The sequence below is a fragment of the Cryptomeria japonica genome, chromosome 10, assembly GCF_030272615.1.
Source record: "Cryptomeria japonica chromosome 10, Sugi_1.0, whole genome shotgun sequence".
Taxonomy (NCBI): Eukaryota; Viridiplantae; Streptophyta; class Pinopsida; order Cupressales; family Cupressaceae; genus Cryptomeria; species Cryptomeria japonica.
The window spans coordinates 922508152-922580240 of record NC_081414.1 but is presented as its reverse complement, the minus strand read 5'-3'; the positions used below and the strand labels follow the sequence as shown (position 1 = coordinate 922580240).

Genomic DNA, 72089 nt, shown 5'->3' with positions numbered 1-72089 from the left:
CCTTCCTCTTCTTATCAGTATCATCATCATCATCAAGCCAACAAATAATAGATTATAAATAATATTACTAATTGTGAGGAATTGCAAGTTTCTCCTACACAACTCTACTTTTTTCTCAGCGATAAGGATAAGAACAAATATAAAATAAAAATATAATTATATGATAATTTAATAAAAATTTAGTGTTAATATATTTTTTTACTTTGATAAATAGTTTAATAGAAATATAATAATATAATAATTTTTTAAGTGGAGTAAAGAACAAATATGATATCTTTGGTGTACTTTACCTATAAACCCTCTAAAGATAGGTATGCTAGTTACTTATAATAAATGTCAAAGTATTAAATTTTATCTTGAGGTCACATAAATTTGTCCATTTTAATTAAATAAATATTTTGTATTTATTTGATTGAAAACCCACTAGCCATCAGTTAATTAAATTAATATTTAATTAATTCATCTTCAAACATTCTCCTATTAATTAAATAAATTATTCAATTTATTTTAATTAATTCACTATACCAAATTCACAAATCAATTAAATAAATAAATCATATTTATTTCATTTAATCCCCTTTTCCTCTTTTAAATAAATTAAATAAAACATTTATTTAAATCATTTATCCCCCCACTTGCATTTTCCTACAAATGCAACTTGCAACCACAAGTTGAAATAAATTAAATTTATTTTAATTAAAATCCTATTTTTCCCTCACCCACCAAATCCACTTGCACTCCTAAACCCCCTTCTAGATTCTTCTAACCCCTTCCTAATTAACCTAATCCATCCTCTAATTATTATCACATTCATAAGCAACTTGGAGTCACTTCTCAAAGACTTCAAAGTCTTTGAAAAATATTTAATGCTTTGTGTTCAACAATTTAACCTCTAAAGTCTTCTAAAACCACTAATGGCTCTTACATGACCATTAATGGCTCTTACATAACCATTTATGGTTAATTCAACTTGCACTCATGTGTCTCCTCAAGCATTTATTGCTTTGACCATGGTTATCCCTTTTGCCTTTGCACAAGATTTTATCCATTGGATAAAAGCTTTATTCTTTGAATAAAGAATTTATTCATTCAACCTAGCCTTGACCTTAACTCCTAAGTTAACTCTCAGGTCATGTCAAGCATTTAATGCTTATTCCCTCTCCTCTCAACCTATCTCACATTGACACTTGTCATCCTGGGATTGGGTTGAAAGTCCTCACATGGATTGAATATCATTCAATCTCGACCCTTGTTGAGATTACTCAATCTCAACCATCCATTTGCTCCATTTTTCTTATAAATAGAGCTCATTTCTTCATAATCCAGATCCTGAAAAACTTGTATGCATCTAAGTTATAGTGAATTCTAGAGAGCATTTAGCATAAATCACTAATATCTTGTTATTTTGGCCTAAAATAAATTATTTTAGCATCATAGCATCTAATATTAGCTTTTATTCACATTTGCATAGCATTTGAAGTAATCATCTACAATCTTGAACCTCCATAAGCATCCATAGTACAAAAAGCTGCTGAGAGCTACACTAGTTTGGAACTTGGAGAGGAGAGGAACAAAGGAGAAGGAGCTAAGAGCATGTTAGGAGGCATTTGGAGATGTCTCATTATATTTACTTTCCTAGTTAAATATTTCTTCATGTTTTTAGTGTCTCTTTTGATATGCCTGCCTAGGTTAGTTTTTGGTTGATTAACACTAACGGTTTCTTGGGTTGTGTGTTATTCCACCACAGGTTCTAGTCTAACCTTCCCCCATTTTGTAGAGTATCATTTGATGAACCTGACGTGAACCTAACAACAAATTTTTGTTTAAAAACTAACTTTTTGACTGTTGAGCTTGACACACAAGTCGCGCTTTGGCGCTTTTGATCATGTTTTAGTGCTATTGCAATTTGATATTCTAGCGCTATTGTATTTACAATAGCGCTATTGTCTCAAATTTAGCGCTATTGCACGTATATTAGCACTTTTGAGGATTAAGTAGCACATTTGTCTTTGTTTTAGCGCATCTGGTTTTGTTGTTAAGATTTTGATTTTAGAGCTTTTGTCTTCTTTTTAGTGCGTTTGTGTTAAATAGCGCTTCCGTTTTCACACAGACTAGCGCTATTGTAACAGAACGTTGTAAAAAAGGCCATGTAACCAAGAAAATAAATTTTCTTAGGCTTGTAGAAGCCCACCATATGTTTGGATTTTCCTAACTATTCGTTTCTTGTGCAGGTTTAAACTAACTCCTTTTGTTGTTTAAAAGTTAAAATTTTGTCATTTGGGGCTCTAAAATTTAACAACACAAAATTTCATTTCTTGCAAGTTAGGATGAATTTTGTTTTGGTGCTCTAAAACTGAACAACACAAATTTGCTTTCATTGCAAGTTAGGATACACTCTCTTTTTGGTGCTTAAAACAAGACAAGACAAATTTCATTTTATTGCATCAAACTTAAAATCAACACTTCAATTTTTGGTGCAAGTGAAAAGAACAATCAACCTGTCTCATTTTGCACAAACGATTTACTTCATGCATACGTGTTTCAATTTAAGTTGACCAGGATTTCAAATTCTAGTTTACTCAAACATATTGCCTTTAAAGTTAAAAAGAACATCAAGGTTGTTGGAGCAACATCTCCAAATAGATAAAAAAATCATTGCAATGACAAGTTAAAAAGAACAACTGCATTTTGTGTTTGGCACACTTGTGCAAAAATAGTTTATCGAGTGGTCCTACTTCTAACACACACTATCCTCTCCCTTGGCTCTTGTGGTCGCAGGTGCAAGAGAAAAGTGTTAGTAACGCTCAAGTTTTATCTTTTTAAGAGAGGCCTGCCAAGGGATCGATCACTCTTGGGATCGACCTCGCGTGGTAAATCCTTCGAGCCGCTATAGAAATCAAGTGAGAGCGAAAGCTGTAGCCTTGGGTATAGCTATTCCTACAGTGTAACTTGCCGAAAGGACAAATGGGCCCCACCACAAGTTACAAGGCTCTTAAGTGAGTCACTGCAGAATGAACTTATGTCCAAAAACATCGAACATTACTAAACACCTTTAAGTAGTAGCCCACCTGTTCTATTGATTGAGGATATTTGTGATACAATTCAGTGCAAGAGCATAGATGGTTTTGCTCCCAAGATACTCACCATACATATTTCCTTGAGTAGAAACATAGCTTTTTGAAAAGTCACTTGTGGCTTGATGAAAGTGATGACTCCCCCATCATAGGGATCATCTATTTGTTATGCTTGTGCAAGACTTAGTATATCACATCCTTACTTGCCACGAACGGATTCATAAGGTATGCAGTACCAAAGCCGAAGAAATATCAAGATGTGGGTTGAATTTATCACAATTGACCATTAGACCTTAGGGATAAAAAGTGTTTGAAGTGTTTTCGTTTTTGAGTCAAGACTAGTGCAAATTGAGCTGACTTCAGGCTTTGGAAACAGACCTAAAAATACACTTAAAGGAAAAGGGTCATAAAAAGTCCAAGGATTGGGTTGATTTAGACCTATACTTATTTGTGCCTTTTGAGACAACATTCTTGTGTTTGTGTGCTTGCTTTGTTTTCTTGTCAAAGAAAGAATCAAAAATCAAAATCCAAGAACAAGTATTCATCCTACACAAACATTTACAAATAAAACAAAAGATCAAAAACAAAGAGCAACAATCAAAGCATCAAACTTTATGACCATTCTTCACATCTCGAGAAAGAAGAATCTTCATCAAAACATCAACTTGAAGAAAAGACCATTGAGCTCAAAGGCTCTTATCAAACAGAGGAAATTCTTCTATCTTAATAGACAAATCTTTGTCTCTCATAGAGCCTTCTTACGTCACATGCGTCTTTATCTTCAAGGGAAATCAAATGAATTTGATCCAGAGTCATTAAACCACAGAGCTTTTACACAATATCGAGCTTTGAGTTATCACAAAAACAAATGAGGCAAGATCAATCCTGACTTCTTTCCAGACATTTGCATCACATATAACGTAGCTCGGGAAGAACCACCAACTCCCGAAAGAGAAGAGGAAGAATTTGTCCCATATGTGACACAAAGCTTTTATTGAAGTTAAACATTTCATCCATTATCATATCCATATCTCATCAACTCCATTCCAACTCTCAAAACACCCAAAGGTTTTTGTCCTAAGTTCTATTCTAATATTGCTTGAATCAAACACAAACACATCACTTTTTAGAGTGTCTCTACATCTAGGATAAACTCATCCTAAGAGACATTCCTATGCAGGTTAAAACTAGTCTATGAGTGAATCCTCTCATTACTAGGTAGTGGAGTCTGTAGCACATCTCAGATCTCTCTAAACCTTATCACATCAAACTTTGTCAATCAAACACAACAAGCAAAATCAAGAAGATAAATTTAGTCACATCTACCTTTAAGTGCTAGAGATCCATATGCAACACACCACACCAACCATATATCTCTCATTTCATCAACTCATCATCATTTTCACCCAACTTCAACAAAAACTTATAAACAAAATGGCTCATACCAGGTCCAGGTCTAGACAACAAGAAATTGAAGAGGAAGAGGAGGAAAATATCAATGAGTTCCAAGAAGTGCTTGGAGGAAATATAAATGATGAAAATCTAGGCACTCCTACTCCTGTGGCAATAGAAAGGGCGCAACACAACCCTCTCTTCAATAGACTTTTTGATGAGATACTCAAGAGTAATGCTGATGCTCACTTTTTAAGACTTGCTCAAGAAGGGGCTAAACTATGCTCTGACTTCGATGTTGCATAACTAAGACAAGCATCAGAATGCCAAAGTCATAATGAGGATGAAAGAGGTCGACAACACATTAGATACAACTTTCATCAAGGTAATCCCCCACCTCCTCCTCCTCCAAATGACATAGAAATGTTGCGGCAACAAGTCGAAAAACAAATCAATTTTCACTCAATGACATTTATCCCTATCCCTTTGATAGGAATCTTCATATGCCACCTTTTCCACGAGGGTTTGAAACACCCAAGTTTGAAAAGTATAGAGGAAAAGGAGATCCTCGTGGTCATGTTAGAGAATTCCATTCAGCTTGCCTCGAAGTGGCATACGAGGATACATACCTAATGCATCTTTTCCCCCAAATCTTGGGAGGAACAACCACATCATGGTTTTCCCGATTACCAGGTGGCATTAGGACATTTGAAGAGTTAGTCTAGAAATTCTTGGCACATTACTCACACAACATTGAACGTGATATCACCATGGCTGATCTATGTAACACTAAACAAAAACCGAGTGAGCTATTTTCAGTCTTTCTGCAATGATGGCGTCAAATGTCTAGCAGACGTTCTCTTCAGTTACCTGAACAAGAACTAGTGGAAATACTTATTTCCAACTTAAATGACGAAATGGAATTTCACCTTGATGTAAAAGACACAAACTCTTTCAATAACATGATCACCAAAGGCTTAAAATGTGAGCGGGCTCTCATAAAAAAAGGGCTTATCAAGATATATAATGAGCCAAAGGACGACCCTCGCCCACACTTCAATAGTTACAAACCTAAATTCTGGAACAAAAACAAAAATGTCGTCAACGACAGATTTGTGGATGCAAGAACTATCAAAAGTGCACAACATGTAGTTCGATTTGCAGGACATAATCCCCCACCTAAGACTAACACAGTTGCTCCTCCAATCAAGGTCGCATCACATCTCAAGACGAACCTAGACAATGTCAACAAAAACCAAAGCAAACATACACTCCCTTAGGGGAACCCATCAAAACAGTGTTACGACAGTTGGTTTCTCAAAATCTGGTAACCTTACCCAATACATCAAATTATGAACCTCAAGTCAAACTTTCATGGTGGAGGGATACTGAACATTGCGATTTCCATCAAGGGAAAGGGCATAAGACAAGCAATTGTCATAGATTGAAAGATCTTATTTAGGATCTTATTGACTGAGGTGAAATCGAAATCGAAGGACATGACCCAAAGACAACAAACAATGATCATCTCATGTTTAAAAATCCACATCCATCACAAGATCAAAGGGGTCCTTCCACTTCAGGGCGAAACACAGATACCACCAATTATACGCAAGTCGTGTATAATTACACTGTGAATCACCTATACGATGCCAGTGAACAAATTGCAACTATAACCATAAAAAATCCCATCTCCACTTGCAATGTTGTTACACGTCGCAACAAGATTACCATAAAAGCAGCTCCACAAGGTACCACATCTATCTCAAAGCAGTATAACCTTGTGGACCAGTTGGACAAAACACCCGCACTGATATCTATCTTAGAGCTATTGTGCTTATCTCCATCCCATAAAACAATCTTGTATCAAGCTCTCCAAGAGGTGTCAGTCCCTGCAAACCTAAATACAGATCAGTTCCAAGCCATGGTCAGAAATCTAAGATCATCACCTTGTCTCACTTTCTCAGAAAGTGACAACTCCTCCTTCCAACAACCTCATAACGCCTCACTCCACATTGCAGGGTTTATCAAGCAACATAGGATCAAGCGAGTCTTGATCGACAATGGAGCAGACCTAAATATCTATACTCTACAATTAGTCACAACTTTGGGATATGCAATTGAATCAGTGGATCCCCGCAAGAAGATCACAATCAAAGCCTATGATGATGCAGAGCGTTCATCCAAAGGAGCTGGGGTGCTACCAATCCAAGTGGGCCCTGTGGTGAAACACATCATTTGTCAAGTTCTAGACCTTCCTCTTCCATACAATCTATTGTTAGGAAGACCTTGGATACACGCCATGCAAGCTGTTCCATCCACCTACCATCAGTGTATTAAGTTCCCACATAATGGTGTAGAAATCACAATCCCGGGCGATGCAAACCCCTTTGCATATTGTCATAATATAAGTCATCAACCAAAGATTACTGTTCCCAACAATAGAGAGACCATCTCATCCACATCATACGTAAGTCCAGCCTCTCTTTCCAGTTCAAACACCACTATACCCAAGCAAGAAAAGCTCAAGATGAAAATAGCAGAGGGAGGTCCTGAGGAATACAATTTGAGCCAACTCTTTTGTGTGGGACAAATGCCTACTTCTCCTAGAAAACATGGTAAACCTCAATGGTTACTTCAAACACCATTGATCAATCCAGCATGTCCTTTGACGCCATTCATCCTGAGAAAGAGTCAAGAAGAAGAAACAAGAGATGAGGACTTAGCAGAATGGATCTATAAAGATCCCATCATCACCGATATTCCGCAAGCTAAGCTTCCCACAGATCAGTATGGCAAAGGCCTTTTCATTATGCAAAGAATGGGATATGATGGTCAAAGTGCTTTAGGGCATTGTAAACAAGGAAGACATGAACCACTGCAGCCAGAATTAAAGCCCAAGGATAATACAGGACTAGGCTTTCAAAAGGAGATCCTTCCTAAGCTCAGATTCAAAGGAAAACCCAGTCAACCACTATATCAACCTATTACAAAGAGGTCACCTTTGATTATAAAAGCAACATCAAACACCATGACAACTGCCCCATCGAGGCTAAAAATACCAACAAAACCATCTACAATACCCATCATCCCACCAATCAAACCAACAATCCCATCAACAACAACAATAACATCAATAGCACCATTAGCAACAACAACTGTACTAGAACCCACAACAGTGTCTATGACACCAGTAGTTCCAATAGAAGAACCAGAGTTAACATTACTGATACTCCCCATATTGGATTCATTGATCCCCATAATCCTTCTTGCAATACCAATCGTTTCATCTACAAAACCGGTCACACCTGCAGTGTTTAACTCAAAGGACATCCTAGTATGGTATAATAATCAGATACTGGAAAGTGACTTAGAGACTGACTCACATGAGTGGGAATTTGATTCCATACAGCTTAACACTTCAGATGAGGAAGACACATCACCACCTCCACCCCAAAAAGACATCCCTATTTACGGAGAAGCACAGATAAAGACCTCTTGGGTTTCTGAATGGAAACTTCTTCCACAGACCCTACGTCACATCCTACGCCTGATTCTGACAGGAAGAGTACCATCAATGACCTTCACCACAATGTCTTAACCCTCACTGACACATCTAACGAACTCAACCTAATTGATGAGGTAATGCCCATTATCCATCCTGAACTCATCGAATGGAACCAACCTAATCCCCCATGTCTTGACCAATTCCAAAACGATGACGCGCTCATTGACTTCTTGGAACTATGAGATAACATACCAAGCGGGGATCACAAAGCTAGATTCACCATTGACCTTAATAGCACAACATACTTTGGGGCGGATGCTAAACCTTTTAGCTGCAAAAATATAACAATAAAACATGGATCTTCCAGTGAAAACCACACTGTGGCACTGTTTGATCTCACAAAAGTAAAAACGAAGAGCGTATCCAATGGTGAAAAACTCTCTAAGGCGCCGAAGGATGAAAGGTTTGACATTCTCCCTTCTAGTACACAACAAGAACGATCAATAATTCTCATTGAGGAAACAAAAGAATACAATGTGGGGACTCCTGAAACACCTCACCACATACATTTGGCATCTTTTTTAACTCCAGAGGAACAACCTAAGTTTATAGAGTTCTTCTAGAAGTGTCAGATCAACTTCGCATGGTCATATGCAGACATGCCTGGGCTTGATCTAGATTTAGTCATGCATCACCTCACCGTAGCAGAAGGAGCCAAACCTGTCAAGCAGAAGCTTCACAAGATGCATCCTCAGATTGCAGTACTAGTCAAAGCAGAACTTAAGAAACTCCTGGATGTTGGTTTCATCAGACCAATTGATTATACAGATTGGATATCCAATATTGTGCCTATTGGAAAGACAAATGGGGGCATCCGTATTTGTGCTGACTTTCGAGATCTGAACAAGGCATGTACTAAAGGTGACTTCCCCCTACCTAACATCGACATAATAGTAGACCTAATAGTAGGACATGCCATGCTTTCACTCATGGATGGTTTTTCAGGATACAATCAGATAAAGATCGCACCAGAGGATCAACATAAGACATCATTCACATGTCCATGGGGCACATACTACCCGAATGTAATGCCTTTTGGTCTCAAGAATGCAGGAGAAACCTATCAATGAGCAATGACCACCATCTTCCATGACATGATGCATACCATAATGAAAGATTATGTTGATGACTTACTGGCAAAATCACTCACAAGAGAAGGTCATCTGGACATATTAGAAAAAAATCTTTGATAGACTGGAACAATATCATGTTCGGCTCAACCCAAAGAAATGTGTCTTTGGAGTAACCTTAGAGAATCTTCTAGGATACATTGTCTCAAGCAAAGGCATTGAAGTCGATCTAGCAAAGGTCAAAGCAATCATGGACATGCCACCTCCAAAGAACATCAACCAGCTAAGGACACTACAAGGGCGACTTCAATCTATCCGCAGATTCATTGCACAACTGGCAGATAAGTGTCACCCGTTTACATACCTGTTACACAAGAACATCCGATTTCAATGGGATACAAGATGCCAGCAAGCGTTCCAGATGATTAAAGATTATCTCATGAATACGCCATTGTTGATCCCACCAGATCCCAGTAGGCCTCTACTACTCTATATATCAGCAACAAATACAACATTGGGTGTACTATTGGCACAAAACAATGCAGAAGGGAAAGAGTGTGCTGTTTACTACATCTGTCGCACACTGGTTGGCTATGAACTCAATTACACACCTATTGAGCGAGCTTGCCTAGCAGTAATCTTGGCAGCCACTAAGCTGAGACACTATCTGTTAACACACAAAGTACAACTCATCACAAAGATTGATCCTCTCAAATACTTACTCAACAAAGCAGCATTAACAGGCTGCTTGGCCAAATGGGTGATGATTCTAAGTGAATTTGACATCGAGTATGTGGACCGTAAGGCTATCAAAGGACAAGTCATTGCAGATCAGCTGGCCGATGCACCACTCATAGGCGATCATCCTCTCATTTCCAATTTTTCAGATGAAGAGATATTCATGATCACAGTAGTACAACCATGGAAGCTATATTTTGATGGTTCATACACTAGGCATGGCTCGGGGGCAGACATTCTGTTTATCACACCTCAAGGTGACAACATCCCAAAATCTTACACTCACATTTCCATGCACCAACAACATAGCAGAGTATGAGGCCTTGATCAAAGGACTCAGGCTAGCCATACAATGGAAGTTACAAGAACTACAGGTATATGGCGACTCCCAACTGGTCATTCGGCAAGCAACAGATGAATATCAGACCAAGGATGACAATCTCATGCCATACAAACAAATGGTGGACAAATTAAAGGCATCATTTACTACTATCACCTTTGAGCAGATACCAAGAGATTAGAATCGAGCTGCTGATGCTATGGCTACCATTGCATCTCTCCTAGATCTTCCACAAAATTCAACACGCTACGAGTTCTTGGTAGAACAACTTTGGATCCCCACTTATGATATCCCCAAATCTGAGATGATATGTCGCCTTATCGGTTTTGAATCCCCATGGTACGGTGAATTCTACACCTACCTCCACAATCACACACTTCCTCCTAACCAATCAAATGAACAACGTAAAACCTTCATTTGCCAAACCGCTCAATATGCCATTCTTGCTGAAACCCTATACTGACACAGTCTTGATGGTACTCTCCTTCGATGTTTGGAATAAGATGAGATAACAAAGGCCTTGGAAGAGGTACATGAAGGAATTTGTGGGACTCATGCAAGCGGTCCGTCACCAGCCAAGAAACTCCTGCGCACTGGATACTATTGGCCATCTATGGAAAAAGACTCCTACTACTTTGTCAGAAAGTGCAAGAAATGCCAAGTTCATGGAGACCTGATACATGCACCGGCACAAGAATTGCAACCAATCACAATGCCATGGCCTTTTTGTCAATGGGGACTTGACCTTGTGAGTAAAATCCATCCATCTTCATCCAACGACCACAAATTCATTATTACCACCACTGAATACTTTACAAAGTGGATTGAAGCTGTTCCACTTACCCAAGTCACCGACAAGAAAATTGCCTCATTCATCCTCAATTACATCATCTGTCGGTATGGTGTACCCATGTCCATCATCACAGATAATGGTGTTCCTTTCAAAAATCAGGATGTTCGTGAGCTCTGTGAGAAGTTTTACATCCAACACCGCTTTTCCACACCCTATTACCCACAAGGCAATGGTTAGGCCGAAGCATCAAATAAAAACATATTAAAAATCCTAAGAAGACAGTCAATGATGTCGGTTGTGATTGGCACGTTCAATTGAATCCAACACTATGGGCATATCGAACTAGCATTCGAACCCCTACAGGCGCAACTCCCTACTCACTGGTCTATGGTGCAGAAGCTATCTTACCTATTGAGGTCGAGATACCATCACTACGGGTTTCCTTACACAATCTCATAGATGATGAAGCATATAGAGTATCCCGTCTTCAAGATTTAGAGCTACTTGATGAGAAGCGACAAGCTGCATACAATCACCTCAAGGCCTATCAACAACGCATGAGCAGAAGCTATAATCATCGAGTTATACCTTGCACATTTGAGGTAGGTGATCTTGTTCTCCGAGAAAATCCTCGTAACCAACCAAACCGCGAACATTAGGGAAAGTTCGAATCAAATTGGCTGGGTCCATATGTTATCATTGCTGTATTTGGGTCTGGGGCATATCAGTTGGCTACTTCAGAAGGAGAACCGCTAGCAGATCCGAAATAGCATTCACCTTAAAAAGTTTTATACATGAGTTGCATAGAGCATTAGGCTCCCATACATACCGACAAAACACCAAAAACATTCAGAAAAATGTCCTGAAGAAAATACAAAAAACATCAAAATAGTAAAGAAAAACATATATCCAAACGATGAACAAACCACTCCGGTGGTACTTTGGGTAAGTACGATGGTGAAAACCTGGCAAACAGGCACCACTTGTGAAGGCTACGGCTCCATTATCTTTCAGGTTTGTTGCGATCACATTCATTACATTCACTCATCCATCCATCCACAACATGGCTTGTTATTGATCTGTAATCAAGAAAGTACTTCATGCGTCTTGTATCCCACTTTTTCATAGTCATGTCTAAAACTGGGGGCAAAGCCCTTAACCTATTTGATGGAAGTAGATTCTACATTATTTTTGTGATTCACTGAGTTCTTCATTCAAAACTATCTCACAAAATCCAAAAAACATTCAAAACTATCTCACAAAATCCAAAAACATTGGAAAACTATCTCACAAAATACCAAAAACATTTGAAAACAATCATCAAAATCCAAAAACATTGAAAAACTATCTCACCAAATCCAAAAACATCAGAAAACATCAAAACAAACAAAAACATAGCAACACCTTGTACATACATTTTTCAAAGAAGATAACACACAAACATTGTGACATACTCCAAACAATGACCACTTATCAAATCGACCAAACAATCAACATCCACACACAAACTGTCTTCAACAAGGATGTATCCTTCCTTAACAAAACCAAGACAAGATGACATTTTCTTTGACAAGAAAATTCTGTTTAAGCTATCAAATACTTGGTTGATTTGTGGGTTATTTATTCATATTAGGTTTCTACAGCATTGTTTGTGTATCTTTGGCGCATTATTTCGATGAAGTACTAGGGCATGTCTTAATGGTGTCTACGTGGGAAGTTCACTAAGCTACGTGATCTTATGCAGAACACAGTCATAGATCACTACGACTTGCTGACTACAACATATACCTCGACCATATGAGCATGAACCATTATCGAGGATCCATATTCTTTATTCTTTATATATGCTGTTTGCTTATAGATACAATGTTCTTTCTTTGGTTCCTCCTACCTCATCCAAACTGGATAAAGGTTTTTATCTCTTATTATGGTATGAACTTGTCTAGGATATGATCGGCAAAAGATCAAGGAGGACGTTCCAAGTCATGCATGAAAGGAGATCATCCTTGTCTGTTCCGCAAGAAATACTCAGGTCAACTTGACCCATTATATCAAGTTGCTTGAATTAACTTGCTATACCAAAATCCATGTAAGACATACTCAGGTCATCTTGAATCATTATGTCAAGTTGCTTGTATTTTCTTACAACATGTTAACAAGCTCGATGATGAAAAATAAAGCACTATGGATCGTCATTTCATCTCATCTGTTTATATTGCATTCCATTGCATACCGTCCATCCATTTACTCATTCATTATTCATATACATAATTTTGCATGCAAGTGTGAACACAGTTAAAAATGAGCAATTATGCGAAAATTGAGCTAGTTTTGGATACAATCGCGATAGAGTACTCTGATACATCATCAAGTGCATTCATCTATCATCATCCCATCATCATTTCATTACATTTTAGTCACATTTGCATTACTCTTTAGCCATTCATTAGCGTGCATTTAATATCATTTAGTTGCACTTTACACCATATAGTTCATTCTCATCTTACTTGCACTAGTATCATTATATTCTTTCATTATTACCCTCATGACATTTAGATTCACTTACATAAATAATTGTCCTTATTTGCATTTACTACCATGATTACTCATTACTATACATTCATTTAAATATCAATTAGTGATCATCATTTATCATCATTTCAACACTTATGTATCATACATTTGTTTAGGTTTCCATAATTGCATACATTCATTTATCTATCCATTAGTTCAAGTGCATTCATTCATCCATTTTAGTATATTCTTATACTCATTTTATCTCACTTAGGATCCATTAAGATTGCATTCATTATCCCTTTTAATTGCATTAAGATGCAGTTATTCATGAGTTGCATCATCATCACATTATCATTTTACTTCATCATATTTTGACATTTAGAATCATAAAAACTATTTGTATTATACATATACATCCATTCAGAAATCATCATTTAAACATTTGTACTTTACATTTGTTTATCCACATAGACATTCATTTTTAAACCATCTAGATGCATATCTATAAATAAATCATTCATTCAAAAGCATTCCATTAACATCATTGCATAACATTATCCCATCATTGTATTGATTTAAAATACAAAATACTATCTATACCATCATAAAACATCATTTTTATTATGCATACATAAACATCATGGCACTGCATACATTCGACATTCTATCTCAAAACATCAAATGCACACATATATCAACCTGCATCCACATGTTAGAATCCCACATCATACAACATGCATATAGACATCATGTAAGAATAAATCATCATCAAACATGCATATAGGAATCATCTCATAAACACATACATATCGCAAAGTACAAGTATCCATCCAAGCATAAACTCCATACATATCAAAATGCATATCATCACAAAAATATGGGATCTCCTCATATATATCATCTCATGTATCAGAGTACAAAGAAGTCCACAAAATCGGCTACCAAGAGCCATCCAAGACATAGTCCAAAATAACAATATAAATACATGCATGCAAAATTCTCTCTCAGATGCCACTCTGACCAGATGCTGCACCACCATCACCACCTGCTCCCCCACTAGTCCCTGCACCACCCAATCTATCTCTCTGTGGAGGCCCCATCAAACCCCCACTAGCTCCTGCATCGCCTGACCTATCTCTCCGTAGAGGACCCATCACACCCCCACTGCTTTGCATCCTCTGAGACCGCTCTGATCTGGCCTGCTGCATCTGTGAATAGCTCAGTGCTCGCTGACTAGCTGGCACCACCTGCTCATAGAACCCCCGCCAATACTCTATCTCAGCCTGTGCTCATCGGACCTCCCTCACCAAAACCTCCACAAACAGCCCCTGTCCTGGTACTCCCTCCAAGGCCCGCACTCTCTCCTGTAACTGGATCACTCTCTCCATCGCATCATCCCTCTCCCGTAGCACTATAGTTAGCTCTGACTCTCGTGCAAATAGCTGCACATCTCTAGCTGCAACCTCCGCCTCCAGATCCTCCACCCGTGTCTCGGTTGCTGTAAGTTGAGTCTACAAATGTAATATCATATGGTCCTGAAGATCTCCAGTGGCTCCCTCCCCTGTCTCCATAGGTGCCTCGCTTGTCGCTCCCTCTCCAATGGCTCCCTCCCCTCTATCCATCGGTACCTCCCTCTCCCCCATACCTCTCCCACCCAATCTAACTCCTCCCTGCATCAAAGGTCCCTGTGATATCCACAATGGCAAACCGCCTCTCCCTCTCCACTGAACTCGACCACCACTGCCATCTCCACCTCCAAATCCACCACCTCCACCACCTCCACAATCTCCCCCTCCTCCTCCTCCATCACCACCATCCCCTCTCCCTCGTCCATCTACTATAGGTCCTCGACCTCCTCTCCTCCTCCGTCTCCATCCCCTATCCTCGTCAAAATCGGGAATCGACTCTGCCGGATCTGATATTCGAGGAATCGGATGCGCCGCCATATACCGCGTATATTCCTCTGACACCCCTACATCTACCATCCTCGACCGTATATCCCATGGTCTCGCCTGTAACATCCGAAACTCTGCTAATGCTTGATCATAAGGTAGTATTGGCCCCCATGCATACTTCTCTCGGACCACCTTGACATACTCTCCCGATCCCCTAGGCAATCCCTGCCGCCATCCAAACTGTCTCAAAACTCTGCTAGACAACTGTCTCTCCACATGGTAGGCTATCCTCCCAATGGGGAATCAGGTCATGAACACATACGAAAATGCCTCCGCATCATCCTCCTAGGGCTCACACTAAATATATGGTCTCCAGTTCACTGCATCCAGATCATCCAGTGCCCGCCGCCACCACTCTAACTTCCCCAAGTGGGGCTGACTCATCACATTGCTATACATATATACATATGGCTGGTTGATTGCCCGAAATCTCAGACTAAGTGGTCGGGTAACTGGTAGGTGCTCCCACTCCCAAATATGTAGCAGCGTGACTCCCACTGCCAAAGAGCCCCTCCCACGGTATACTACCTCATGAAGCTCCCGATATAAGTGTGCCAACACGCATGGTCCCCATGCAAACCGGGTCCCCTCTGTCATCATCTGCTCAATCACCTGACCCCAACCAACAACAAGTCCATGTGATTGTCGATCTGGGCATAGTAGTCCCCCCACAATCTCTGATAGCACTGCTGGTAACGACTCATACAATGCGGCTATGTCCTCCCAGGCTATCGAACCATCATCAATATAGACATCCTCCTCAAACAATCTCTGCACCGCTAGGGTCCCCCATGCTCTGTCATATGTCATCAACTCACCTCAAATGAGAATATGCAGGATGCGCCATACATCCTCCAGTGTCACAGTCATCTCCCCCTACGCCAAGTGAAACGTGCATGTCTCACTATGCCAGCGCTCTACCAATGCTGTAATCAAACTGTGATTCATTCGAATCACGGGCATATACATCATATCATATAGGCCGGTCGCTGCAATGCAATCCACCTCGGCCTCAGTCAACCTATCACGCAACCCCTATGTGGCGGGATGTCTCTTGTGCAACTGTAAGACGTGCAAATCCTCCTACACAAGTGCATCAACCATCATCATTAGTTGTTTTGTTTCAAACTTTCTTAAGTTTAAACCTAGACTATCAACAAATACTTTGATCAAGTATCTTTGAGTTTCAACAGGTAAGCAATCATGACACACCTAGACTTCAACAGGGATTTATCCTAATGACCTAAGTCTCATCAGGGCTACTATGGTTCAAAACAACTCTCACCTTCATCTCTCCATCCATCTATCATTAACATCGGGAGATTTTTTTTTTGTCACACAAACTGGGGCATCTATTATCCTGCACAAAAGCGCTATCTTACAAACAAAAGCGCTATCTCCTAAACAATAGCGCTAATACTCTAACAAAAGCGCTTAATCAACTATTCAAAAGCGCTCAAACCACAAAAGTGCTACATTAGCTATGCAATGACGCTACTTAACAACAATAACGCTAAATCAACTACTCAATAGCGCTAAGCAAACAATAGCGCTCAAACACCTGAGCAATAGCGCTAACCTTTACAGAAGCACTAAAGCGACCACACAATAGCGCCATTGCGGCACAATAACGCTAATTCAATTGACAAAAGTGCCAAAACAAAGTTCTAGCGCTCTTGCCTTGACTCAACTTGGACTAAGCAAAAAACATATAAAAAATGCATAAAATTCAAAAATTCAAATTCACATTCCGCTGGTCTGTAGTCATCTGACTGCTGGAATCGTCAGACTCGCTCTAATTGGTGCTCTGTTATGGGAACCGACATCTTGACTGCTCCTTGCTCTTCCAGAAATTCACTATCAGAGCTACAATTTCACTATGGTCGCGGCTACAAATGAGTCTGTTTTCACCCCTTTCTCCCCATATAAACCTTTCGTCGTACCCCTAATTTTTCCCCGCTCACCGTCGTGGTTCCCGTGAACTTCTCGAGCCTCCCATTTCTCCATTTTATCTCTGATTTCTTCTATTTTTGACCAACATTGCTAAATTCTTTTCTTCTATCACCCTGCCAATTTTCATTCTTTTTCGAGTGATCGCCCGATTTTTCAAAATTTTTCGACCCATCTCTCGAGGGGGCATACCACCCATTAAATTAATATTTTATGGGGCATTTCTTCACAGCTATTTTTCTTTCTTTGAAATGACGCGATAAACCGCACCGTCTCAAAGAAGGGCAAATGTAGTCACATAAATCTGTCCATTTTAATTAAATGAATTTTCATATTTATTTGATTAAAAACCCACTAGCCATCAGTTAATTAAATTAATATTTAATTAATTCATCTTCAAACATTCTCCTATTAATTAAATAAATTATTCAATTTATTTTAATTAATTCACTATACCAAATTCACAAATCAATTAAATAAATAAATCATATTTATTTCATTTAATCCCTTTTTCCTCTTTTAAATAAATTAAATAAAATATTTATTTAAATCATTTATCCCCCCACTTGCATTTTCCTACAAATGCAACTTGCAACCACAAGTTGAAATAAATTAAATTTATTTTAATTAAAATCCTATTTTTCCCTCACCCACCAAATCCACTTGCACTCCTAAACCCCCTTCTAGATTCTTTTAACCCCTTCCTAATTAACCTAATCCATCCTCTAATTATTGTCACATTCCTAAGCAACTTGGAGTCACTTCTCAAAGATTTCAAAGTCTTTGAAAAACATTTAATGCTTTGTGTGTTCAACAATATAACCTCTAAAGTCTTCCAAAACCACTAATGGCTCTTACATGACCATTAATGGCTCTTATATAACCATTTATGGTTAATTCAACTTGCACTCATGTGTCTCCTCGAGCATTTATTGCTTTGATTATGGTTATCCCTTTTGCCTTTGCACAAGAGTTTATCCATTGGATAAAAGCTTTATTCTTTGAGTAAAGAATTTATTCATTCAACCTAACCTTGACCTTAACTCCTAAGTTAACTCTCAGGTCGTGTCAAGCATTTAATGCTTATTCCCTCTCCTCTCATCCTATCTCACATTGACACTTGTCATCCTGGGATTGGGTTGAAAGTCCTCACATGGATTGAACATCATTCAATCCTGACCCTTGTTGAGATTACTCAATCTCAACCATCCATTTGCTCCATTTTTCCTATAAATAGAGCTAATTTCTTCATAATCCAGATCCTGAAAACTTGTATGCATCTAAGTTATAGTGAATTCTAGAGAGCATTTAGCATAAATCACTAATATCTTGTTATTTTGGCCTAAAATAAATCATTTTAGCATCATAGCAGCTAATATTAGCTTTTATTCACATTTGCATAGCATTTGAAGTAATCATCTACAATTTTGAACCTCCATAAGCATCCATAGTGCAAAAAGTTGCTGAGAGCTACACTAGTTTGGAACTTGGAGAGGAGAGGAACAAAGGAGAAGGAGCTAAGAGCATGTTAAGAGGCATTTGAAGATGTCTCGTTATATTTACTTTCCTAGTTAAATATTTCTTCATGTTTTTAGTGTCTCTTTTGATATGCCTACTTAGGTTAGTTTTTGGTTGATTAACACTAACGGTTTTTTGGGTTGTGTGTTATTCCACCTCGGGTTCTAGTCTAACCTTCCCCCATTTCGCAGAGCATCATATCTATTATGACAAGTTTCTAAATTCATATTTAACCCAATCTTATATTTACAATAAATTTTAAAAATTAAATTAACCAAGTTTCTAAATTCATATAAGAAAATAGAAACTATTCTAAAAATTTATATTAAAATATTTTAAAAGTGATAAACATTTATATGCTATCTTTTCAAAATACCCAAGATCAATTTATAGTTTTATAATAAATATTAAAAATTAATATATTAATATTATAAATTAGGATACTATATTGTATTACCCATAATAAATTTGTATGGTTTATTAATAATTTAAATTGTCATATATACAGTTTTATAAAAATATAGCATGTTAATCCATATGGTCTTATAAATTTTTTAAGTTGTCATATACAATCTAAAACATAAAAAGCAATCATAAAGACCATGAGATTCTAGGTCTGGTGTAGGGTAGTGATGCAAAGAAGCATGAAGGTAGAGCTCAAGGTAACCCCATGTCCCCATGCGGCTGCTTATGAGCATTTTTTGCTTAAATTTAAGTAACTAGAGCGTTCCCATGTAAAATTCTAATTAAGAGAAAAGGATAAATTGGAATCTTTCTCTATTTTAGTCTTAAAAAATGAAAATAAGCTTTGAAAAAAGGGGGGGCTAGCGGGCTAGAAATAAGCAGTGGTTGCTTATTGAAAAAAAAGACACATGGCTTCACCATATTTTGTTGCTCTCCTATTTACTTGCCTAAAATTTTGCTTATGAATTTTATTGTAAAAAATGTTTTATGTTCCACAAAATGTGATCAAAATTTGTAGAATACAAAAGGTGAGCACATTTCATGTTCCATAAAATATGATTACATTATTTAAAACATAAAATAAAAAATAAACGCAAATGTGTAATGCTATATGCTTGTGTTTTTTACTTAAAAAAATTCTATTTTTTTTGTTTGTTTTGGAATAGGTTTAAATAAAAAACCCGAAAGATTGGGCTTCTAATTTGCCCCCATTTGACATGTTTATTTAATTTTTATCTTATTTTTACCTTCAATAATATTTTTTTAACTTCATTGTCATTATATTTACTCATTTTATAATAATATTTAATAAAATTACCACTAAAATGATATAAGATTATTTTATACAGTTTTCATTTTTAACAAATTAAAAATATATATATTTTAATTATTTTTGTGTAACTTATGAGATGCACATGCTCAATGATATAATTTTTAAGGATGCATCCACTTTCAAAATTTACAATTTTTTTTTTTTAAAGAAGATAAAAAGACTCATTACTTCAAGCACTCTTAATAGTATTTCTACCGAGTGGTTTAATACAATATTTAGTACAAAAAAATGGAGGTGCACATGGAAACTATTTGATATTTTAGCGAAAAAAAATAAAAACACTTTGTACACATACAATATTGGACCCCTTTAAGGTTTAATCATTTGAAAATAATTTTATTAGTTTCGTAACTAGATGTGAAGTAATACAATTCTTGTTTGTGTTGAATCTTCAAATTTTGAATATATACATTCTAAAAGACTATCAAAATATAATTTTAGTTGATTTAAAAAAAAAGTGGTAATTTTTGACATGCTTTTGTCCCCCATTTCCATGTAGTTACCCATCTATGCAGATGGATTTCTTGGAAGCCTTACAAGTAAGGGAGCCATCCCCTTTCCTAATGAGAGGGATGTTTAGGAAGGGAAATTGATTGTTGGTTTCATGTTCTTTGGTGAACTAGATCTTGTTAACAATAGTGTTTATGTGAGTGGAAGCTTTCTAACTAGTGAAGGCCATGTCTAGGAAGGGGAGTTGATTATTGGTTTCAAGTTCTTTGGTGAACTAGATCTAGTTAGCAATATTGTTTAAGTGAGAGTGGAGCTTTCTAACTAGTCAAGGCCATGGAACCAAAATAGGTTGATATCATCCACATAGCACTTCCATCAACTCAATTTAAGAAGAAACGAGTTAAGTGACAACTCTTCAAAATACTCCATCTAAAAGTAAGCAATAGATGGAAAAAATAGGGATCCCATGACAACTTCATTAGATTAACTGTAGACTACATCATGAAAGGTGAAGAACATGGATTTAAAACAAAGCTCAACAAAAGAAACAAAGAATCTTTCAAGAAATTTTGGTAAAAAATAACACTACATGAAAATTAACAAAAATGTTACCATCATCAAACAAAATGCACAAAATTGTTGAAGAAAAAAAGGGATTCCTAAAAAAATAAGAGCAATTAACTTCTCTAAATAGGCAACAAATTTGTAAGTGGAAGAGTTAGTGCTGTCAACAATTGCCCTAAGGGGAGAATTGGTCTATTGAATTTTTTATCCACCATAGATACATGGTTCATTATAGGCCAACAATATTATCAATTTATATAGATAAACAATAATAATAATTTTTGTCTATACAGCATACAGAATGCATTTTTTATCATATTAATTAATTAATAAAAATTAGAATATAATAGTTTTTTAATTTTTAATTAATTAATTAATTAACACAGTGAAAAATACGTCCTGTATGCTGCGTAGAAGTTTCCCACCCTGTATTACTAAATAGCATGTATTACAGCTTATACTTATCTTTTTTCTGGATATGGAAAGATTCAGATGTGTTAGAAATATGACATTTGCAAGATAAAAAAGCAAGAAAAATCTGGCATGCATTTTGGTTTAAACATGCAAGTTCTTGGCGCATATTTTGAATTTGAAGTGTAAAAAGTAACGGAACTGGGAGATCTCTTTTGGACATGTACATAATGCAACTATATTGCAATAAGGGAAAATTAGTGTTCAACACCCAGTTAGCTGCAGCAATCAATGCCGAGACATGCATTCTGACCAAAGAAAAAGGATCTCCAGATCCTCTTCCTTCAGACTTAGACATCTCAAGCTTTTCTGCAAACACAAATTCAACACTTTCTTACAAGCAGCTTCCAAACTGTGGTAAAGCCACGAATTAATCCTACTTGTTTGTTGCAATTGTTTAAGGGAGACTTTTCTCTTTTCTGCTCTGCAATGAAAAATATAGGAATTTGAAAGAACGAATTTTCATTTTTTTTAATGAAAGCGATCAATTTTTCCACAAATTTGTGATTTGAAACGTAGAATTTTCTTTCACATTTCAATTTTATGGAGATGGAGCAACCAAATAAACCAGTGACAAATTCTTGTAATGTGACAAATTCTAATCGTATTACTGCAGATGAATGGCGTGCAGTTAGGACGCATTGAACATCATGTAAGTTTTCTTTATGATTTGTGTGTTTTTTGAATTTGAAGATGAAGTGAGCAATAGCACGAATTGATTTTGTTACCAGGAGAACGGAGGAATCTTGTCTGGATCTGAATCATTCTCCGGAACGAAGTGGTGCTCCTGCTGCCGCCGTAGTCGAAATGAAACAATGGCGACCAGATTATTACGAAGAGCCGCCGGATCCAATTGACTCTTTCCCTAACAGAGCACTGAAGGGAGGGACTACAAAGAAAGAGTGTGAAAATTATACTATTAATGAGGGCAAGGATGAGGATGAGCAAGGGCATGACCGCATGTTGAGGCAAAGGCAAGAGCACAATAATAGGCCGTTAAGGACAACATTGCCTTTAACAAATGACCTTCAGGCTCCTGGTCCTGAGTCAGCATGGAATATGTCTCAATCTCAAATTGATGCGTCCAACAGTAGCACTGCAGACAGCGAAAAATTAGGTTTCATCTCCTTCTATCTTGTCAGTTCAATCTTGTTAAATCGGGTTTTTGTTTTGTCAGGAAATTTCTTTTAATTTAGCTCGCTAAATTTACTCACCATGGAAATTAGCTGATAATTTTATCTAGAAATGAATTGTTTTCTGTTCCGAATCTTAGCTGAAACCCTCGTTTGTTTGAAGGAGTTCGTTTACATTTTCGTGATAAGAATTCTATTATTTTGTCAGAAAGTTTACATTTTTAATGTAAGAATTCTATAATTTTACAAAGAAAATAAAAAATCCTCTAGAGTATTGCTATTTTTGAACTTGCCTGAATATCTCGTCAGTATAAGAGTTAAATTCGCTAATAAAAATAATGAAATTTTGTTTCCCGCAAGCATTGCAAATGAAAATTTATCTGCTATTCTAAGAATTTTATAATTTAAGAAAGAAAATGAAAAACGTTCTGAGTATTTTTTATTTTCAATTAAATGAAGATTTGTTTGATCATAGAATTGATATTCCAAACTTTGTTGAAAACCTGGTCGCTAAATCTCTGAGATTGAAATTCGCTGAAAAGACATCCATTTACTTTTAAATTTCTATATTTTAAGCCTAGCTGAACATGTGGTCAATACGGATCCGCCGACAACGAATTGATTTACATATTTTCACAAAATTTCTTTTGACAGTTTTTCGTACATAAAATTTTGCGACCTCAAAATCTGATTTATTTAAGATGGCTATGCAATATTTGGAATTTTGCTGTACATTCAAACGTTTTGCATCTCATACGTTGTTGCACACTGTTCAGCTTTTCCGTGGCTCTGCTTTTCAATTTAAATTTAAGCATAAAATCCTAGCGAATCAGGGGATATTAATAAATTATTTCAAAGAGGCAAATACATTTCTCTGGCCTGTGTTTTAATTTTTCCCGAGTTCAAATTTCTATGAAGGCTGTTGCGACCTTATCTCTTCAACAAGCGGGTCAACACTTTTCCTTGGAATGATTTTATTAACATTTAAATCCTGGGAGGAAAATTCTCCCTGCTTGTAATTTTGCATAATTAGGAATTAGTTATGTGAATGCAGATTAGAAAGTAATGTTTATAGTGCGGATTATGCAGAAAACAAAAAGCGCAGGGTCGAATCAATCGAGGAAGATGCGAACAATAGGCCGTATGAATGTAGGTTTTGCGAAATGAAATTTACGAAATCACAGGCACTTGGTGGACACATGAACCGCCATCGCCAAGGTAATCTATCTTTCATTACAAATCACCAGTAAGTTTTCGCAGAATCTGATGAATAATTTAACTGCATTAATTTCACTGGGTTATGAATGTGCAGAAAGAGAACGAGAACAGTTACAGCAAGCACAGGATCTCCTTTATAACAATATGCATAACAACATACAGCAAGGCGGAAGCTTGACATCTATCTTGTAAGTATCCTGTAGATTATTTTGACATATGAAACTACAACTTTTCAATTAAACGGACTTGATGAAAGATTGCAATGAAAACCAAAAACAATGAAATTAGGCGGTATTATTATTTCAATGTAAGAATGCAATGGAAAATAAAAACAATGGAATAATTTTATGTATCTTCTATTGTGCATTATCTAGCTTTTTCAATTCTATTATTGTTTTTATATTCCTGACAGGGATGTGTCTTTTGGAAGACCAATTGCTTTAGAAATTTTTTGATAAGCATGGGCATAAATATATGAGACGATATTTTCTTTGCTGTAGTTTATTTTTTTTAATATGATACTGGAAATTTGTATCTGTAATTGAATCCGTAAGAGATGAAGTATAATTTAGAAGTTTGTAAGGATCTGTAACAAGGAGGAAGTAAGTTAAGGAATTTGATTCACATTTTTGTAATGCGAGAAAGATACCTATAAGATGTTAGTTGTTATTATTAGGATTGTTGTGTGTGTGTGATAAAGAGAAATAAGTGTTTGTAAGAAGTTTTTTTTGGTATTATTGATTAAGTTTATATAATGAGATATATTATATTTGAAGATTGAATTTTGTCTTTACATGTTAAAATTGACAACGCAAAGAAACAAACCAAAGAATAGAGTGTTGGAGCTTATTTAAGCTTATTTTTATATAGTTTTGTGTTTAGTATATTTTGCTACAACAGGAAATAGATAGTTTATAGAAGCAGACACCAAATTCCTTAGCATAGAAGAAAAATATTGAACATCATGCTTCTTCTAGCAGTTCCACATAGCAAGTGAATGAAAAACCTATTCGTGAGAGTTTGGGAATCTCAAAAACTAAACATCTTGGATATAAGGGTTCTATTGGGTCTTACATTTCAAAGTATTCGAAACTCATCAAAATTTGTATTTTAATGCAACCCAATATCTTTGTTAATTCATGTCCTATTATGCTTATTTCCTCTGTTATATAGAGCAAAGGTTGTTTATTTGTAGGTTTTGAGAAAAATCTGCATCGGTTTGGTATCAGAGCATTAAACGATGTTGGGATGGAGACTGTTAGGATGGAGACTTTGCGAGAAAAAAAACACGAGCTAAAAAATAATTGGTGACACTGCCAAAGTTGTGGTTGTTTCATAGGTGTTAATGACGAGAAGTAAAATTTGTTTAATAAAAAAAATTGTTGAAGGTTTGAGTTCTTTGGGGCTTAACTTTTCATTTTTGATATCTTCTTATTTGATTGTACCATGCTAATGAGGGGAATGCTGTTCAAGTTTGTTAATATCTATGTTGTCAAGTGTAGTTGCTTGAGTTGAGTTCATTTAGTATGGGTTCGTAGATCATTAATTTACAAACGTGCTTATCAAATTTGTGATAATTTATTCAAAGAGGTGAAGGATAGAAATAGGATTTTGATACATTTTTAATAATATATTCATTCCAAACAAAAGAGGAGATGAGAGTTGTATCTTTGTTTTGGGGCTAAAAATACGATTATGGAGTTATATTATGATTTGAAAAAAAAAATAATCAGGTTGGAAGAAAGAGTAAGACAAAGGCAGAGACAATAGTAAACCAAAGACCAATAAAAGGAATTGCAACAATTACAACTTGATTTGGAAGAGTTATGGTGTATGTTGGAAGATTATGGGGCATGCAATAATAAGAAGTGAAAGAGAAAGAAATATACATCAAAGACATTGAAGAGTTGTGAGAAGGTGAAAATAAATATTCACTTTGTGGGCAAGAGTTATTCTTAGAAATGAAAGTCACCAAGTCAAGGATCAGACAAGGAGTGAAACTGTTAGAACACGGAAACGTAGAATCCATTTAATAGTTGGCAAAAAAATTAATGGATAAAAGACCTTTGAATGAGATTTTCCAAGAGTCACATAGAGCAAAAAAGGTTGAATGGGATGAAGATGATGAGATAGTTGAGTTTGATGGCTTAGTTGTTGAGTTGTGTTACCTTGAATAAGAGGAAGGCATTGAAGATTACAATGCATAAAAATAGGAATTGAGAGACTGTAATGAGAAGGAATGCAACCTATCACAAGAGGATGTCCTAATTGTTGTAGCAGTGGAAGCAATCTACATTGGAGAGGAAGCTACAACAAAGATAGAGATCTTTGGGAGCCCCATATGTGATGAAGATTTATTTCTTTTAGAGAGCACAACTTGTAGCACCTAGAGAATCTCATTAGTGAAAGAGGAATAGGAGATCATTTTCTTAAAGAAAGAACAAGGGTGATTGAGGAAGGGAATAAAAACTCAAGCATTAATTTTGTAGCAAAAGAGAACAAAAAAGAAAAAGAGACCTGTCAAGAACATCATGCCAAGCCAAGAAACAAAGACCTCATGATAGAAGAACTTGAAAGCATGCCTAAAGGGCATAATGTGGAGGTGAAGACACTTGTGAGATTTTTTTATTTCCTTAACTTTATTTTTGTCTTAAATGATACAAATGGAGTAAAAAGCAATGTTGATTTTCAATGGAGGAGAATTCCTAAGTCTTCAAGGAGTTGGGAAAAAAATGAAGAAGACTAATTCGCAAAGGAGGAGGGGATCTCAATTCCAACAAGTGGTTGGAAGTGGAAAAAGAAAAAATGTGATGATTTGAAGAGATATTTAGTTTGGTGGAAGGGAATGTCGTGGCTTAGTTTTTCAAGTTAGAATTTTAATTCTATCATCTATTCCAAAATCTTCTAGGATGTTTATTGTAGTAGCATCTTAGGATAAAATGCAAATCCAACCATCACAATAAAAAATGTCATAGTTAGGTTGTTGAGATTTTTAGTGTTTTAATTGTTTAGGTGTATTCATGTAACTGGGCTTTGAACCAAGAGGTTCAAAATGTTAAAAGAAGGGGAGAATGATGCAAATGGGCTCCTAAGAATTAGAATAATTGTTAGTTGATTTTATAATAAAAATATTGTCACTTGTAGTCTTCATTGGAGATAAATTAGGTGTTGATTACTTTGTTGAACAACTATTGCATTGTAGGCTATGTAGGAAGTAAACTAGGAGACAATTTCTAAGTTTAAGTATTGTTGCTTTGTAGTCTGTGTAGGAGGAAATTTGGGAGTCGTGTTTGAATAAAGAGGATGGTCGGAGATTTAGGAATTAGGCTAGAGAAACGTAATTCTTCTATTTCTGAATAAAGGACACAAAATGGTGGTTCCAATGGTATGGAGTCTATTGTTTTTACTATTCTTTGTTCTATTACATTAATTTCCATTGTATTACAAGGATGTGATAAAGATGAATCTAGATAGTTGACTTTAATGAATCTATTGAGTTGTGTTACCTTGACGAAGGGGAAGGTATTGAAGATTTCAATATAGAAAGAGGGGAGTTGAGAGATTGCAACGAGAAGGAATGTAGATTATCACAAGAGGAGGCCCAAATTATTGTAGTAGTGGAAGCAGTCTACGTTGGAGAGGAAGTTGCAACAAAGATGGAGATCTTTGGGAGCCTCATATGTGATGAAGATTTATTTCTTTTAGAGAGAACAACTTGCTAGAAGTAGCTAGAGAATTCTCTAGAGAATCTCATTAGTGAAAAAGGAGAAGGAGATCATTTTATTAAAGAAAGAACAAGGGTGATGGATGAAGGAAATAAAAGCATAGGCATTTGTTTTGCAGCAAAGGAGGACATAAAATAAAAAGAGATTTGTGAAGAACATCATGCAAAACCAAGAAAACAAAGACCTCATGATAGAAGAACTTGAAAGCATGCCTAAAGGGCATAATGTGGAGGTGAAGGCACTTGTGGGAAATTTTTATTCCCTTAACTCTATTTCTGTCTTTGATGATTTATGTACAGGTGATACAAACGGTGTGACAAGAAATGATGATTTTTAATGGAGGAGAATTCCTAAGCCTTCAAGGAGATAGGAAAAGAGGAAGATGACTTAATTGGCAAAGGAAGATGATCTCTATTCCAACAAGTGGTTGGAAGTGAAAAAGAAAAAATGTGATGATTTGCAGAGATATTTAATTTGGTGGGGAAGGGAACACTATGGCTTGGTTTTTCAAGTCAAAATGATGGTTCTATCATCTATTCCAAACTATTTTTTTTGGATGTTTGCAGTAGCATGTTGAGACAAAAGACAATGCTTCATCGTCAAAAATACAATTATGCAATAGTTAGGTTGTTAAGATTCTTAGAGTTTTGATTGTTGATGAGTGTTCATGTAAAATGGGCTTTGAACTAGGTATTCAAAATTCTAAAAGATGGGGAGAATGATGCAACTATTTCTTGATTATTGTTCCCAAAAGTCTTCGTAGGAGTTAAATTAGGATTTGATTTTCAATTTATAATTTGCTGTTTGTATGGAAGTCCATGCAAGAGGGAAATCAAGAGTTAATTTTTTATTTTAATCAATTTTAATTGAGATTTCCTTGTAGTTTATGTACATGGGAGTTTAGGTTTTTGGTTACCGAATAAAATGGGATGGCTAGTAATGTAGGAGTAGTCTTTTGGATGGATGTAATTTTCAGATTCAACAATAATGAATACACAAATGTGTATTGAAGGGTAATGCAACCCAATATCTTTGTTAATTCTTATCCTATTATTCTTATTTCCTTTGTTATATAGAGCAGAGTTGTTTATTTGTAGGTTTTGAGAAAAACCTGCATCATATTTGGAGGGCTTATGAGTGCATGCCAAGTTGAATCTTCCTCTATTCCAATGAGTGAAAAGAGTAAGATGGCTTAATTGGCAAAGGAAGATGATCTCTATTCCAACAAGTGGTTGGAAGTGAAAAAGAAAAAATGTGATGATTTGCAGAGATATTTAATTTGGTGGGGAAGGGAACACTATGGCTTGGTTTTTCAAGTCAAAATGATGGTTCTATCATCTATTCCAAACTGTTTTTTTTGGATGTTTGCAGTAGCATGTTGAGACAAAAGACAATGCTTCATCGCCAAAAATACAATTATGCAATAGTTAGGTTGTTAAGATTCTTAGAGTTTTGATTGTTGATGAGTGTTCATGTAAAATGGGCTTTGAACTAGGTATTCAAAATTCTAAAAGATGGGGAGAATGATGCAACTATTTCTTGACTGTTGTTCCCAAAAGTCTTCGTAGGAGTTAAATTAGGATTTGATTTTCAATTTATAATTTGCTGTTTGCATGGAAGTCCATGCAGGAGGGAAATCAAGAGTTAATTTTTTATTTTAATCAATTTTAATTGAGATTGCCTTGTAGTTTATGTAGGTGGGAGTTTAGGTTTTTGGTTACCAAATAAAATGGGATGGCTAGTAATGTAGGAGTCTTCTTTTGGATGGATGTAATTTTCAGATTCAACAATAATGAATACACAAATGTGTATTGAAGGGTAATGCAACCCAATATCTTTGTTAATTCTTATCCTATTATGCTTATTTCCTCTGTTATATAGAGCAGAGTTGTTTATTTGTAGGTTTTGAGAAAAACCTGCATCATATTTGGAGGGCTTATGAGTGCATGCCAAGTTGAATCTTCCTCTATAAGTGTCGAATTGGTTAAACCAAAATTGTATTCATTTTGTGATTGTCATGTCCATACACCAATTTCATGTTTTGATATCCACCCCTCTTTATTATGTGGTTAATGTACATGCATGATTTTTTTCATTGTTTTCCAAAGAAAGTGCAAAAACTTATGTTACGTGTTACTAATTCTTTGTTTGTATCAATCCTAATAGAGACATCAGATGGTTCTTAGATACTATAGGTGTGACATCTTTGATAGAGATTGACTTTGATTCTCCAAACAAGGTTATGTTGAGTTTTGTTGAAACTCTTGTTGGTGACAACAATGTTGGTAATATTGTTAGTGATGACAAGGATGTTGGTAATATCGTTGGCGATAACAATGTTGTTGGCTCTACTATTGTTGATGATAAGATTTATTTTCTTCACACTGTGATGGATCCCCTCTATGTTCGAGATGTCTTTGATTTGAATTTTGATGATTTGTTTTGATGACATTGATATGGCTGTTATTGCAAAGGGGATGTTTAATTTAACATACATTGTATAACTGATTCAAGTGGAAATTTCACAAAGATGAGTGATATATATGCTTCAAACTTTGTTGTAGATTTTTTGGTTCTATGACATTGTTGGTTTATTATAGATTTTGTATAAGTTGTTGGTGATAGCTTTGGACATTGTTTGGTCCTAAAAATTGCAGATTTGTTGTTGGACTATAAGATAAGTTCCATGATTATTATATCTAGTTTGATGAATATTTTGAGATTGTAGATTGTAGATTTTTAGGCATTGCAATAGAGATGAGATGACCATGCATGGTCATGATTGGAGTGAGAACCAACAAAGTGACTCACTATGGTCAATTGTAGATTGATCATCTTTGATTGGAGTGAGCACTAGTAGAGTGTCTCATCATGGTTACCTATAGCTTGATCACATCTTTGATTGTAGAGTGACTACATTGATGATTGGATAATGCAGATTCACTATTTTTGGGAGATGGCTAAGGAGAGACCCTAGTAAAGATAGAGTTTTTGATTAAGAGAATCAAGTTTTGAAGGGACCTTGAAACCCTAAGTACAAAGAGCTATCAACAAGAAACACACAACCAACCCACAACTCAACAACAACAAAAACAAAAAAAATAGACCTATAACACAATAGGCCTAAAACAAAGAAAAATATAAACTTAACAAAGATTCTTCAAAGCTTTGACATCTTCGCTTCCATTTGGTCCAAATTATGAGGCATGTTCTTCAAATCTTGCAACTCGTGCTTGGACTGCTCCTTGGACTTTTTAAGGTTCCCTCGGGTCTGAGTAGAAGGGCCATTGTCATCACTAACCTACTTGCCCTTGTCCACCTTATCAAGATAAATGACAATATTCTCCCAGATTTTGAGACACATATTTTCCAATTTTTCTTCAAAATGTTCATTATGGAGAGCGAGGATAGAATAATGACTATTTTTTTTTCCTCAATGTTCATTATGGAGAAGAATGAAAGATAATGAACATTAGTTAATATAATTAGTTATTTGTTTATGGGTACTTGTAAAATTCAGTTATATTCCCAAGTCTATGTATACACCAATGTATTTAAGAATGCAATAGAAAATAAAAATAATGAAATAATCTAAGATTTATGTATCTTCTTCAATTCCATTATGTTTTTGTATTCCTTCGTCAATTTTATAAAAATCCAGTTTTGTTAATTTTTTTTTCAATATTTATGGACTTTGGATGCCTTAAAAACACCTTCCATACTTTGTGTTGTTATAGAGATAACTATTAGAGTATTCGTTGATGATGTTGGTAAATTTTTACATGGAAAGGTTAAATTTGTCAATTTCTAACACACAAGGATCTGTTTGTTGTTCAAACAATGCCATGTACTGCAGCCAAAGCAGTGGGATTCCTATTTCTAATTTCAACCAGAGGACATCTTCACTTCCATCCCACTTTTCAGGAACACAATCACAGCAGCAGGGCAGTATCTACCATCAATCTCCCCTAGCCTGGAGCCAGGGAAGTTCCACCATTCCATATGCACAAATTCCAAACGCCACTAGTTTTGCAGCAAAACAAGACGACTGGCCCTCTTTAGGTAGATCCACAGCCTTTGCAACTCCCCTGAACGATATGTCATACTTGTCTCATGGGAGGAACCAAGATTTTCTGGGAATGTCATATGAAAGGAATACCCAATCGACATCTAATTTGTTTACTTCAGAACCCAACACGACAGGGGTTTTACCAATGCAGAGAAGCGGATTTCTTCAGAGGCAAGGTTCAGGGGTGGGGGCAGGGTCACAGTCTTCCTCACCAGTATCTGGACTGACGGAAAGACGATTCAGTCCCACTTTTCACCATTCTGCATCTTACCCATTTCTAGGTACAGAATACAACCTTTCTAATGCAGCAGGCGATGGTTCATCACAACATTTCAATTTACACGGGGGTTCTTCTATTCAAGGCAATTCATTAATACCAACTCCAAATTCAGTTACTCTTCCTTCCGCTGCTGCTGCTGATGTTGCTGGGAAGAGCACAATTGGGGATTCGTCCCAGGAGTTTGAAAACTTATGGTTTTATTCACAACAGAAAGCAACAAACGCAATGAACTTCATACCCACTGATGAATTCGGCCTGTCTTTGGGTTCTGATACCTTGGCCAATGGACCAGTGCCAAACTCTCAGGGACCTGGACTTGGCCTACCTAGTGAAAATTCTGCCAGACAGAGAATCAACATGGCCGCAGATTCATCTTCCATCTCATTCGGGATTGACGAGATTGACAGCAAATACAATAAGGGAATTCCTAAAGTAAGTGCCTAACTAAATTGAATCTTGTAAATTTGAAATTGTTACACTATATCTCAATTTGACTGCCCCTTGAACTGAAACTAGATTTAGATAAACACGCAGAACCAAAATAAATAGCACTGTACTTCTCTTCAGACACATCTGCATTCACACATATCAGCTAATTATTAATCTTCACTTTATTTTCTATCTTTTTTTTTTTTTTTCCATCTTTATGTCTAAGAGTTTTCAGTTAATAAAGATAGAAAATAAACTAAATTAATTATTAATCTTTACTATTTTGAATGGTCCCACGTTTCTAGGTTTTACTTTGTTATAAGCGCCTTAATGAAATCTTTCTTTATGTAAATACATGATGATTTGTTCACCTTCTTCATATACTTTCTTTTTTTGATGTAAAACATCCCTTTATATTGTTCATTGGTCACTTGTAGCTTGTGTTTCATTGGTTATTGTATTTCTTTTATACGACTTGCAAAGTGCTTTGGATCTTGATTAATCTATTTTTCATTCGAAAGATCAATAAGATCAACAACTCTCTTAGGGTTGTTTCTCAAAATAACTTGGAAATAAGACTTACTAGTTGACGATGCTTGAGTTAAAAGCAAACTCAACCTATGCTAAAATCAAATCCCATTACCTTGGATTTTCACCAACTAGGAATCAAAGCACTCTTGTTTACCACCTTAGTTTGTCTATTCGTTTGAGGGGATAGGCTGAATTGTCTTGTATTTTTCTATTAAGCTTTTTCCACAATGTCATCCAAAAGTGACTCAAAAACTTTTTATTTCAATCACTAGTAATATTTTTGGGCAATCCATATAGTGAACAATTTCTTAAAAAAAGTTCAGCATATGTAATCTTTTTGCATGGAATGAAGTTAGCCATCTTTGAGAACGGGTCCACAACAACAAAATGGAATAATTTTATTGCTTAGTACAAGATATCTAACACAAAATCAATGGAGATATCAATTCATGGTCCCTTAGGAATAGGCAAGGGTTTGTATAAACCTATATTTTGATGCCCACCTTTGAAAACTTGACATGCTCTACATGTAAAAACAAACTTATTCATTTCCTTCCTTAGTCGAGGCCAAAAAAGTTTTTCATTACGAAGTAAGTTTTGTCCCTTTTGAAGTGTCCACACAAGCCATTTGAATGCATTTCTCAAATCAAGTTTTTCCTCTTAGACTTAAGGGGGATATAGAGTTGGAGTCCTCTAATAAAAATCCATTTCCCATTAAGAAGTTTTCAAACAATTTACTCCTTGCATCAATAGGACTATTGAGGGCAGTATTAACTTTGTTGAATAATGGATATGTGACATATCACCTTTTATTTCCTCAAACCCAAAAATATCGCTAGGCATTGGGACAAGTAGGTGGTATCTTCTACTTAAAGCATCAACCACTATATTAGTTTTGCCACTCAAATTTTGAACAACAAATGTATAATCTTGCAAAAAGAAGACCTATTTGGAATGTTGATGAGATAATTTGGCTTGAGAGTTGATATATTTCAATGATTGATTATCTATTAACGAAATGAATTTTCTATGTACAAGTAGTATCTTTGGCATTTCAATGTTTGGACAACAACATACAATTCTTTATTATAAGTACCATATCTCTTCTTGGCATCATTTAGTTTCTTACTAAAGTAGGCAATTGTTTTATCCTCTTGACTCAACAAACCCCCAATGGCTACTACAGAAGCATCACACTCAAAGGTAATTTTTTTCTCAAAGTCTAGTAAAGCAAGTATAGGGGATTTAGTCACCTTTTTTTAAGTTGTTCAAAACTTCTTTCAACAACTTGAGTCCAAGAAAAATACTTCCTTTAAAGTACAATCATTCAAGGGAGCACATATTCCACACAAATTTCTAATAAACCTCTTATTGAAGTTTACTAACCCATGAAAACTCCTTATTTATGTAATACTATAAGGGATAGGCCATTGAAGTAAAAACTTAACCTTTTAAGGATCCATGCTTACTCCTATTGAAATCACATTTCCAAGGAAACCCAACTTGTCCCTACAAAACTCACCTTTTTTCTAGATTTATAAACAATCTCTTCCATATAAGTGTATCAAAAATATTTCAAAGGTGTGCCAAATGTTCTTCCATGCTCTTGCTCATCTTCGAGTTGGAACTTTAGTCCATTGACATACCTAGATAATACTTGGTCTTCACTTTCTTGTATATTCGTTCAAATTTGAAATCACGAGAGTTGTTCAATATAAGCTTTTGTATTGACTGATCTTTTTATTTCAAAATTTGAAATTCTTTAAACAATTTTTTTGGTAATCATAGGGAAAAAATTGATCTCTCAAATATTTTAGCATCTTAGGCAAAAGCCTAATCATATCTTTTCCTTTTTTTTTCTTCTCAAAATATGCACATTCTCCCACCGTAGGGTTGCATGCAACTTTCAACTTGGATATAGTAATATTCACTCTTTTCGGATCATCCTTGTTAATATCCTCTCAAAGTACTTCTCCTTGAACCCAATCTAGAAATGCATTGGGTTGAGCACACCTTTACAATTAGAAATTTCAACCTTTTATCTTAGAACTTGAGCATCTCCATAGGGTCCAAGGCATTAGAAACATTCCTACGAAGGCTAATGTTTACTTATTCCTTCCTCTCTAATTCACATGGGATCCCCTTTGGGCCATTATTAACTAGTCTGATACCAAAAATTGATGTAGATTAGACCTTTGTCCTTTGCAAGTAGGTCTCCCAAAATGCTAGTTAGCTCCTACGTAAAAACCTCATAACACACCCTACTACCAGAGATTTCAAAAACAACTAAATATTTTAATCAAAACAAAAAATATAAATCAAAATCCATAATCATCAACTTCCAAGCACACAAAGGAAATCTATGATGGAAACAAAGGTAACCAAAGTTGAGATTTATTTTATATTAAAACCAAAAGTCCATAGCTTCTACACAATCAAAGAAAATAGTTCCTGCTGTCTTAGAATCTCTGCTAACAAAAAAACCAAAAAAATCTCCTAAAAAAGGAGAAAACAAACCAAAAAAATGGTAACTTTTTAAATTGACGGTCACCACCAAAAAAGGAACTCACAAACAACTAAAAAAAATAAAATAACTGATGGATATCGGGAGCCCTTCAATTATTATTATTTTTGATCGGTAAAGGCAGAGCCAACATTATATTGATTATGTAAAAATTAGCAGAGCTTACATAGCTAGTAGGTAGTAGATTTTTAACAAGATTTATACAAATTATGGAAGACATAGATGTCCTTCCAAGATTAGCATGAAGTCTTAAAACTTTAACTTGAAAGAGTACAAGTCTGAATGGCAGATGCTTTACTGCCCTAAAAACCAAAAAATATGCTTGATAAGCCAAAATTTATAGCTCAAGTCTCAAACAAAAACTTATAGAAAACTCAAAGAAACCTAGCTTGCAATTTCCTTGTTGGCATCATTGCAGGTTTGCACTCCCACGGTCTTTGCACGGAGGGCGGCCCCTGCCACGACCACACCTAGACCCGCAACGACCCCTGCTAGCGCCACCCCTACCTGCCTGCTCCGCTTGAGGGTTATCTTCTTCTGCTTTCATGGGCAATATGCCGTTAAGTTTGGCAAATTGAATTAGGTCGTCCTCTCTGCCCTGGTCTTCTGGATTTTCTCCAAGAAACTGCCATTTAAGGTACCCAAGGCCAACTCCCACAAATACTCAGTGCCTATCCAAGTCCTTCACTTTCAGGTCGAGTAGGAAAGGATAGTAGTTAATTAATTCGCCATGAGCATTGAATAGGATTTTGTCACCTGGCCAAGGAGCCGCAAAATCATGAATTGCTTTATTTAGAATTTCTTGGAGCTCTTGGGTGACCTCCTCTGGGAAAATCTTCTTCATGAGGGTCCAAACGACCTACTTAGCCAGTTTTAAATCCAGCAAAGATGCAACAAACCTGGAGGAGATGCTAGTATTGTCCCGTGGATACTCGTCTCTGTTCAGATGCCCACTACCCAAGATCATCTTGATTGCCAAAATGAGGGAAATCTGAGAAGAGAAGAAGGCGCTTGAGCCTCAGGTCTATTATTTTTCGGAATGAGACTTGGCGCATAGACGCCGAAAGAGAAATTGGAGTGTCTACTCCAAAACAGGAGATGGGCCTAGGGTAAATACTCATTATGAATCCGAATGGGGGCTTTGTCGACATGATTGGAAATGCAGCTATTTGCAGAGGAGTTAAAAACCAGAGCTATGGAATTAATTGACAAGGAATGAAATCAACTTGCAGAAGGCAATGCGAAGAAATAGGCTAGCATGCTTTTTCACACTAATTGATGAGGGATAGATTTGCATTAAATTTTCCAGCTAAGGTGGCGAGGGATGTTTGTCCTCGACATGCCAAAATTCTCGTTCGGGCCACGCAAACCATAAATGGATTTGACAGTTTGCTAGCTAGGTCTCAACAGTTAATTCGAGGGACTTAGCTCATAACCACAGTTTAGGTGACATCACTAAGTATGGGCCCACTCCGCCATAAATAAATAAAATTAAAATTTGAACTGGGATAGCCATTTCATTTAGCCGCTAAGGCTAAATTTAAAGTTTGCCCTATTGATCAAAGCTTTAACTAGCTTTCACATATTTCTGAAGGTGGCTCTTTCATCTGAGCTTGATATCCCTTGGGGCCCTTACCAGTCAAATGAGATGGTCTGATGAGACAATTGGCCAATTTCCCTGATCCCACCTGTAGAGGTAGGTTCCTTGAGCAGCTATTTTCAAGAGAGCATCTGCCTCTGAGTTTGCTTCTCTGTAGATGTGCTTTGCTTCATAGCTTTCTATTCCGTCAAGGCTTGCAATTATGTTGTCTAGGATTCCTTGCAATCTCCAGTTCGGAGTTTTTTTCCTCTTAATTGCATTTATTGCTATCTCTGAGTCGCCCTCCACTAGAATGTTATTTAGACCATGCTTTATGCACTCTAACAATCCAAATTGCAATGCTTTGCATTCTGCTATGTTGTTTGTGTCTGGGGGGATTGGCTTTGCCATTTTCCCAAGGATTGCATCTGTGTGACTTCTAATTACATATCCTATGCCTGAAGGACCCGGATTACCTCTAGAAGTACCATCAAAATTTAGTTTGATCCAACCGGGATTTGGAGGAGACCAGGTTACCACTTTTCTCATGTTGTCTTTTTTCCTAAAGGAAGGAGGGATCCTGATTCCATGCCAATTTTTCCTAATGCTTTCATCCCATGATGAAAAGGCTTTAGGTGGTTCCAGGGAGAAAACTATCTTGTAGTTTACTGAGTCCAGTATCACTGATTCAGTTGAGTTTAAAATTGTTTCTAATCTTTTGCATTTGTCATCAAATAGTCTTCTATTCCTCTCCTTCCAGATTTCCCAAACTAAACATGAAGGGGACACTTCCATAATTGAGCTTAGGGTGGACTCTTTGCTTGGGATGGGCCAGCTTTGAAATAGCGATTTAATGTCATTTGGTAAGGCTGTGATCAGCCCAAGTTTAGCACATAGACGACGCCAACATTTGGAGGCAAAGGGACAGTTGAGAAGTAGATGGTCCATTGATTCTGATTGAGCTTTGCACATGATGCACCTAGAGAGTCCTGCATACCCCATCTTTATGAATTTTTCTGCTATTAAAATCTTCCTCTGATAGGCTAGCCATGCAAGATCCCTGCCTTAGGAATGACTTTAGAGCTCCAAAATAACTTTTTTAGAAAATCCAGTTGCTCTTGAGCAGTATTACTGGCTAGCACTCTATAACCATCTTTAGGATTGTAGTACCCTATTTTAGAAGATGCCCATATTAGAGAGTCATTCCCTCTTCTTGGGTTTACATTTCTTGCTTTTAGGAGCTCTTCAAGTTGATCTAGTTCATTCCTTGGGGTTGGAGCTCCATACAATGATTTCCACTTCCAACTTTGAGAGTTGGGTGATCCATCTTCAATCAGATAATCTCTAACTCTGACACCCCAGTGACATTTAAGCCAGTTATCTGTTACAAGAATGTTAAGAGAACTTGCAATAGATGGAAAGCCTCCCTAAGAATCCTCCCAAAAGAGGCTTGATAATCCATCTCGGATGTCCCATGTGAGCTATTCTGAAATCAGAGTTCTATAAGAAATTATGAAATTCCAAGTTCTTGATCCCTTGGGGAATGTATTTGCTCTTAGAAGATTGAGAGGTTCTTGGTCAGGTAAGTATTTGGTTGCTAACATTCTAGGCCATGTGGAGTTGGGATTCTTTATGAACTTCCATACTAGTTTGGTCCCTAAGGCTTTATTTTGCAGTTTGAGGTCCTTAATGCCTAAACCCCCTAGAACCTTAGGCTTGATTATTTTTTCTCATGCAATTAGAGCTATTCTATGTTTCTCCTCTGTATTTTGCCAAAAAAAATTCCTCATTTTCTTAATTAGGAAGGCATTGGCACTAACTGTGAGAGATAGGATAAATAAAAGATAAATGGGCAGAGCCAATATCACTGCTTGAATCATCACTAATGTACCCGCTCAAGAAAGCCATTTCTCTTTCCAAGAGTTAGAGGTCTGGTCCACTGTAATTTTAAGAGGATCCCATGATTTAGCATTCCTCATGCCATGTTCAATTGGGATGCCCAGGTGGATGCAAGGGAGGGATCCTTCACTATAGTCCAAGATTGTGACTATTTTGGACTTCAGGAGTATAGAGATAGGAAAAAAATAGGCATTTGATTTATCCTTATTTCTAATTTGTCCTGAAGCTTTCCCAAAGGCATCTAGGATCTGTTTTAGATGGGATGCTTCTTTGAATTTTGCAGCTCCCAAGAGGAGATTATCATTTGCAAACTGCTGATGTGTGACTGCAAAATTTCTGGTTACTTTGATTCCCTCTAGAAGATTGTTCATGTGGCTTCTTTTGATTGTCCTACCCAAAACCTCCCCCAGGATTATATAGAGGAAAGGAGAGATGGGATCTCCTTGTCTGAGTCCCCCCCTTGACGAGGAAAAGAAACCTTCTGGTTTCCCATTTACCAAGATTGAGAATTTCGGAGTGGAGATGCATTCAAATACCCAATCAATCCAATGTTTTGCAAAACCAAAAGCTTGCATTACCTTGCAAAGGAAGCACCGGTCTACACTGTCATAAGCTTTTGAAATGTCTACTTTAATCATTATACCTGATCTTTTTGTGCTTTGGAGAGTATGGATTGCTTCTTGTGCTATTATGGCTCCATCAAGAATTGAGCGACCTGCTACAAACCCTGTTTGTTCTTTTGAAATAATTGATTCCATGAGGGGCTTCATTCTATTCATCATGACTTTTGAAAGGATTTTATAGATAGTATTGCAAAGTGAGATAGGTCTGAAATCTCCCAGATTTAATGCATTCTCCTTCTTGGGGATGAGGGCAATAAAAGTGTTATTTACTTCCTTAAGTAACCTTCTTGATCTTCTTGAGCATTCCAGTGCTTCCACAAGATCCTGACCTAAGATGTGCCAACACTTCTTGAAAAAATCCGCTAGGAATCCATCCAAACCAGGAGCTTTACCTGAGGGCAGTTGGTTGAGAGCTTGAAATACTTCTTCAAGCTTGATTCTCTCATTAAGATTTTGATTCTACTCATCTGAGATGATCCTGGGGATCACTTCCAACATCTTTTTTTGCTCTAGCAAGTGGGAACCTTCTCGATTATTTAAGAGATTGGAGAAGTAGGTGGTAATTTCCTGCTTGATCTCCTTAGGATCCTTTATGATTTGGTTGTCCTTGACCTCCAATTTTAAGATCTAGTTCTTGTCTCTTCTAATCTTAGTTACATTGTGGAAGAACTTTGTGTTTTTGTCTCCCATTCTAAGCCAATTCTCCCTAGATTTATGCTTCCAAAATATTTCTTCCTTAGATAATATATCCTCATATTCCTGTAGGAGCATCTTTTCTTGTTGGAAGGATTCTTGATCTATACCTTCTAGAATGATCTTGGAGTTTAGGGTCGCCATTCTTGCTTCTATTGAACTTTTTGTTGAGAAGATATTTTTGAAGTGTTGAGAGTTCCATTGAAGCAATTTCTGCTTTACAACTTTCAACTTAGCAATAAAGTAGAAGAGTTTTGAGCCTTCCACCGAAACTTCCTTCCACCAATTTTCTATCAAAGTTAGAAAATTTTGATCCTTCATCCATATGTTCTCAAATATGAAAGGGGCTTTGAAGGTTGCCTTGTTGGCAAACAATGAGAGCAATATGGGATGGTGATCTGATCCTGAACAAGGAATGACCAAATAAGAGGGGGAGAAAGGGAAACACCTCAAATCCCCCTGCCAAAAGAATTTATTTATTTTTCCGCTATATTGCTAAAGCCTTTCCTTCTATTTGTCCAAGTGAATACATCACCCGAGTCAATTTCCATCAAACCATTCCTATCTATCCAGTCATTAAAGTTCCATTGAGATCTGCCTAGCCGGATTAATCCTCCCCTTTTATCAGAAGATCTTCTGATAGCGTTGAAATATCCTCCTATAAAGAGATGTTCCTTAGTTAATGAAGACAAGACTTCATCTAAGGAAGACCATAAAAGTCAATTTTTGAGGGGGGAAACTGGGCCATAAATGTTTATAACAAAGAAAGTTGAATTGGATTGAAGATGACTAACTTTAGCCAAGATCCGATTTCTATTTGAAGCAATACCATCAACTTTAACTTGGGAAGGCTTCCATAGAATCATTAGGCCCCCTGAGGCCCCTTCCGAATCCATTGTCACTTGTGAAGACATTTGAAACCGGGAGGTAATTCCACATCCAAACACAACAGCTTGCATACTATCTAGCTTTGTTTCTTGTAAGAGAATGATATCTGCACTGACCAAAAGAATCCTCCTTTTGATCACCCTTTGTTTGTTAGGGGCATTGAGGCCCCTAACATTCTAGGATAAGATTTTCATTGTTGTTCAGGAAGGGGATTTCCCTTCCCTACTTTCCAAAGATCTTGAAGTTTTGATTGGTTCTCCGCAACACCATCTAAAGATCTGGCTTCAATCAAAGATTTGCGACCCTTCTAGGGAGGAGAGGAACCAAAGTCCGGTTTATCCCATCCCTCTTGATTCTGATGCAAGCCTAGTTTCCTTTTTTCTTTGACCTGAGAGTAGAAGACTGCTAGGGGAGTATCTAAAATTGTATCTAGATCTTCATCCTAAACCACAAGATCCTGAAGAATTTTTTTATCCTTCTGGTCTAAAGAGGGTCCCAAGTCTAGAGGAGCTGAAAATGGAGATAACATGAATCGATTTGGACTTCCCATCCAATAGATTAAGAAACTAATTTGCAGAAGGTAGACCCGAGGGAGAGTATATCTCACCATCAAATAGAAGAGGCTCTTGGTCCTCTTCCAAGTCAGCTTTAAGATCATTTTCAATGACCTCCTCTTCCTGCAGAATTTTATCAATTTGCATGGGTTTTTTGGTAGATTTGATTTGCTGAAGGGATCCTTTATGCATATTATGCCTAAGGTTATTTTTCTTTGGCTGAACAAATTTCTAAACACTTTATGAGACTAAATCTTTACAATCAGAGAGAGAATGAGAGTGATGGGTTGGGGTATGGGATAGATTACGCCTAGTCTATGCTCTTGGATCCTTCCCTGGGATCACCTGGTGTTCTCTCCACACCCTAGGTTCTCTAGAACTTCCCTTGCTTTGAGGAATCCCCTGACCTTGCCCAATCCACCCACCAATGAGTTGCAATGCTGCTCCTAAGGTCTCACCTACTCATGAGACTCAAAACCCCTTACTATGGCTAATAAGGGCTAGGCTTGTTCCACACCTTCCAAGGTCTTTGAAAGGATAGGTCAGGTCTTTTTCATGGTTTTTCCACCCATACATGTGCCCCCAAGAGGTTTCAAGATTCCAACCCCTTACCGATTTTACTATTTTGTGTTTTTGCTTACAAAATAGGGCTACAAGGATTTTGACCAATTAGGCCTCCTACCCGGTCCTTTAGGGCTCCCTCTCACAAACGATGCACAAGCAACCCAAACTCCCAAAATGGACTACCATTAATTTGGCAAGGGCTCAAGGATTTCTCTAGTTTTGGGCCTCCAAGTGGCCGTTCAGTGCCTTGGGCGAATTATGGGGTTTTGAAGGGTTTTGTGAGGGTTTAATGGCCTGTCAGGGTCACAGTGCATGTTTTGTGTTATAGCCACCTTGTCTGGATTGGTGGAAGCTTCTCCTTCACACCAATGGTGCTTCACTCACCGCTCTTCAACTCCTCCAAAGGGTGTCTTCTTCTCTGACCAACCTTACTCTCTCAAACCTCTGCACCAACAACCATTCCTAACCAGGCACTGTCCAGTCTCGCCTAGGAATGGGCCTTCAAATGGATTCCTTGCATTTCCAAGGGCCCTGATTGCATTGAACTATAGTACAAGGTCTGCACTCTCATTCCCCATGGTTTCATGGTGGTTCCACAATGGGGAATGGAGTTATGTAGCCATTTACACAATCCTGTCCAAAACTGGACAGTAAGAAGGCAATTTACAAACTTTTTACAGACACACCTTACTTACAAACCAAAACCTAATCTAAATGCTTGAAATGAAAGTATTTACACCATAGAAGACAATCCACATAGTTTTCACGTAAATCAATCCATTAACTTTCTTGGTTGCTTCATTCAAACTGACTGGTAACAAATTTGCAGTCTCAGTCAGGTCTTTTTGCTTGGGCCGTACAATGTCTGACATCCAACCCATTAACTTAGGGTTTGGAAATACTTATACTACCCATACCTTAGTTGGTGTGCAAAAATTAGGGCTCTCCACGCTCAACAAGGGTCTTTGACCATTTGGGTGGAAAAGTTGCTTGACAACTTTTAAAAGTTGTCATGCAACTTTTGCATCTTTTAAGCAACTTTGCCATTGTTGCTTTTCATGACTCCTAAGCCTATTTTGGGCTATCCTAAGGACAGTAACATGCCAATAAGGCCTAACACACATCCAAGGCACACTCAACCTCTCCTGCACAAGAAATCACAACAAAACACTAAGGACCTAAAACTAGGACCTAGTCTAGAACAAATGAGCTCATGGCTCTTATTCATATACAATGGCTTCAAAAGAAGCATAACACCAAAAAAAAAAGAAGGAGGAAGAGCTTGGAAGGGTGCTCCTACACCATACTCCCCCTCTGCACACCACTAAGAAATAGAAGAAGAGATGAGAGCCAGGTTTATTCTAAGTGTCTTGAACTTGCTCTCCTCGACCCAAGTAGCTTCCGACTCAGGCTGTCCTGCCCACTTCACCAAGTGTTCCATGTAGACCTGGTGTCTGGTGGACTTCTTTAATCTAGATTCCAAGATCTCCTCTGCTATAGGCTTCTTCACCTGTTGTAAGACATTAACATCTAGGTCCTGCAACACCTTGGCTTGGTTCTCAGTCAGCCCTTCTATCTCACCCTTGTACATGATAAAGTCAACTACATTAAAGACTGGTGATATAGCCAAATTTGAAGGCAGGTCAACCTTGTAGGCATTCTTACCATATTTTGATAGGATTCTACAAGGTCCTACCCTCTTCATCTGCAATTTGGTAGGCTTACCACTTTGCATCCTAGCTTTGCTCAAATGGACCATCACATAGTCACCCACCTTGAACTGAACCTCTCTCCTTTTCTCATCCATCTTTGCCTTCAGTTTCTAAGTGGATTCAAGGATGGCCTTCTTAACTTTCTCTTGGACTTCCTTGATGGTTTGAGTGAAGTCCTCTGCTTGCCCACTCTTCATTTCCAAACTACCAAGGTCTCTTAACTCACATACTCCTCTTGGATGTCTGCCATAGACAACCTCAAAAGGACTTCTACCAGTGGTCCTATTCACACTATCATTATATGCATACTCTACTTGAGGAATGATTAGGTCCCATGTTTGGCCATACTCCTTAGTTAAACACCTCAACAAGTTACCTAACACCCTATTGATGACTTCAATTTGACCATCAATTTGTGGATGACAAGCTGAGCTAAATGACAAGTTAGTTCCTAGTCTCCTCCATAATGTTTGCAAAAAAGGGCCCATGAACTTGCTGTCCCTATCTAAAACAATGCTTAAAGGGAGTCCATGAATTCTAACAATCTCCTTAAAGAAGAGATGTGCAACATAGCTTGCATCATGTGTAGTCTTACATGGAATGAAATGGCTCATCTTGGAAAATCTATCTACTACCACATAGATGCTGTCCATACCTGTCTTTGTCTTGGGAAGCCCTACTACAAAGTCCATGCTTGTACATTCCCAAGGTCTATTTGGGACCGGCAATGGTTGATAGAGACCAACATTGCTTGATCCTCCCTTTGCTCTTTGACATACACCACATTGCTCCACATACCTCTTCACATCTCTTGGCAACTTTGGCCAATAGTACTACATCTGTACTAAATCCAAGGTTTTGTTGACTCCAAAGTGTCCACTTAAACTGCCATTGTGTTTCTCTTGGATGAGGTTTTCCCTCATGGATCCTCTTGGCACACACAACTGATTACCTTTGAACAAGAGACCATTTTGGAGAGTGTAATCTGCATACTCACCATGGAAATGGTTCTCAAACTCCTTGCAAACCTTGTAAGCTGATGAGAAGTCTTCATCTCCTTCATAGAGGTCCTTGAAACCTTCTATTCCTATGCTCTACAAATGTAGTTCTTGAATTGTCAACAACTTCCTGCTTAAAGCATTTGCCACCTTATTTTGTTGCCCCTTCTTATGCTTGATGGTGAAGGTGAAGGATTGGAGGTATTCCATCCATTTCAAATGCCTATTGCTAAGCTTCTCTTGAGTGTTAATGTAACTCAATGCCTGGTTGTCTGTGAACACCACAAATTCTTTTGGGAATAGGTAATGCCTCCATTTCTTTAAAGACTGCACTAATGCATACAACTCTAGGTCATAGGCTGAGTACTTCTTCTTTGCTTCATTAAGCTTCTCACTGAAAAATACCATAGGTCTTCCCTCTTGACTCAATACACCACCTAATGCAATTCCACTTGCACCACACTCCAATGTGAATAGCTTGTCAAAAGTAGGTAGGAGAAGGATAGGTTTTGTGGCTACTTCTTGCTTCAACAATTAAAATGCTTTGTCAGCCTGCTCAGTCCATTTAAACTTAGTTTTAAGGCCTCGTTTTATGGTGTCAAGGACTGGTGCACATATGCCACTGAAGTTCCTCACAAATTTCCTATAGAATTGAGCTAATCCATGGAAACTCCTTACCTCAGTCCCTGTTCTAGGTGCAGGCCAATTCAAGATTGCCTCCACTTTGCTTGGATCCATCTTCAAGGTTCCCTTAGACACCACAAATCCTAAGTAGACTAGCTCTTGCTTCAAGAAGTCACACTTCTCTAGGTTGATGGATAACTTCTCCTCATGCAACCTCTCTAAGACTAACCTCAAATGCTCAAGGTGCTCCTCTTTGGTTCTGCTATAGATGAGAATGTCATCTAGGTACACCACCACAAATCTACCTATGAAGTCTTTTAACACCTCATTCATCAACCTCATGAAGGTGCTTGGGGCATTGGTGAGTCCAAATGGCATCACAAGCCATTCATACAATCCTTCTGTGGTCTTGAAAGTAGTCTTCCACTCATCACCCTCCTTGATTCTAATCTGGTGATAACCACTTTTAATGTCCAACTTGGTAAAATACATAGCACCTCTTAGACAGTCCATCAAATCCTCTATTCTAGGAATAGGAAACCTATACCTTATGGTGATCCTATTGATTGCCCTTGAATCAGTGCAAAGTCTCCACTTGCCTCCCTTCTTTGATGCTAGCACTATCGGGATTGCACATGGGCTGATGCTCTTCTTAATCAGTCCTTGTTCCAATAACTCCTGCACTTGCCTTGCTATCTCCTTGTTTTGATCAGGTGTGAGCTTATATGCAGCTTTGTTAGGCAAGGATGCACCAGGGACAAAGTCTATTTGATGGCTGATAGACCTTCTAGGTGGGAGTGTTGGAAGTGCTCCATCACTCACTATGTCCTTATACTCTTGCAACATTTGCTTCACCTCCTTGGGTACTTCTGCCTGCAACTTGTCTACTTCCTCCTTTGGTTTCACAAAGATGGCACTCTTCACTATCTCCTCCTCATGTAGTAAGTTTAAGAACTCTTTACCAGTAGCCATTAAGACACTAGGTGTTCTCGAAGTGCCCTCATCATTCTCTGTCAAAGATTGAATCTTAAAGGTCTTGCTATCTTTCTTGAATGATATGGAGTTCTCCTCTCCATCATAGATCACCTTCATATCAAATTGCCAGGGTCTTCCTAGTAGTAGATGACAAGCATCCATAGGCAACACATCACAAAGGATCTTATCCTTGTATCCTCCAATAGAGAACTCTACCCAAGTCTGTTCATTGACTAGCACACTCTTCTCATGATTCAACCATGTCACCTTGTATGGGTTAGTATGGGGTATTCTTGTGAGTTTCAACTTCTTGGTTGCCTCCTCTGATATTATGTTATCAGTTGACCTTGAATCAACTATCACCTTGCAAACTTTACCAAGGATCTTGCATCTCACCCTAAACAATGCCCTCCTATGCTTAGGTTCACTCTTGATTGGCTGTCTTATCAAGACCCTATTGAACATCAGATTTTCTCCAATCTCTGATTCAATATGTTCCACCTCAAGTGTCTTACTACTTGAAGAGTCTTCATGTGCATAAGCAACCCTCTTTCCACTGTTTGATGAGGTAGGCTTGTCAGGGCATCTATATGCCGGGTGTCCTAATTGACCACAATTGTAACACTTCATAGTTGCAAAGTAGGAGTTACCTCTGTCGGTACCTCTACCCCTACTTGGACCACCTTGTGCACCTCTTCCTCTAGGATGGCCCCCTCTGAGATTGGTGTCATTGCCTTGCTCAGTTAACTTTGCTTCTCCTTGGTTCCTCTGCTCATTTGACTTGCTTTGATAACCACCTCGGTGATTCATTTGTTATCTACCTCTGCGTCTACCTCTATTATTAGAGTCTCCTTTCCTTTTGTTCCTCTCTTCCACCTTGACATCAAGCTGATGACATTTTTGAATAGTAGTAGGAGTCCACAAGCTTATCTCCTCTTGAATGTTCCACTTTAGGCCGCTTAGATACCTACCCACCTTAATAGATTCATCTTCTTGGACTTTAGATCTAAGACAAAGTTTTTGAAATTCTTCGGTGTAGGAGGTCACATCAAGGTCTTTTTGCTTCAAACCCTATCTCTTCTTATGAAGTTGGACTTCATAATCCTCTGGTAAGTAGTTCTCCTTGATCTTGCTCACCATGGCCTTCCAATTGGCAATAGGTAGCTTCCCCATGCTAACCCTCTCTTCTTGCAGGTACTTCCACCATGTTAAAGCTGCTCCCCTTAATATTGATTTGGCAACCTTAACCTTTTGAGCCTCTGTCACTCCCTCACACTCAAAGTGGTTTTCCATGCCCTCAATCCATTCCATGACAGTGTCTATGTCCATCCTTCCACTGAAACGTGGCAATCCTTCAAAAGCTTTGGTGTTCAAAGCCTTAATAGCTTTTACAAATTGCTCTTCATTAAACAAGGGATCTGATTCAGGTATAATGTCATCTATGTCAATGGTTTTCTTGCCTTTATCTTTGGTGTCTTCACCCCAAGGTTCATGTGTCTTCTGATCCACCACTTCCTGCAGCTTGTCCCTTATCTCACTCATAGCTTCTTCAAGGAGTCTATTCTTCATCTTCTACTCTTCTACCTCTCTAGCCAGCTCTACATTAGTGACCATTCTGCTCTCCCCTACTAATTCACCAGTATATAGAGACATACACAGTCCAACAAATCTTCAACCTACTCTGATACCAATCTGATGGGTTGGGGTTTGGGATAGACTAGCCTAGTCTATGCTCTTGGATCCTTCCTTGGGATCACCTGGTGTTCTCTCCACACCCTAGGGTCTCTAGGACTTCCCTTGCTTTGAGGAATCCCCTGACCTTGCCCAATCCACCCACTAATGAGTTGCAATGTTGCTCCTAAGTTCTCACCTACTCATGAGACTCAAAACCCCTTACTATGGCTAATAAGGGCTAGGCTTGTTCCACACCTTCCAAGGTATTAGCAAGGATAGGTCAGGTCTTTTTCATGGTTTTTCCACCCATACATGTGCCCCCAAGAGGTTTCAAGATTCCAACCCCTTACTGATTTCACTATTTTGTGTTTTTGCTTACAAAATAGGGCTATAAGGATTTTGACCAATTAGGCCTCCTACCCGGTTCTTTAGGGCTCCCTCTCACAAACGATGCACAAGCAACCCAAACTCCCAAAATGGACTACCATTAATTTGGCAAGGGCTCAAGGATTTCTCTAGTTTTGGGCCTCCAAGTGGCCATTAAGTGCCTTGGGCGAATTATGGGGTTTTCAAGGGTTTTGTGAGGGTTAATGGTCTGTCAGGGTCACATTGTATGTTTTGTGTTATAGCCACCTTGTTTGGATTGGTGGAAGCTTCTCCTTCACACCAATGGTGCTTCACTCACCCCTCTTCAACTCCTCCAAACGGTGTCTTCTTCTCTGACCAACCTTACTCTCTCAGACCTCTGCACCAACAACCATTCCTAACCAGGCACTGTCCAGTCTCGCCTAGGAATGGGCCTTCAAATGGCTTCCTTACATTTCCAAGGGTCCTTCTTGCATTGAACTATAGTACAAGGTCTAAACTCTCATTCCCCATGGTTTCATGGTGGTTCCACAATGGGGAATGGAGTTATGCAGCCATTTACACAATTCTGTCCAAAACTGGATAGTAAGAAGGCAATTTACAAACTTTTTACAAACACACCTTACTTACAAACAAAAACCTAATCTAAATGATTGAAATGAAATTATTTACACCATAGAAGAAAATCCACACAGTTTTCATGTAAATCAATCAATTAACTTGCTTGGTTGCTTCATTCAAACTGATTGGTAACAAATTTGCAGTCTCAGTCAGGTCTTTTTGCTTGGGCCGTACAATGTTTGACATCCAACCCATTAACTTAGGGTTTGGAAATACTTATACTACCCATACCTCAATCGATGTGCCAAAATTAGGTCTCTCCACGCTCAACAAGGGTCTTTGACCATTTGGGTGGAAAAGTTGCTTGACAACTTTTAAAAGTTGTCATGCAACTTTTGCATCTTTTAAGCAACTTTGCCATTGTTGCTTTTCATGACTCCTAAGCCTATTTTGGGCTATCCTAAGGATAGTAACATGCCAATAAGGCCTAACACACATCCAAGGCACACTCAACCTCTCCTGCACAAGAAATCACAACAAAACACTAAGGACCTAAAACTAGGACCTAGTCTAGAACAAATGAGCTCATGGCTCTTATTCATATACAATGGCTTCAAAAGAAGCATAACACCAACAAAACAAAGAAGGAGGAAGATCTTGGAAGGGTGCTCCTGCACTAGAGAGGAGGACAACTGAAAGGAGAAGAGTGAGAAGATGGAGAAGCCATACCTGTACTGCAATGCATTGACTCACCCATGGGCCCTTTGGGAAGGTGATTAGATATAGGAGTATGAACCAACTGTGGATCTGGACGAGCTAAAGGCACCAGAGAGGTAACTTGGCCTCCATCTAGAGACTTTTGAGAGGCATTATTGACTGCCTGATTTGGAACCACTACAGGTGGAGCCAAAAGATTTTCCTGAACCCAGGACAACTTCTGACCTTCTTGCTTGGTGATAGATCGTTCTTCAGGCTTGTGAGTGAGGTGGATAGTGCCCAATGAAGCTGCTAGTGAGCTGTTTTTGATGATTTGGTTCCAAAGGATACATTTTCCAGGGATTCCCTTCCCCATCCTTGTCACTCTCTGATTCCATTTACCCATATCTGAAATAATTTCTAAGTTGCTATAGAAGCCTTTTTTAAGGTCAATCTCCACATATATATTTGTTACATCTCCTTTGAAACCATTCAGAAAATCCTCCTCAAAACCCACTAGGTATCCTAAAGCATCACCTATTTTTAACAAAGCCTCCGAGCACCAAAACTCAGATGGGAGACCCACTAAAGACAACCAAATAGGGGATTTCTCAAATCTATGATTCGCTGGGTCGAAGCCTGGTTTCCAATTTATATAGTTGAATGTCGACTCTTGGAAAAACAAAGGGCAACCTTCCGTGATTGCTTGCTTTAGGGTCGAGTCAACACAATCTAGAAGAATGAAATCCTTCTGCAGCTGGCTAATTGTGATCATACCTTTAAATGAGGTCATCCACCAAGAGATTATTTCTTTGCTGTTCCCACATATACCACACCATTGTGCAAAAAAGGCATTTTCTTTGAGGCGTGCGATCCTAGGGTTCATGGGTTCAGAAGGTAAAACAAAGAGTTTGCTACCCATGGATTTCCCACTCCATTTCTGAACCTTGCTTACAAAGTTAGATGGTGGTCAAAGAAGAGATGGTTTTTTAGCACACAAAACCTTAGAACTTCTAAAAGGCAAGGTAGGTGCAGCTAAAGGATAACTGTTACAATATCTTCCATATCTTGGAAAGATTCAATAGCTACATTATCTACTTTTCTATCTTGCATGTTCTCCTCATAGGCCACAATTATAGCTTTTGAATATAATTCTCTCACAATCTCCTCTTCTATACAGTCTTCTTTTCTTGCCAGGTTTCATCCTCTTCATTTTCTTCTCATGGAAGAGCTTCTTCTCCTTTTGAAGTCATTTCTCCTTCTATTGCTAGCTACCTTGCAATAGTAATATCCCTTTCTAGAAGGTTTATAGTGGCTACCTTGTAGTAGTAAATATGGTTATAGTTGCATGTGTCCTCTTGTTCCATTGCAAAGTTTTGACTAGGAGATGAACTATCAAATTTCATCAGTACGCAGATCAACTATAGCAAGATATAACATGATGTCAAGTGGGAGTGGAAGGAAACATATACAAAGCTATATGAGTACTTAATTTTTACCATAATCTATGGATTCACCCTCAAGAAATTACTAATGTTAGTAGACATTTTACAATATCAAGGAGTCTCATGTTGTTACATATACATATGACATATATTTAAAAACCAAACTATATATAATATGTTCTCAAATAAAATTTTTATAATTTTTTTCCTAAATAAAATAACTCGTCAAAGAAAAAAAATTAAATAATTTCAATAAAATAATATAATTCTTAAATAATTTTCATTTAATAATATTAATAAAATATATTTTAAAAATAATAATAACTCTTCTTAAAATAAAAAATAAAAAAAATATTTTTTAAGTTAAAATTTTGTTTAAAAAACCCTTAAAGAAATAAAAACACCTCTTCAAATAAAAACTGAACAAAATAATTCTAAAATAATTTTTAAGTAAAATAAAATAATTTTTATGTAAAAAAAAAACGTTCTAAATTAATATATAAGATATCTATACTACAAGCTTTTGGGATTCTAGACTTTTCGGTGCTTTAAAATTGTGAACATAATCTGCTAGATAAACTCCAATTCACTGGTCATATGTCCAAGTGGCTAGGGAAAGAGAAAACTTCAAAATATTTCAGATTGAAAAATTCTTGCATGAAGCAGACACAAGGAGGTGAATGTAATGACTTGAACTCTCCTTAGGTTTGAAACCTTACAAGCTTATCACTCTATTTTAGGTAGCACTACATAATTCAGGAAGAGTAGAAGCATTGAAGCTTTACATGTGAGAATCCTTCTAAAACTACTTCTACTCAGTTGGATGCGAGACGTCATATTGAAAGGACATTAACAACGGTCCTGAAACATCCATTCTACAAAAAACTCAGGGGTTTGTAATCTTTCTAGGCAAGACAGATTATAATTGTTGACGTGAGTTTAAAATTATACTTGTTTTACTCATTCATTTGGATCCAGGCTTAATACTTGACTATATATATAGGATTGGAGTCTAGATGAACTTTTCACAATACTTGATTTGAGTTTAAGCTTTTAAGATTTCTTGATTTTCTTGCATTCTGTTGTTTCCTAGTTATTAGTTGTTCAACCTTGTTTGAACGACAAACCTTCATGCCTTTAAGTTCCTCACATCCTTGCTTCAAACAAGATATGCTTGGTTGCTATGCAGATCTGCTAATGTAGTGAGTTCTATTATTGATCTAGCAGTAAGTCAACATAAATCAGAAAAACAAAAGATCCTAGATCCCTAAGGTTGTTTTTTTAGCGGCGAAGGGTATAATTCTTTTATTGGAGACATATCTTTATCTGCAAATTCATGGGGGTCAAAATAAATTTGAGAATTCTAGAGGATTGGCCTCACAAAGCTTGGCCTATAGGACGAGATATGGAGATAAACTTGGTCGCTAATAGTTATTTTTTCATGATTTTCAATAATGTTTTTCATTATGCTAGGACTTTTGAAGGAGGTTCACATTTCTTCAAGTATGCAAGAATTTTGTACGACCTTGACATCTAGATTTTATTCTAATGAAAGAACTCCCTTCCAAGATCCCAATATGGAAATGTCCCTTTGTCTTACTATGTATTTTTTTAATGATGGATTCAAATTATCTGCACGTAGAAGAATATAATATTAAATATGATACAAATACTTATAATATTTGGTAATAATAAGCAACTTAGAGGGGGAAAACTCCAAATTCTTCGATAAGAAGGTGTATATATATATGCCACTTAGATCAATTTAACTATCACTATAAGATTATGTAAACTATTATATAACTCAATTAATGTTCATTCTAAATATGAGTTAGCTACACATATTAACATGCATACCATAGATTAAGGGTGTAGCATGCCCATCCCCTTCACACAAGCATTGTCCTCAAAATTGGTCAATTTTGGATGTTTTGCACAAATCTTCATCTTATCATGTTGCATCTTCAATAGGAAAATTTATCCACATAATGATGTATTTTGTGATTGTCCTAGCCCTTAACTTCTTTGTGTGTTTAGAGAATTAACCCAAAATTTGAACAAGATGATTCCCCCCTCTTCACATCGGGGCCTCATTGCCTAGGCCTCACTGCTTAGGCCTCACTGCCTAGGCAATATTATACCAGGTGCATTCATATTGGGGGGTTTAATATCCCAAAAATGAGGGTACAATATATTGTCTATCGATGAAAATAGTGGGGTTTTTAATTCGAGCTATGAAAAATATAATATTTGGGAAAAATAGGGGGTCTTTTAATTCAGGTTGTGTATTGGGAGGGGGTGACAAAAAACAAGTTCAGGGCAATATTTTTTGAAAATAGGGGGATTCTTTACTATGCCATGAACACATGTGCTATAACCCAGATTCACTAAGTGAAACCCTTGTGTCTCTTCACCTAGCTCAAGTAACATTTTCTACACAAGTATTCATTGACCAATAATCTTCTCTAAACATGAGATATGAAAAACTTGATATTTTTTTATTTTTGGAGGTAATAGAAACTTGTATACTATACTACTAAATTTTTATAATTCTATTTTGGACCACAATATTTAGGTGAGAGCTTGTTATTCTTCTTTTGTTGTTTTAGGGACATTTTTTTATATGGTTGCAACCTCAAAAAAAAACAAACAAACTAATCTTTCAATTCAAATTTCCTTTCACTATGATGCTCGTTAGCATGTTGTTTCATTTGATTTTGTTCCATGGCCTAATTCTCTTTGATACTTGAAATTACTTGTTTTGATGATTCATATGATTTGAAGTCCATAACTAGAACTCTTGGTGTAACCTTCAATGATGATGTGATGGATAGAGAATGATATCCATATAATGCAATAAGTATGGATATTTTTTAAGCCTTAAATTGAAGGAAGTTTTATATGTACCATTTTTCTAGTGGTACCAAGTCACCCATTCAGACTACTTATCTAAAGTTAAAAGATGTAGATAACTCTCTAAGCACTTGTTGCCTATGTTAGTTTTCCCATATATCTAGGGATGGAATGAAGAGCTACAATATAGTTGAGTACCCAAACAAGATAATAAATTTGCCCAATAACTACCAGTAGATATCCAAGATCATAATCACTAATGTGAGAATTTGCCAAGATCTAGAGACAATGGAAAGAACAAATAAGAGAGAACAAAATGTGACAAGAATAAACTGTATTCTTATAAATGATGCAAAATGTAATCAACTGGATCATCAAGATTATTGTTACATAAAATGTAGATGAGCCTTTTTATAAAGGAAAGGCTAAGAGACAAAAGAGCACACAATGATGACATGTGGCTCAATGAGATGCAAGGGTAGGTAGGGGTAGGTAGGAAAAATAGTAGAATATTCCACATGAGGCGGATCACCCACTGAAGGTGTAATTATCACTCCACAATAAGTGGATATGATAGAGTACTAACAAGATCACACCATAAAAGGTATAAATTCTCCCACATACACACTCCCAATGTAGCACATCTCCCTAGGCATCTCATATGCAAACTACTATGATATGCTTGTACCTGAGTAAACTTAAGTAAAGTTTAACTATATCCAACATGAATAAATAATTACACCAACACCTCCCCTTAAGTGCAACTTAGGGGAATGCACTTAAGTCTACAATGCAACTAATCAATGCAAAATGGGTCCCAACTACTAGGCCATGTTAGGTACACATTTACAAATGCAAATGCACGCAAACTAATGCAATCTCACATAAAGCGAGGAAATAGAGAAAAACCTAATGGAAAAAAACCCTCCCCTAAAAGAGTGATGAAAACTATATACAAAGAACCCTCAAAGAAGTATGAGAAGGACAAAACCCCATGTGAGGAAAAAGTCCCCCCCATATGAGAGAAGAAGAGAGACCAAGTAGCCCCCCGTCAAGGTAGAATCTGCACCAATGGTAGAAGCTCGAAGATGAATGAAGAAACTGCTCCATGAACATCGAACAACATTCCTCTCCTTAGGAAGAAACAAAAACAAAAGTGTATACATGAATTCTCCCCAATCATGAAGGGAAGATGTAGGAAAAAAACTCATGATGAATGAAATCTCTGAAAAACTGCGCAAGTGTCCCCATGTTGATGCTGAAAGTTACCCCCTCTAAAGGTGTTGAACTGCTCCACACTGCTGAAAAAGGTACTCCAAGATCTAGTGGAGATGAATGTAGAATAATATCCAAAGAGTCGCATGTCTCCTCTAAAGATAAAGAGGCATTCTCCAACTGTTGTACAAAAGTATCCACAATCATGTCAACCTCGAAAGAATGATCATGTAGAGAATGCACAAGAGGGTCAGAGTGTTCCCTCACAACAATCAAAGAAGGATCATCTTCATCAAAGAGAAGATGAATGTCATCAATGATGTCTTCTAAATATGCAATGTAGGACTCCACAAACAAGCTTGCAATGTCTATCAAGTAGTCATCCCAATCAACCGAAGTTGGAAGACAAGGAACATCCTGCTGTACTAAATCATAAGAAGACAAAAACATCGCACTAGCTGCATCATCAGGTGTAATAGGTGATATGATATCAAGAGGAGGAGATGAAATGGAAGGCTCAAGAACGGGGTCGTATGTGAGAACCCCCAAGTTCAAGTACCCAAAGTTCTCCTCAAAATCTGAATCATCATGTGAAGAATCAACCTCATCAATAGGACCAAAATGTGAAAAGGAGTACAATCGAGATGTATGATCAACCACCCCAGTCACAATTTAATAGCTCTAGTCTCCAAGTCTTTAATGATAACTGAATCATGTGTGAACTCCACAGTTTTCCTAGTTGCCCCATGTGTGATTTGATAGATGGAAAGAAGACTGTTTATCAAATGGGGTACACACAACACATCATTGAAGGACTTATCCCCAATGACAATAGATCCTTTCCCAATCACATCCATATATGCATGATTGCCCATCAAAATCTGCGACATGTGGCAAGGTTCAAATGAAGAGAACATAGACTGCGAAGATGCTATATGATGAGAAGCCCCTGAATGTAGAAGCCATCTCCTTGAGTCATGACTTGTAGTAGCACATAGAGCTTGTCCCTTTCCTTTATCTGTCCCAAAAGAGTGATCCTTTCCTTTATCCTTTTCTTTGGAAGAAGAAGCCGATATAGACATTCTAGAAGGCAAACTGATTTTGTTCTTCTCAAGAAGATGCTTCAACTCATCAATATCCTTCTTGTAACAATGTTGTTCATCATGTCCCAACTTCTTGCAATATGCACAAAAAAATTGCCCTTATATGATTTCCTCGTAGGTGGGGATGTAGAATCACCTTGTTGTGGAGAGGATGATTGTGCTCCATCTAGTTGTGATTTAGACTTAGGTTGCTTTTGGTTCTTTCTTTTTTTCTCTTGATTGCTTTGATTCCCCTTATTAGCCACCAAAGCTTGTGACTTTGAAGATTTGAGAATCTCCATCTTAGTCAACTTAGATTGCTCAAGAATCAACATCTCCATGAATGCATCAAAGGAGGGAGAAGTGTATGAGGAACCTTGAGCTAACCTATGGGTGTGAAAACTAGATACAAAGGTTGCATACTCTGATGTAAGCTTGTCCAACAAGTTATAAACCAATTGATCATCCTTTTTGCAATGCCACAATCCTTTAGTTTTTCCCTTAGCTCATTTGTTTTTGTGACATAATCTTGGATTGTATCAAAATCCTTGGGATTCAATGTCATGAGTTGTCCATACAATTTCTCATAAATATCCCAAGCCTCTTTGATTGTAGTACACTTATCAATGTGAAAAATGAGGTCATCTGATACATATTTTCTGAAAGTTCCAAGTGCCATAACATTCTTAGTGAGCCTTTCAATTTGAGAATTAGGATCAGGTGGTGTTGTTATTGTTCCATTTACATAATGAATGAGTCATTTTTTCCATTAATTTACTCCATGCCTTAGTTTTCCAAGAAGCATAATTATGTGGAGTTAAAGGAGCAAATTTAGGAGAACCCATAGCACCAAATTGAAAAAAACAAGATAGAGAGAGGCACAATCACACAAGACACCCCCCCCAAATTACTCAAACAAGAAATCCCTCCCCCCCCGCCCCCCAAATGATGATTTGACACTTTATACTTAGTGCGTGTATAATGGGCCACTTGCAAAACAAGACAAAGTGGACTTCTGATTTCAACTTTACAACTTCCTCAAATAGGCTATAAGAGACTCCAACAAATACTGCAAGTGATCTAAACTGAGATCCAAGCAAAATACAAGTACCAAATAGGCCAAAAATGACGAATACTGAAAGTACAATTTCTACTCAAAATCATTGCAAAATAATGGTAGATTATGAAAGTAGAAAAAAAATTATGCACTTTAAAAAAAATGACACCTGAAAAGGAAGTCGTATGAGACCCCAAACAAAGCCTCTAAAGTTGCAAAATTGAAGATTAAACAAGTACAATCATGAAAATATGCGAATTCTGAAAAATCCGTCCATCAAAATTAGAAAATTCCTTCACCACTACGAAGAGCACAAAAAGTTAAGCCCAAATAAAAAAAAATTGCACCAAAAAAGAAGCAAATATGAGCAAGTTATGGCCCTCCGAATTTTGATTGCAAAACTGAAAAGCCCATTGGAGAGGGGGTCAAAAATTTCAAAAAGTACTGATGTGTGTTAATGTCATCATTTCAATGTATTAAATTTGATGACCATATGCTCGTTAAAATGGTTGTCGCACCCCCTGGGATGGGCGTATGAAAAATGACATGTGGCGGTCTTCGATAAGTGTCGTACAATGATGTGTTTGCTGACTAGATTATAGAATGGGCGAACAGGTGGGTACTAATTGGGCTGCCGTACGCCTGTGTGGCCCGCTGAATTGGCGTTAACTGGGTGTTGTGTGGACTAGTCAGAGAGGGATATGTGGGGCTGTGAGGAAAAAATATTTACCGCGTGGCAATTTGTTGGGGAAGCTGGAGGCGGTGCGACCAATGTAACAGGAAGCCATTAGGAGGCAAGGTGGAGCAACCACGGGTGACAACGGGGAAACCATGGGTTGTAACAGAGGGAGCGTGCCCTGGCCAGGAGGAGCTCGGGTAGAGGCGGGAGAACAATGGGGAGCCTGGATTGCCAGAAAAATTGCCAGAGGAGTACGAGTGGCGCCAAATGAACGGTGCATGGTGGAGGATGGCACCAGTGGTGGAAGTACGAGTTGTAGGACTTGCAGAATTGTAGGGATAGTACGGTGGCGGGGGGTGGGGAACCCCCCCACGAAATATAATTTTTAATTTTTTTTTTTTTACAATAATATTAAAAAAACTATGAAATTTAAATAGAAATATGAAAATTAATTAAAATTTCACAGAAAAAATTAATATATTTTTTTTCAAAAAGCTATACTGTACAACCTTATAGGTTAAAATTTTCCTCTAAAATTGATTTTCTCCAAAATAAGTTGAATTTATAGTCAAATTTCATGGAAATGGTCTCCTGGACTCAACTGTGATGTCCAAATCGCTGTAGGATGCCCCCAAAAAATGTAGATCCCCAAATCCAAAAAAATGAATTCTCCAAAATGACTAATCAAAGAAGCCCTATAGGCTTTGATTCCATGTGAGAATTTTCCAAGAGCTAGAGGCAATGGAAAGCACAAATAAGAGAGAACAAAATGTGATAAGAATAAACTGTATTCCTATAAATGATGCAAAATGTGATCAACTAGATCATCAAGATTATTGTTACATACAATGTAGATGAGCCTGCTTATAAAGACAAGGCTAAGAGACAAGAGAACACACAATGATGACATGTGGCTCAATGAGATGCAAGGGTAGGTAGGAGAAATGGTAGAATATTCCACATGAGGTGGATCACCCACCGAAGGTGGAATTATCACTCCATAATAAATAGATATGATAGAGTAATAACAAGATCACACCATAAAAGGTGGAAATTCTCCTACATACACTCCCAATGTAGCACATCTCCCTAGGTATCTCATATGCAAACTACTATGATATGCATGTACCTAAGTAAACTTAAGTAAAGTGTAATTATATCCAACATGAATAAATAGTTAAACCAACAACTAATGATAACATTTGGGATGCCATGTAACTTTTTGATATTCTCCATAAATATCCTTACGATTGTCATTGCTAAAAAAGGATATGATAGCACATACAAGATAGACATATTTAGTAAGTCTATCCACTAGTACCATGATGAAAATTTCACCTTAAAATTTTGGAAGACTTGTGATGAAACCCATGGAGATCTCTTCTAATTATTAGCTAGGAATACCTAAAGATTGCAAAATACTAGGTATCTTGATTATCTTACCTTTTTTAGATACTAGACATTTTGTTATAATTTTTTTTATCACTTTTAAACCATTCCGAAAAGAAATCCTACTAGATTCATTGATATGTCTTAAAAAATCCTAAGTGAAATCTAGTTAGATATCGATGGAGTTCTTGTCTAGAATCTTTTGTTTGATGTGTGATTTTAGCATAGATATAATCTCTTTTACCATTGAGAATCTCCCTTTCAAGAAAACTTAAACTATTTGCTTGAATAATTTTACAATTGTTAAATGAGATTACATGCAAAAATATATTGCTACTGGACTCTAATATCACTTCTTCAACCCAATCTACTTGCAATATTGAAATGACACATAATAATATCTTGTTCTTATTATCCTTCATAGATATTTCATCAACTACTACATTCTCTTCCTCTTTCTTATATACGATCACAAAGTCACATTCCAACATATTAGTCAACCATTCTTTTTGTTCTTCAAAGGATAACCATTTCTCCAAAACATATTTTAGGATAGATCATTATATGTCCTCATAAATAAGTTTGAGTTGATTCTTAATATTCAATGAATGATTTTTGAAAGACACAACCTACCTTCTTGCATGATAATATCTACCTCATATAGCTAGAAAGTATTCTTTCTTGAAATTGTTGTGAGGGGTATTGCTATGCAACCATAATGATTTAAAATATTATATAGTATCTAGAATGTCCTAGGAATCCTATAAAGTTCTTAATAGTTTTAGGAACCAACTACTCCATTGTAACCTTGATTTTGTTCAAATCAAATTACGTCTTCATGTGAAACAATGTGACCCAAATACTCCATCTATCCGTGTCTAAATAGATACTAAAATGATTAGAATAAAGCTAATGTTATTTGAGAAGTTATAATGCATGATCAACATGGTGTAAATGGTTCTCCCATGTCTTGATATAAACTAATATATCATGAAAAATACTAATACAAAATTCAATAAAAATGACTTAAAGATGAAAATCATTGAACAATGAAATATAGGAGGAGCACTTGTAAGAACAAATAGTATAACCAAAAACTTATAATGCTTAGTAGTCCGAGATGTTGATTTAGGAATATCTTCTTTCTTAATTTTAAATTATTGACTCTACTTTTGATGTTGTTTTGGTATTTATTTATTTGAATTGTTTAATAATACTCTAAAATTGGTGTGCTAAACCCGCCTTTCTAAGATAGCAAGATATAACATATAATTTGATTTGTATTTTAATATTTAAAATTTCTCATATATAACATAATTCTTTCAAGAAAATTAACCTAGCTTTGAAATATTCCATGCATCATGTTAGGCTTACACATATTAAAACTAGTTAGCTTGGTAGATTTAAACAATCATTCTTTAAAGCTATCATGATAAGTCCTAATGTGAGTGAGTGTATACTAAAAAATATAGGTAAGGCAAAGGGTTAGATATAACCTATTTCCATGACAAAGATATAATTTTCATAAATTTGAAGTTCTTTTCCACCCAACTACACTCACAGTGGGGTAATTAGCTTCATAGGGGTGATGGTGAGGTGTGCACAACCATTCAAAGGGTCTTATGGATTTGATTACAATGTAGCTTTGACCATACATCAATCCTCACTAAGTCCATTCTGAGTTCCGTGCCTCACTAACTCAAAAAATTACTCATAATATTGGAATTGTACATGATGCTCTGTGAATTTCTTGTTATGGAATTGTACATTTCATGTGTTAGGATAAACGTTCAACTATTTTGTAATTTGCAAGGCTAAAATAATATGTTGGTTTTCTTGTAGCAGGATTCTTGATTGTATATTTACAGAATGTTTAGTTGTTCCTCTGAACAAGGACTGATACTTACATAATGTTTATCTGGAGCAGTACTGACAGATGGTTATTAACATTACTCTCCGGGGTCTATTGATTTTAAACTATGTGAAGCATTTGTAATTGCTTACACAACTAAATATTTTTTGGCCCCTTTCAATATAGGTCTGCAGATTTAGCATTACTTTTTAAAAATAATACAAGTGTCAACATCACATGCACAACGTTTAAATTGGAGAATAAACTCTCATTGATGTACTAGTAGGACACACAAAGTAAACAATTGTTTTCCACTACAGGAAAGAAAAACTAAACAATAGATTATTCTATAGAATATAGGAAGAAATGATTTTCTAGATGTCAATCAAAACATGATAGTTTGATTATTAAAATTCATTGTTATTTTAATTTTATTTCAAAGATATGGTAGTACATATTCATAGTCCATTATTTTTAAGTTTATTTTATTTTATTTTCAAATATTCTTATTAAATTCAAATATAGATGATTTTTTTCCAAGAAAGAAATAATGTCATATGTTTTTTTTTTAGCTCATTCTAGTAGTAGGGTTGGTTTTTAAATGTTTTCTTTATACAAAATGACTAAATTAATGGGCGTTATTTATAGCTATGAAGTGGTGATATTGATTTACACATTTTTTTTAATAAATAAATTAGTTAAGTTAGTAGTGCTTGTTTGTAATTTATTTTTTATTAATGATTTTTAAATTTAAAAATTGAAGTGAATATAATTATTTTTTAATTTATATTTATATTTTTTCTTCGATTTCTATTATAAATGGAAAGCTATGATAATATTAAAAAAATTAAAACATAGAAATTGTAGTTTTATTGCAATCAAATGAATTGATACTATTTAGTCTTTAATTGATTTTATAAGAGTGCAATCAATAGAAATAAATTTAAAAGTAGAGAAAAAAGAAGTCCTATAAATTTGTGCAATCAAAGTAGTGCATGCAAAATTTAAAACAAAAACAAAAATTATATAATAAAGATAATATGGGGAATACTTTCACTTTTGGTAAAAATAATAATCAATCTTCCTTATTTCACCCTTAAATGGATATGGATGCATTTGACATAGGTGCGAAATTTGATGGTCTATATAACATTTTTTTTTTCACTTTTGAATTGTAAATGACAACTTAAATAAATATCTAGTAGATTGAATGGATTGGTACATTATATTTGCATATATGACACTTTATATTATTAATAAATTGTAAAATAATATTATAAATAAATATAATATAATACTTTAATTTATAATTTAATACATATTTTTAATAATTTTTATTATAAAAATACAAATTGATTTAGAAATATTATGAAAAGATAGGATATGATTGTTTCTAATTTTTAAAATATATTAAAATGAAGTTTGAGAATAGTTTCTATTTTTGTATTTAGAAACTTGATTTAATTTTTAAAATATTTTTAATTTAGGAATTTGTCATAATAGATTAAATTTAAGATTTTGACATTTATTAATTATTTTATAACTTTTATTATAAATATATATTAATTTAGAATCTTTTTAAAATAGAATATAATTGTAAACAAGATTGTTTTGAATATTTTTTGTGTGAATTTAGAAACTTAGTACATTTAAAGACTTTTGAAATATTACTAATTTATCACTGTATTTTAATTTTACACATTTTATATATATAAAAGAAGAAGGATTTTCATTTATTTTCAAGAACCACATCCATCTACATTTTATGGTGGCATTTTTTAAAATGATAATTTCTTTTAAAAACTAGCATACTTATATTTTAAAAAATCTAAGTATGTCAAGAGATATCATATTTAAAAATATGTAGCATTCATAAATAATATTGAAGAGTTTATTGTAATAAAATTGATGTGAAATGGTTCAATAAATCACTTAGACTACTTGAAGGAAAATCCAAAATATAAATATTTAACTTTTGATTTACAATGATCTACTTATATATAAATATTAGATTTAGTATTTGTAATATTTATTGAAACCTAACCCTAATCATATATCTAATTTTAAGTCTAACCCTAACCTTAATCTTTATCTAATATTAAATCTAACCCCAAATGAATCTAGACACTAATCTTATTTAAACCCTAATGTAACATTGATCCTAATGCTAATTCATCTAACCCCAATCCTACCTTTAATTATAATTCTAAACCTAACCTTAAACTAATCTAACTTTAAATCTAACCCTCATTGATCCCTAATCTAATATTAAACCTAACCATAATTAATCTCTAACCTTAACCCTATTTAAACCTTAATGATATATTAACCCCAACTCAAATATTTTTCTTATAAGCATAATTTTAACCTACCCCTAATTGAGCCTTAGCCCTAACTCTTATTTAACCCTAATATAACATTACCATAACCCTAACCTTACCCAATATTAGCCCTAATAATATTCAAACCATAATCACAATTAAACCATAATCCTAACCTTATTTTAAACCTAACCCTTGTTGGTGTAAATAAATATTCTTTATGGATATTATTACACTTTACTTAAGTTAACTTAGGACAATGCATCTCTTCGTAGTTTGGATTTGAGACACTTAGGGAAGTGTGCACATAAGGATAAAGCTTGTAAGAGAAATTCCACCTTTTGTGATCTTGTTTTGTTGTTACACTCCACATTCGGTGGGTCATCCACCTCTTGTGGAATATTATATTATTTCTCCTACCTACCCCTTGTATTTCTTACCTACCCTTGTTTCTCATTGAGCCACATGTCATGATTGTGTGCTCGTACATCCATATGGCCTTGCCTATATTCATTGTATTGGTTAATCTAGTTGATCATTTGCATATTGATGAGAATACAATTTGTTCTTGTCATTCTATTATCTCTCTTTTTATGCTTTTCATTGTGCCCATGATCTTGGCAAAATCCTACATGGTATCAGAGCCATTGGGGCTTCATTGATTGGTTTTTGGAGACATTTTGGAAGGCTTCTCTTTTCGGATTTGAGGAACAAACATTTTGTGGAGGCATCTTAGAGCGTTTTCAACCTCACCATTGCATTCGGGAGGCCATTTCCATTAAAATTGAGTATAAACTTGATCATATTTGGCAAAAATAGACTTTTGGGGGTGGAGGAATCTTTTGTCGAATTTGGGCAGTATGGTACGAATTTTTCGGATCTATAAAAAAAAAAAAAAAAAAAAAAATTTGAAAATTTTTCTAGTCTTTGAAAAGTTTTTTTTGAAAAAAATAAAAAAATAAAATAAAAAATACGAAAAAGGCGAAGGGGATTTTTTTTTCAAAAAAAAAAATAAAAAAAAAAAATTGGTTTTTTGGGGGTCCGAAGACCCCCCCTGCCCACCGTACCTTTCTTGCAGGCTTGTTAGACTGCTCAGGCCATTGTGCAACACCAACTCAGGCCACCGGTAGCTCCCCCAACTTTCGTATAGGCTCCGACAACCTCAAAGCCACTGATTTCGGTAGCCCAGCGACCACCGCCAGCAGCCCCGCCGCTGCCCGGAGCCACAGCTCGCCGCTTGCTGCTACCCACAACGCCGCCCAGCCCGCCCAGTCTTGTTGCTCAGACTGCCACTGGCTGCCACCCAGACTGCCGCCGGGACCTCTCGACCCCGCCAGCTGTTGCCCAGACCGCCACTGGGACCTCCCGACCTTGCCGCCGGCCCTCCGGCAGCCACCACCGGCCCTCCGGCCATCACCTTCCAGCCGCTGCCGAAAACTTTTCCGGTCGCCGTCAAAATTCTCCGGCCATTGTTTTCCGGCTGCCGTCAAAATTCTCCGGCCACCGCTTTCCGTCCGCCATCAAATTTTTCCAGCCACCGACTGTTTGATTTTCGGTGACCGCCAACAAGAGCGCCCAGTCAGCGCTACCTAGTTTTTTTGCATAGTCAGTGCCCAGTCAGTTTTTTGGAAATTCACAGACCCCTCTCCGTTGAGCTGTTTCATTTTTTGGGCCAACTTTGGAGGCTCATAACTTGCTCAATTTTGCTTCTTTTTTGGTGCAATTTTTTTTGATTTGGGCTATTTTTTCATGCTCTTCACAGTGGTGTGGTTATTTTCTAGTTTTGGTGCACTTTTTTTTTTTTTCAAAATATTCAGATTCTCTCAGTTGTACCTACCCAATCCTCAATTCTGCAACTTCAAAGGCCCCATTTGAGCTCATACGACCTCCTTTTCAGGTGCCATTTTTTTTTGAAAGTGCATTTTTTTTCATCTACTTTCATAATATATGATCATATTTCAGAGATTTTGAGTAGAAGTTGTACTTTCAGATATTGGTCTTCTTTGGCCTATTTAATACTTGTAAAGTTCTTGGATCTTAGTTTAGATCTCTTGCATTATTAGTTTGGGTCTCTTTTGGCCTTATTGAGGCAGTTGTAAAATTGAAATAAGAATCCCACTTTACCATTTTTTGCAAGTGGCCCATTGTATACGCACTAAGTATAAAGTGCCAAATCATCACTTTTTTTGGGGGGGGGGGTCTTTGATTGAGTGAATTTGGGGGGGTGTCTTGTGTGATTGTGCCTCTCTTTGTTCTATTTCATTTTTGTTTCAATGAGTCCTCATAAATTTCCACCTTTAACTCCACATAATTATGCATCATGGAAAATTAAAGTATGGAGCAAATTAATGGAAAAAGGTCTCACACATTACATAGACGGAACAATAGCAACACCACTTGATCCTAAGGTTGATCCTAATGCTCAGTTAGAATGGCTCACTAAGAATTGCATGGCTCTTGGAACTTTGCACAAGTATGTATCAGATGACCTCATTTTTCACATTGAGAAGTGTACAACAATCAAAGAGGCTTGGGATATGTTTCAGAAATTGTATGGTCAAGTTGATGAAATCAGAGGTTACAAAATTGACAATGAGCTCACCAACTTGGATCCCAAGAGTTTTGATACAATCCAAGATTGTCACCAAAGCAAATGAGCTAAGAGCAAAGCTTAAGGATTGTGGAATTGACAAAAAGGATGCTCAGTTAATATTCAACTTTTTGGACAAGCTTGCACCAGAATATGTAGCATTTGTGTCTAGCTTCCAAACTCATCATTTGATAGTAGGGAGTTCCTATGTTATGCCTTCATTTGATGCTTTCACAGAAATGTTGATATTGGAACAATCTAAGTTGTTGAACATGGGGCTTCTCAAGTCTTCAAAGTCCAAGGCTTTGGTGGCTAATCAAGGGAATCAAGGAGGTCAAGGAAAAGATTCCAACAACAAGAAGAAGCACTCTAAGTCAAAGCCACAACAGGAAAAAGGACAATCATCCTCTCCATCACAAGGCGATTTTTCATCCTCTTCCAAGAATGGGTCACCACCTAAGAAGGATAAACCAACTTGTGCATATTGCAATAAGTATGGTCATGATGAGCATCGATGCCACACAAAGAAGGACTCATCTCCTTCCTCTTAAGAAAAACAACATCAACTTGCCATCCACCTACACAAAGAAGGATTCTTCTCCTTCCTCTTCCTCACATTATAAGGGAAAAGGGCAAGCATTTGTGGCTACAACAGGTTCTTCACAGCAATGGATACTTGACTCGGGTGCCTCATATCACATGGGTTCTACAAAGGAGCAGTTTTCGTCATTGGAGCCATCTAAGGTACCTCACATTTACATAGGTGATGATACACAAGTAGAGGTTGAAGGGAAAGGTTCAGTTGACATGGATGATGAAACTTTTGAGAATGTTCTCTATGTTCCTAACTTGTCTACCAATCTTCTCTCTATCTACCAAATCACTCACTATGGGAATGGGAAAAAGGTTGAGTTTACACCAGATTCAGTTGTGGTAAAGGAACTTGATGATGATGCCTTGGTAGCAATGGGACAAGTCAATGACAACTCAAGGCTCTATTCATTCTCCCACTTTGTGCCAAGTTCACCTTCTAGGGCCTTGCTCACTCATTCAAATTCTGAAAGTAAGCTATGGCATGAGCAATCTGGTCACCTCAACTACCACTATCTTCAGCAGCTCAGCACTAAAGACATGGTCACAGGTCTACCTCGAATCATTTTTTCAAAGGGTGTATGTTCAGGTTGTTCCATGGGCAAGCATCTCGAGGAGAAGTTTGATAAGGGGAAAACTTGGAGAGCTTTGGAAGTTCTTCAACTTGTTCATAGCGATGTAGCAGGTCCATTTCCAGCACTTTCATTTTGCAAGGCCCACTATGTCCTCACCTTCATTGATGACTACACCCACTTCACTTGGGTCTACTTTCTCATTCATAAGAGTGAAGTATTTGATAGGTTTCAGGACTTCGAGACTCGTGTGGAGAAGCAATCCTGGAAAGTGGTCAAGATTCTTCGCACAGATAATGGAAGGGAATATGTGAACAAGAGACTTGAGGATTTTTGTACATTTGAGGGGATTGATCTTCAGCATTCTGTAGCATACATTCCACAACAGAACGGAGTTGCAGAACACAAGAATAAAACTCTCAAAGAAATGGCTAGCTGTATGATTCATGCGCGATCTCTTGATCCTGCCTTTGGGCAGAGGCTATTAGTTGTGCCATACACATCCAGAATCATGTTCCTCACAAAGCTTTGCAACTTATTACTCCTTTTGAAGCTTGGACTGTTAGGAAACCGATTGTGAGACATTTCAGAGTCTTTGGGTGTCCAACATGGGCTCGCATACCTCCGCAGAAATGCAAGGCATTGGAACCTTAGAGTCGGCCTTGCATATTTGTTGGATATCCCGAGGGTGTTAAGGCATATAGATTGATGGATCCTGAGACACATGAGGTGTTCATTGAGAGGATTGTTCACTTTGAGGAAAGCTCACCTAGCTTAGCCTCTCTACCTCCTCCACCTTTCTCCATTGTGGATAGTGATGCTAGTGATTCAGATGATGAGACTCCTTCAACTCCAACTCATAGGGTTACACCTCCGCAGGGTCCACTTGTAGTTGAGGAGCCTCGTTCTCCACCTCCACCTCAACCTCACTGGGCTTGATAGACACTTGATTTAGCGGGCTCTCTTGTTGGGGATCCTTCAGATACATGGAGGACTCGACCACAACATCAGGATCTTCAACATGCATTCATTACTACTGCTTCTGATCCACAGACATTTCGGGAAGCATCAGGGGTTCCTGAGTGGGACCAAGCTATGGAGGAAGAGTATAGTTCCTTGATGAGGAACAACACATGGGATTTAGTCCATCTCCCTAAGGGGAGAAAGATGGTTCGATGTAAGTGGATCTATCAGACCAATTTTGCAGTAGGTGGTAGTGTGGATAAGTACAAGGCTCGGTTTGTTACGGAAGGTTTCTCTCAGGCTGCAAGTGTTGACTGTACTGAGACCTTTGTGCCCGCAGCCAAGATGAACTCCATTCACTTGACACTTGCTATTGCTGCAGGTCATGGTTGGGTTGTACATCAGATGGATGTGAAGAGTGATTTTCTTCATGGTGATCTTGATGAGGAGATTTATATGGAGTAGCCACAGGGTTTCATCCAAGATACTTCCTTGGTTTGCAGACTAAGGAAATCTCTCTATGGCCTTAAACAGGCCCCCAGGGCTTGGTAAGCCAAGATGGATTCCTTTCTTCTCTCAGTAGGGTTCACGAGGTGTCATTCTGATCCAAATGTCTACATTTTGCAACAGGATGACTCTCACTTGATACTTGTGCTCTATGTTGATGACTTGATCATTACAGGAGTACCACATCCATCATTAGCAGGGTCAAATCTGCTTTGCATGATAGATTTGCTATGACTGACTTGGGTCTTTTGCACTACTTTCTTGGGATAGAGATTTCACAGTCACCTTCCAGGATTACACTATTGCAGCCCAAGTATGCTCTTGATCTACTTGTACACTTTCATATGGTTGATTGTAAGCCTGCCCTGACTCTGTTTCTTTCAGGAGTCAAGCTTGAGGCTCAGTGTTCTTCTCCACCAGTTGATGCCACTTTGTATCATCAGCTTGTGGGTAGTCTCACCTATTTGACCCATACACGCCTTAATATTTCATTTATAGTTGGCATGGTTTCCCGCTTCATGCAGGAACCACATGAGCTTCATTGGAAAGCCACCAAATGCATCCTTCATTACATCTAGGGTACACATCACTATGGGATTTACTATGCACCACGCACAGGACTTCGCTTGGTTGGTTACACAGACTCCGATTGGGTTGGCGATCTTGATGATTGTAAGTCTACTTCCGGCTACAGTTTTCACCTTGGTTTAGGCCCCATTTGTTGGCAGAGCAAGAAGCAACATGCTATTGCTCTCTTTGACTAAGGCTGAGTATCGAGGCACTGTTAACGTAGCGACTGAGACCATTTGGCTCCAACAGATTCTCACAAAGTTTGGGTCCACCCCTCCACGACCGTCAATTCTACATTGTGACAATCAGAGTGCTATTGCAATCTCAAAGAACCCGGTCTAGCACCAGCGGACCAAACACATCGAGATTCATATGCACTATATCCGAGAGCTGATTCAGGAGCAGGTCATTGATTTGTAGTATTGTCCTACATCGGAGCAGGTTTCTGACATATTGACCAAACCTTCATCGAGAGTAAGTTCCAGCAGTTGCGAGCTCTCTTGGGGGTGCGGGATGTGTCATTAGGGGGGGTCAACTGACTTCTCCTTCCTCTCTTATGGGGGGGACTTTTTCCTCTTTGAGGTTTTGTCCTTCTTCTTTAAGAGTCTTTTGTACATTCATCTGTCTTTTGAGGGGGAGTTTTTTTCCCACTGCGTTTTCTCCCTTTCTCCATTTGTGAGAGATTGCATTGCATAGTTTTGCTTGCTTTTGCATATTGTACATGGGTACCTATCATGGCCTAGTAGCCGGGACCCATCTTGCATTGTTGACTCGAGTCTTCATTCCCCTAAGTTGTACTTAAGGGGGGGTGTTGGTGTAAATAAATATTCATTATGGATATTATTACACTTTACTTAAGTTAACTTAGGATAATGCATCTCTTCATAGTTTGGATTTGAGACACCTAGGGAAGTGTGCACATAGGGATAGAGCTTGTAGGAGAAATTCCACCTTTTGTGGTCTTGTTTTGTTGTTACACTCCACATTCGGTGGGTCGTCCACCTCTTGTGGAATATTATATTATTTCTCCTACCTACCCCTAGTATTTCTTACCTACCCTTGTTTCTCATCGAGCCACATGTCATGATTGTGTTCTTGTACATCCATATGGCCTTGCCTATATAAGCAAGCCTATATTCATTGTATTGGTTAATCCAGTTGATTATTTGCATATTGATGAGAATACAGTTTGTTCTTGTCATTATATTGTCTCTCTTTTTATGCTTTTCATTGTGCCCTTGATCTTGGCAAAATCCTACAACCCTAACTTGAAGATTTCTCTAAAAACCCTAATTGAAGTTTAACCTTAATTGAAGCTCTCATTTCTAATTCTAATTCTAATCTTAACCATAATTAAACTATAACATCAACTATTTTTGAACCCTAACTAAATCCTAACTTAATTGAATCATAGCCGTAACTCTAACACTAATTAAATCCTAACCATAAATAAACTCTATTGATAACCTTAATTGAATGTTAATCCTAATTCAAATGAATCCTAACTTTAACAATTATTACGCCACAACTCAAGTTGAACACTAACCTTAGACTTAGCCCTAACCCATTGAAATCTCACCCTAATTTAACCATAATCCAAATCCTATCTCTAATTCTTATTCTAACCCTAACTTTAACCCTAGTCCAATATTGAATATAACCCTAATTTAACTATAATGCTAACATTGTTTAAACCCTATCTTGACATTAATCCTAACCCCAATTTAATCCTAACTCCAATTTTGCTATAGCCCAAATTAAACCCCAGCCATAACCCTAATTCAAACCTTATCATAAATAAAATATTTTTTGCCTTATTGAATCCTAATCTAACATTAACCTCAATCCTTATTGAGTCCTAACCTTAACATTAACCCTAGTCTAATATTAGCCCTAATTCTATTAAAACTTTATTTGTAATATAACCCTAACCCTAGTCTCAACCCTAAGTCAAATATTTCTTCTGTAATCATTCTAATTGATACCCAATCATATTTAACCCTAGCCTAGCCTAACCTTAACTCTAATACTAACCCATGTTTTAATGACACTCCTTATTCTAGTTTTAATCTTAATTAAACCTTAACTTAAACCCTAGTGCAACCTTAATGCTAATTGTAACCTTGATACCAAAGTTTATTCTATAAATTTAATAGTAACCCTAACCCTAACCCTAACCTAACTGTGTAAGGCATTAATTATAACAAGTTTAACAAATGTATTGCTAGCCATAACCCTAATTGACCCCTAAGTTTAACCTTAACCCTAAATGAACCATCACACCAATCCCCAACCTAAACTTGACCTTGACCCAAGCTTTCTCCTAGAATCTTAATCCTTACCCTAATTAAAGTCCAACCCCAACCCCAACCACAACCTTGACCTCAATAT

General features: G+C 37.0%; 1 protein-coding gene across 3 annotated transcripts; it reads left to right on the top strand.

Moving 5' to 3' along the window:
• Positions 1-21753: 21753 nt before the first annotated feature.
• On the top strand, positions 21754-61784 carry LOC131038360 (uncharacterized). 3 transcript variants are annotated; one of them, XM_057970771.2, is made up of 7 exons: positions 21754-22054; positions 22314-22349; positions 22429-22814; positions 23920-24048; positions 24143-24236; positions 31630-32554; positions 61578-61784. In XM_057970771.2, coding segments are annotated over exons 2-7 (1545 nt in total). In that variant the 5' UTR covers positions 21754-22054; positions 22314-22347; the 3' UTR covers positions 61587-61784. The 3 variants fall into 3 exon arrangements, with proteins under 3 accessions (XP_057826754.2, XP_057826752.2, XP_057826753.2); XM_057970769.2 differs by having other exon boundaries at positions 61575-61784; XM_057970770.2 differs by lacking the exon at positions 61578-61784 and having other exon boundaries at positions 31630-32676.
• Positions 61785-72089: the final 10305 nt, after the last annotated feature.

What these genes read in the sequence shown, in the direction of transcription:
- LOC131038360 (XM_057970769.2), top strand. An exon ending in TGCAGACAGCGAAAAATTAG is followed by an intron (nt 22,815 to 23,919) that starts GTTTCATCTCCT and finishes CGGATTATGCAG; the next exon opens with AAAACAAAAAGCGCAGGGTC. An exon ending in GGAAGCTTGACATCTATCTT is followed by an intron (nt 24,237 to 31,629) that starts GTAAGTATCCTG and finishes CATGTACTGCAG; the next exon opens with CCAAAGCAGTGGGATTCCTA.